Raw genomic sequence first — 60,948 nt, forward strand, 5'->3', positions numbered from 1 at the left:
TGCAGACACACACTTTGCTTTTCCACGAACAGTAAACAGTTGAAATCAGCTGTTTCAACATTTTGTGACTTTTACCATGAAGAGGTATCAGAAGAAGACCTCCTGCTAGAAATACCAAGGCTTAGAAGACTTTTACAAGCGGCCAATATTACAGCATCTAAAAGGTTAGCTGTAGACTTTTTAAAATTCATTGTGGAATGCGATTTTATGGAATCTCTCCCAAACTTGGTCGCCTTAAAATTGTTTATGACCATTTTTGCATCGGTTGCTTCATGTGAGAGAAGTTTTGGGAAGCTAAAATCAATCAAGAATTACTTGCGAGAAACAATGACGTCAACAAGGCTAAATAACCTCGGTTTATTAACTATCGAACGGAGCAATTAATGTTAGGAGAATGGAGCGGTCAATGTTAGGAATAACAATGCGAGACAAAATCAAAAACGAAGAAATTAGCAGAAGAACAAAGGTGACTAACGTCATCGAAAGGATAGCCAGGTTGAAGTGGAGATGGGCAGGACACATAGCTAGAACGACAGATGGGCGATGGACGAAGAGGTTACTGGAATGGAGGTCAAGAGAAGACAAGAGAAGCGTCGGTCGACCGCCTATAAGATGGACTGACGACTTAAGAAAGCTAAAAAAACTGGATCAGAGCGGCGCAGGATAGATGGAGATGGAAACGAGGGGAGGAGGCCTATGTTCAGCAGTGGACTTTTGAGGCTGGATGATGATGATTAACTATCGAACATGAAGCAACACAAAACATAAATATAGAAAATGTGATTTCAGAACTTTTCGCTAGTAAAGCTAAAAAAATATTTTAATTCATTCACATAGTGTAAAACAAAAAAGTAAATAAACTATTATATAGAACTGCCGGGAACTAGGTAGTGGTAGCTCGAGATAGGAGACATGCAGAAACTTAAAAGAGGCCTATGTTCAGCAGTGGACGATAGCGGTTAGACGACGACGATGATATACTATTTACTGCAGTTTCGTTAACTATAATTCTTAATTTTTTCATTATTCAAAACATACGGTTATCGGATTTTCGTTGATTTTAACAATCTTTATTTTTAGGATTTGGGGTGACACCATCGATTACCGCCCCGGGTGTCACCCACGCTAGCTACGCCACTGGTTGCATTGTTGAATATGTTCGCTATCAGTTTGGAGTACCGATAATCTATACGACTTTCCTCCAACGCTCTCATTATGTTGCTAATTTCTATCGTATCAAATGCTTTGCGAAAGTCTACGAAAGCGAAAGTAGATACATACTACTATTAAAATAATTGAAAAAACGTCAGAAAATAAGCTTGAGAATAAAGATACTTGGTGGTGGTCAAACAAAGTACAAGAAAAAATAAAAGAGAAGAGAAACTTATATAAACATTGGCATGAAAATAGATCGAACACAGAGCCCCAAAACTATGCTGCCGCCAAAAAGGAAGCGAAAGTAGTAGGAGCGTATATAAATCTATAAGATCATCTTGATACCAGGGAAGGCCAAATAAAGACATATAAAATAGCCAAACCTATAGCAAACAAAGCAAAGATTTTAATCAGATTAAATGTATCCGAGATGAATAAACAATTAAATACTAATTCACGAACAGGGTGTCAAGAGGTGGAAAAGTACCTACTTGGACAGTTTATTAAATGACGAATTTTAAGAAATCCTGTTGAGTTAACGGAGGCAGTAACATCTATGGCCACCAAAATAATAAACGAGGAAGTGGTTCAAGCACTTCAAAAAATAAAGGAAGAGCGGTTGGACCAAATAATATTCTTCGGGAAGTGTGGAGAGCATTAAGAGAGGCAGGAGCAACTTGGCTAACAGGTTTATTCAATAAAACAAGGGTTACCTATATACAACAATGTACAAACTCCAGGGCCAGAAAACTACTTAGTCACACCATGAAAATAGATAAATAGACGTACATGTGAAGAAACCGAAATATCCAATAATCAGTTTGTAACGAGTAGCTCTTTCAGGACGACAGACTCAATAAAACACAGGTTAAAAACAAAGTAAATATATTTTTTAGATATTTATACAGTTCAAAATATACAGTTATTTTAGATATAGTCTGTCCGCTATATCTTTTCACATGCGGTACGATTCATTTTCAATCAAATTAAGTCAAAACAGGAAGTGAAACGTACGCCGATGTGTGTAGTATATATTATACAGTATACAAAATGTATACAGTGTGAGGCAAATAAAGGGCCTATTAGAAATATCTCGAGAACTATAAAGGCAACAGAATCCTGAAAATTGGAATAAAGGGGTTTTAAAGGATGGTCTATTAAATGAAAATATTTTCATCTCTTTGGAACTTCCGGTTATACCGGAAGTTGCTTATAATTTCGTTTTTTTTTAATGGGACACCCTGTATATTTTTACATTTTTGGATTCTCTTCGATGTCTTATTTCTTAAAATATGAGGTTCTGTAATATTATACAGGGTATTTTAAAAGATAATTACGTTTTTTTATTAATTTCGTAGCAAAATTAACACCCTGTAGAATTGTAGTAGTTTGACATCTAAAACTCTACTTACGTTCAAATGATTTTTAATATACTCAACTATTGTTAAGAATCATTAGTATAGCTAAATTTTTAATTTTAGTATACAGGGTTGGTCGAAACTCGGAATGAGTATTTTCTGAGTTTTCTTAAATGGAACACCCTGTATTTTAGTATTGTAATGAAATGATATTTTATGGTACTTTTTTATTTCTTAATCATTCCCTATACCTAACTGCTTTAATTTGTGCTTAACTGTTAATCGCACCAACAATCTTAACTACGTACCTAGGTATTTTGATAGCTAAACCATTATTGGTAATTTTAAGGACCACTCTGGATTAATATGTATTTATTTCTGAAAAATTAATTGGGATTGAGTATTTTCACGGCCAACCTAATAAAATTTGACGTATTTTTTGTTGCAATTAATGTTTAGTTTGAATCACCAATAACTCACAAATTAAAGCAGTTAGATATAGGGAATGCTTAAGAAATAAAAAAGTACTATAAAATATCATTTCATTACAATACAAAAATACAGGGTGTTTCATTTAAGAAAACTCAGAAAATATTCATTCCGAGTTTCGACCAACCCTGTATACTAAAATTAAAAATTTAGCTATAGTAATGATTCTTAACAATAGTAAAGTATATTAGAAATCATTTGAACGTAAGTAGAGTTTTAGATGTCAAACTACTACAATTCTTCAGGGTGTGAATGTTGCTACGAAATTAATAAAAAAACGTAATTATCTTTTAAAATACCCTGTATAATATTACAAAACCTCATATTTTAAGAAAGAAGACATCGAAGAGAATCCAAAAATGTAGAAATATACAGGGTGTCCCATTTAAAAAAACAAAGTTATAAGCAACTTCCGGTATAACCGGAAGTTGTAAAGAGATGAAAATACTTTCATTTAATAGATCATCCTCCAAAACCCCTGTATTCCAATTTTCATGATTCTGTTGCCTTTAGTTCTCGAGATATTTCTAATAGGCCAGTTATCTGCCTCACCCTATATACACATCGACGTTCGTTTCAATTTATGTTTTCACTTAATTTGATTGAAAATGAATCGTACCGCATGGGAAAAGTTATAGCGGACGGACTATATTTATACATGTATACAGTTCAAAATAAATAAAATAAAATTCTACCTTCTGCAAAGGAAAAATAACACTATACTTATTACTATCATCAAAACATAATAGTAATATTAAAACGATATAATACACAACACAATATATACAATAACAATCTCGCTACATGGAATCAACCTATCCACACATTCAGACTCGGAGACATCGCATTTCAATTCAATGCAATAACATTGAACAGCGACACACAGTCACTCGTCCATCGTTACTACCGCTCACTGCGGTAACGGTTCCGGTGGAACGCCACGTCAATACTGCGGCGCCTACCTAGGCAGAGTACCACCTCAACCCGGTGCATCTCTGCCATTGAGCTATTCCTAATTCAATACGGTAAGAATAACTGATTTTATGATTCTCCACCTCGTCTTAAATACGCTCTCCGTGCCACTTCTCCTTCGGTTTCGTCTAGTGGGGTATGCACCAACACGGATACTCCTTCGATCATCTACGGTCGACCGGCCCCGATCGCCAGCTGTGGCATCATATCATTAAAAGTTTGGCTTTGGCACGGCAGATCAACAGCAGACTAAATTTTCATTATAAGGTAGTTGATGGAAAATACAGTTATAGCAAACAGGGAAACAAACACTCAAATGGTATTCACTGATCTTGAGAAACCATACGGTAGAGTTCCTCGAGAGATTATGTGGTGGGTACTCAATAAAAAAGGAGTCCCGGTGAATATGTAAAGATTGTGGAGGACATGACATTGTATGAGAAAGTAACAACTAGTATTAGGACAGGTGCAGGAGGGACTGATACATTTTATGTGAAAGTAAGATTGCACCAAGGCTCGGTGCTTAGTCTTTATTTATTCTCATTAGTTTTGGTTCATATAACAGCGAAACCACAGAGAAATATTCCCTGGTGCATAATGTATGCTGATTATGTAGGTAGTGTTAGTATAAAATAGTGAATTGTAACAAAACCTGGAACAGTGGAGACAATCTCTTGAGAAAAAAGTTTTAAAACTGAGGAGAATAAAAACAGAGTATTTGGAAGGTTCATTTAAAGATGGGGTTACTATTACAAATAAAATGATATCTTCGGATGGTGAAATAGTTGTCAAAAGTAATCGTTTTAATTACCTATGATTATGATCGGTATTACAGAGTAATGAGGAAATAGATGGAGATGTGAGCAGTAGAATTAGGGTTGGATGAATGAAGTGGAAAGAATGGATTGGTATTGTGTGGTGTGTTGCGTACAGAAAAATTTAAATAAAGCTGAAAGGAAAATTATATAAAACACTGAATGTTGGACACTCTGGACAGTTAAAAAGAAAGAAATACAACGAATGCATGTGGCGGAACTGAGAATGGTTAGATAGATGGAGTGACAAAAAAGGATATAATTAAAAATGAGTACCTAAATTAGGGGAGTCTAGGGTGGCACTAATTGATACCAAAATGAGAGAGCATAGGTTAAGATAGTTTGGTTATGTTCAACGTCGAGACGTTAACTACACAATAGAGACTTAGGCAGGACATATCGGTAGAGATTTATATTGATATGACCCAAGATAGAAATTTATGGCGAAAGGTAATTAGAGAAGCCGGTCCCGCATAAGGATAAAGGCAAAGAAAATGATGATGATCGAAAATTTACATAAACTGTACAATATTTTACTATATTTTTAAAGTCATCTGTATAATATTCCTTTTAACAGCAAAACATGTCTTAAACGGCGCTGACAATTTTGTGCTGTTCAATTTTTATCTTTATCAGTATTTTTTTGTTAGTTTAAGGTTTGATTTTTACGCGTTTTGTAATGCTTTAAATATACATCAGAATTGCAAATAATTAATCATTGTAATAGATTTTAGGAGTTTGGGTAAGACACTCTTTTTTTACAATAGTTTATCGAAACAACTGTTTTTCAAGCAGCCATTAGCAAGTTATGTTTAATCGAAAAAAATTAAAATTACTCCAATAATTTTAAATTACAGGCTGACCCTGATTTTATGCTCAGCAGTCTATTTTATGCGGATTTAACTATCAAACTAGGTTATATAAAAGTTTTCAAAATAAATTAAGGCCACCGGTACATAATTCGCAAATATTTTACGGCTATTCCTACTTTTTCTGTCTTTACATGTCAAATTACGTGTAGTAAAATTCACACTGGTATGGATATGTAAACATTACTAGAATGTCATTCTACTTGACAATGTCATCATTAACTTTAAAGAGATGGCTTTTTAATGTTCTTGGATAACTGTTATTGGTATAATTGCAAATTATTAATTCAGTTAATAAATGTGATTATTTCATTCATAGGAGATTCTGACCAATAGAAAGCTACAGAAATCTGAATTAAATCGATAATTTTTGATAATCTCCCGTCGTTAAGTATATTACGTCACATACCCTTCGTTGCTACGAAAAAATACATTCAGTGACATTAATGACAATTAATGTTTTAAAAATTATAAAAGTGATGACTTTCAATCGTCAAATATTTATAAAAACTGTGTGTTTAATGGTACTTACATAAATAAATTACAATAAAATTTTGGTTTTGAACAGTTTTATTCATGAAATAATCGCAACAAATTGCACTCGACCTCTGAAATTAATATAGAATTTTTGCTCTCGTGACACTTTGACATAATTTCATTAAAATTAAAACTGCCAAAGTGTCACTCGGGAAAAATTCAATAATTTCAGAGCTCTTGTGCAATTACTACTGATTATTTCATTCATAGGAGATTCTGACCAATAGAAAGCTACAGAAATCTGAATTAAATCGATAATTTTTGATAATCTCCCGTCGTTAAGTATATAACCTCAGATGCCCTTCGTTGCTACGAAAAAATACATTCAGTGACATTAATGACAATTAATGTTTTAAAAATGATAAAAGTGATGACTTTCAATCGTCAAATATTTATAAAAACTGTGTGTTTAATGGTACTTACATAAATAAATTACAATAAAATTTTGGTTTTGAACAGTTTTATTCATGAAATAATCGCAACAAATTGCACTCGACCTCTGAAATTAATATAGAATTTTTGCTCTCGTGACACTTTGACATAATTTCACTCGCCTTCGGCTCGTGAAATTAAAACTGTCAAAGTGTCACTCGGGAAAAATTCAATAATTTCAGAGCTCTTGTGCAATTACTACTGATAATTTTGTCACTATGTATTCAGTGATTGTAATAATTTATATGTACAACAAAAACTAATACTCAATCGAGAAAAGAGGAAAAGTGTTAAAGTGATTTTTTAATAACATGTATATATTGTTACTATGGAACGCTTATAATTTTGAACATCTTTAACAAAAAAATACTTGGATCACATAATATATCCTGATGTATTCTCTGCTTGGATCTTCCATAAATAATAAACAATAAATAACTTTTTATTAAGTTCACGTCTTAAATCAATTATTTATCAAATACACTTACAATATTATTTAATCAACAACTCAAAATATTCCCGATGCCATGTCAAATATTTAAAACTGTCACTGTCTTGTCATCATATTCTATTTGACTCAGTGCGTTGTATGACAAAGATAGCGAATGTTTGATTTGGAAAATATCACCACGGACATGGTGTCCATTTTTTTCGAATCCTGAAAAAACTAATAAATATTTTTAAAAAATTTAAACGCATATGGTGGCTCCTAACTTCTGAACCACCTTAGATAATTAAGGGTTGGTTACCCCCGACCATAAGGGTTGATGTAGTAAATAACTCTCACAGTTAATACATTTATTTATACGTTGGAGTATTTAACGGTAAGTAGCTGGTGGTATAATATTTGATTAATGCGATGTTACCCGCTGGAATCTCAACTACCAATTGAATTATCTTTTCTCCGTGAAAGTATAATTAAAAGTCGATTGTCGTGTTTATTGTTTTTATATAACCAAAAGTGAGAGTGATATCAAAACTTCTGAACCGCCTTAGATAATTAAGGGTTGGTTACCCCCCGACCATAAGGGTTGATGTAGTAAATAACTCCCACAGTTAATACATTTATTTATACGTTGGAGTATTTAACGGTAAGTAGCTGGTGGTATAATATTTGATTAATGCGATGTTACCCGCTGGAATCTCAACTACCAATTGAATTATCTTTTCTCCGTGAAAGTATAATTAAAAGTCGATTGTCGTGTTTATTGTTTTTATATAACCAAAAGTGAGAGTGATATCAAAACTGCTGAATGGACTAGATTATAAATAACATATACTAATTATTATTGCAACTTGACCTTTTATCAAAACCGCATGCATTGATGTGGTAATTTAGGTCAATCGTATTTATTAAAAACAAACATATTTGTTTTTACCACGGGCATTTAATTATTAAAGAATTTGTCTTAATAAGATGTTTACTGAGATGCAGTGTACCCCAATACACGCAGAATGAAAGACTAAATTATTATCGAGGGCCGTAAGTCCCTTAGAATAAATAAAAAGTTTCTTTTGAATGAGATATTTGAAATTAAAAATCACACTGCATTTTCTCCCCTGTAATTTATTAAAATAAACAATATAGAAGTTTTCAGGGACTTTAGGCCCCTTGGTAAATTTTTCAAAAATACTTATTAGTTTTCTCAGGATTCGAAAAAAATGAATCCCCATTTGAATAGCATTGCAGCCGAAAATACGCACCCATCTCCTTAACAATCTAGTCGTATTATCAGTTTGTCTAGTTTCAAAATTTAATTTGATGATATACTCTGGGCTAATTAGCAAAATACAAGGAAAAGTTATTTACCAGCAATTTTATTGTTGGAATCGAATCTTATGATTCTATGTATTAATAATATGGGTATGCAGTATGCAAAGTCCGAAGATAGTGTTCTACTTTTTTTATAAACAAAATGGCGTCAGAAAATCGTGTTTTTTTCAATTTTTGCTCTACAACTCCAAAGATTTTAACTTTACACCAAAAACACCCAAATAAAAATTCACCGTAATTAAATTCTGCATAGAGAAATGTTTTTCCCGATTTACTTCGACGAAAATTTTCCTCGGAAAATGCCGGTTTTTCCAACAAAATCTTTAATTTTCAACTAAAATTTTAGGTAAGTAGTTATTTATCAATAATTAAATAACTTGGTAATATAAAAGCTGTTTAATATAGATTATATTTCCAGAAGCCAATGGAAATTGAATGAACAATTTAGCAACAATTAATTTGTATAATAACCGTAATAATTACGATATATAAGAATACCTACGATTTTTGCATAAAAAGGCACTATAACTATCTAAGGTACTTTACAGAATTGAAATTGGACTATTTAAGCGGCCTCAGGAATATTTTGAAAATATAAACAAATAAAATATCTCGGGAAATATTAAATTAAATTAAATTATGAAAACGCTGTTGGAAAGAACGTTGCAGGACGCTTCTTCTAAAAGAAAAAACCTTTAATTGCGGTGAGTGGTTTTTGAGATACAACCGGTCAAAGTTGACCGGCTACGGCGAAGATATAAACAATAGGATGGTAATTTTTGTACAATCACCTTTTTATTTCAGTTCTCTTGCTCCACACAAATTTTCATATCTTTAAAAGACTCATAACCATAGGCGTGACCAGGAGGTTTGGGGGTTATAACCCCCCCCATTGTGATGTACTTTGAGCTCTATACAGGGTGAGTCATGAGTCACCTAATCAACTGATTTATTCAAACTAGAAAAAAAAATCAGGTCCGGCTTTAAAAAATTAGTTCGTTTGGGTCTTAGAAAAAATTTCACCCTGTATAAGCTTTTTGAAAACTCTAATATTAATTTTACAAATTAGACAAATAGACAATTAAAATGACATATTTATTTTTTCCCCACACGATTACTTAATTTTTTATAAAAAAATCAAATTTGACTATGAATTAAAAATTTGGTAAAGTGAACCATAGATTTAAAAAAATTAACTTTTAGTACAAAAATTAATTTTTTTAAACAAATATTTGATTTATGTTACCACCCAATCAACTGATTTATTCAAACTAGAAAAAAATCAGGTCCGGCTTTAAAAAATTAGTTCGTTTGGGTCTTAGAAAAAATTTCACCCTGTATACGCTTTTTGAAAACTCTAATATGAATTTTACAAATTAGACAAATAGGCAATTAAAATGGCATATTTATTTTTTCCCCACGCGATTACTTAACTTTTTATTAAAAAATCAAATTTATCAAAATCGCAATTTTACCATAAAAATAAAAAAAATTAAACGTTTTTCTTAAAATTAATAGTTTCACCATTTTTTTTTTCTATAACACGTCTAGATCTAAAACTCCCCATAACACTTCTCTTTAGACTCTATAGTTTAACATAGACGTGATCAAATAGATAAATTTTAAATTTTTTCACTTAATTTTTGCGATTTAACTTTGCAATTCACGAATCTGCACCTTTTATTTTTAAAAATTCATAACTTTTACGAGAAGAAGACTGAAAGTCTACAACAATTTTCATAGTCTTCACAATGGTAAGAGATATGTGCTGTAAAAATTTCAGAGAAAAAATTTTTAAATGGAACGTTGTAGCGAGTTAAACCGTGATTTCATCTTTTTTTTTCCTTTTTAGGTTAAAATTCCGATTTTGACAAATTTGATTTTTTAATAAAAAATTAAGTAATCGTGTGGGGAAAAAATAACTATGCCATTTTAATTGCCTATTTGTCTAATTTGTAAAATTCATATTAGAGTTTTCAAAAAGCGTATACAGGGTGAAATTTTTTCTAAGACCAAAACGAAATAATTTTTTAAATCCGGCCTGATTTTTTTCTAGTTTGAATAAATCAGTTGATTGGGCGGTAACATAAATTAAATATTTGTTCAAAAAAATTAATTTTTGTAATAAAAGTAAATTTTTTTAAATCTATGGTTCACTTTACCAAACTTTTAATTATTATTCATAGTCAAATTTGATTTTTTTATAAAAAATTAAGTAATTATGTGGAGAAAAAAATAAATATGCCATTTTAATTACCTATTTGTCTAATTTGTAAAATTCATATTAGAGTTTTCAAAAAGCATATACAGGGTGAATTTTTTCTAAGACCCAAACGAACTAATTTTTTAAAGCCGGACCTGATTTTTTTCTAGTTTGAATAAATCAGTTTATTGGGTGGTAATAGTGTAACGATTGACCAAAATAAGAGACACCTCGATCTGACCGTTCAAAAAGTATGACGAATATAAATTTCTGTCAAAATGCGAAACTCGCCCTGTATATTATTAAACGAGGGGAGCAGACACTTTTTAATGGTCATTTGTTATTCCCCATAGGAGCCTCTATACGAGGTAGGAGTGTGTACAGTTCCTCATGACTCACCCTCTATGCTCATTATGTGTTGCTGACAAATTAAGCCAGTTTGAATTTGTAACCCTCCCTCCCCATTAGGATCATCCTGGTTACGCCGTTGCTCATAACATATATTATAATAATAAAAACTATCGGTATTACGAGTGAAAAATACCAAAATTTCAATCAAAAATCAGGTTGGAGAAAATGGAATCTCAACTGGTTTTTAGAGCAATAAATAAATCGTCAGTTTGTAAGAAAATAATTCAACATCCAGTATCTCGGAAACGAAGCATTTGCGGACATGTGTTTATAAAGCAAACGGCCATTATTTTGTCATGCAGATTTACCCCTTAAAGTTTGCAGCACTTATTTAGAAACACCCTGTATTAATTAAGAACATGGCTAGTTGTTAAAGTACCTAACTTTTTTATTATCCAACATAAGCGAATGAATCAAAAAACAAAATGTTATTAAAACCTGAGGCTATAGTTCAGTTTTAATTTCACTATTTTATAAATGCTAGAATATTCCATAAAGTGTGGTGAACTTTGAGAATAAAACACAGTTTGATTGGTACACCCGGTATACAATGATAGTTTACCTGTCCAGCAAGAATATTATTACAGAAATTTTGTTCAAGAATAAGGCTATAACATATTAAAAAAATCACTTAAATCGGACAACAGGTTTAGGAAATTCAAGACATCAAATATTACCCATTTTTTTGGGGTGGCCGTTTTTTGTGCCGGTCAGTGTAGTTTCTTTAGATCATTGGGAACAAAAAAGGTATTTTGTAATTTTTCTCTGAAGTTGATAGTTTTCGAGTTATAAACAATTTAAAACTGAAAAAAAATGACGATGTTTAAGGCTCAAAAACGTAAGGAAAAATTATAATTTTTAAAATTACGAAGTTCGTAGTGCCTAAATTCAAGTTCAAACTTCAACTTCCCGTAAGAATTTTTGGCATATTTTATTTTTATTAAGTGCATTTAAGCACTTATGAGAGGACTGGCGTTCGAGCTACATTAACAACTAAAAAACAATGTTTTAAAATGAAATAAGCCCAAATTACTTAACGGGACCTGGCAGTGGCGGACGGTCAGGGTCGGCAGGGTCGGCAGTGCCAACCCACACATTTATAGATATAGATTTTTTTAATATTTGTATCTGTGAAATAAAAAAAATCTATCAGATAATACAGACTAAATATTATTCGTGGTTTTTAAAAGGATTTGATCAATCCGAGCGTTAAGTGATCCCTGCGCATAACAGACTTCTCAAAAAATGAATGATCCGAGCCATTCATCTGACTTTACGGCTAGCCGTCCCTAACTCATCCGTAGCTTGACAATTTACACGTAAAACTCAACGAAATAACAAGTCGATGAGCAAGCGAACATTACATTCTCTCCGTGGGCAATAGCAGATACGGCATGGCAGGTTAAGCGGCAGGTACGGCACATTTCGGTCTGCCGGTCGTTATTTCATTTGGAAGCATGCATCGGCAGAAATTGTCAAAAATAATCACGCCGTTTTACGTCGTTTAATTGATATTGTAATTTTTTTAAGTTGTCAGGAATTATCATTTAGTGGAGATGATGGATCGAAGCATTTGTTAGAAATCAAAGTAATTATAGAGAATTAATAAAATTGTTTTAGAAATACCTATTTACTTTCTGATTCGAAGTGTATTCGTAATACAGAATGAACTAATACATATAATCAAATAGTTACATTTTGAATAACGTTGTTGAATCTGAGATTTAGAAAACCATTTGCTTTTCACTGGAAGTAGATGAAACTTCTGATTATCATGTCATTCACAATTATCAATTATTGTTGTTCGATACGCGCTACGTGGTAATATTTATGAGAGGTTTTTAGGTTTTAGAGATGTGAGTAAAAGCAATAAGGCAAAATATATTTTTGGCGTTTTAAAGAACAGATTCAAATTTTTTGATATCAAAAATAAATTGGGAGGGCAAACTGGGGCAATCTTATGACGGCGTTGCTGTGATGAGTGGTGAATTGAATGGTCTCCAGGCAAAAGTTAAAAGTATTGCATCACAAGCTTTATTTATTCACTATTATGCGCATATAATGAATTTAGTTTTACATGATACGTGCAAAAAAATAAAAAATATTGTCTTTTCTTGCCAGTTTAGCTCACCTAAACGGATTACTGCTTTAGAACAAATTTGTTTCGAAAAAAAAAGCGAACAGTTTGTCAAACGCGATGAAATTTTAAATCTCGGTTAGTTTTATCTAAGCAGATTATCTCTGGTAGTTTTAGTATCTGTAGCAGATTTTCGTGAACAGCTTTTGGAAGTTTTTGATTTTATTATCGAAGGCGATGATTTTGAAAGTGGCGATACCTCGATCCGTGAAGCAATCGGTTTGAGAACTTTATTAAATAATAATTACTCTTTTAATATTCTTTTAAATATTTTTAAGACAGAGTTTGCCCAAGATATTCCTTGTTGTTCAAAATCAGTCAACTGACATTATTTATTCCAAAAATAGAATACGAAAGCTGGTGCAAAATCTCAGAGATTTTCGTAATGATAGTAGTTTCCAATATATACGCAGTAACGTTTTGGATTCGCTTGATATTTCCGAACCATCCCAAAAAAGACAACGACATGATACATATCTCGAAAAACGAGTAAGTATATCTTGAAATTTTGGATACCTACTATTATATGCAAATAGATACTCGTTTTTCGAATTTTGAAGATTTGCAAATTTTTGACCTCTTTGACGATTCAAAATTTAAAAGTTACCTTCGCCAAAGAATTTCCAAGATATTTATTATTACAAGTTAGGTATGTACTTAAAAATTATGCCGATCCAAATATTTTCAGAAAGTGGGATAAGTTACAAAATATGTATGTATAATTCTATGTAGTAAGTACTGCAATTCATTACAACAAACTGTTCATCAATTTTCTTATTACCACCAATTTCTGCCTCAAATAAACGAGATTTACCTTGTCTCAAAAGAATCAACACGTATTGTCGAAATACCATGAAACAAGAGAGAATGTCAAGTACATCAAATAAAAAAAAAGCAAAAAACAACAAAATCTCCTATGATGATTTAAGCCTTTTAGTTTGATGGTATACCTATATGAGGAGACAAAAAAACCTTGCCGACCCTGTCTCCAAGGCCACGAGCCGCCACTGGGACCTGATAAAATAAGGTTTACACTTGAATCTAGTAGGCATTTCGTAATTTCAAAAATAATATTTTTTACTCCTTTTTGAGCCTTGGAAATTGTCATTTTTCGATTTTTTTCAGTTTTAAATTTGGTAAACTTTTGGTGTTTAAACTCGGAAACGATTAACTTGAGAAAATTTATAAAAGACCTTTTTTGTTCCCAATGATCCAAAGAACTTAAAATATTGTCTGCCCGCGCCAAATAATGAGTTTTACAATCTGTTTAATTTTTTTTTTAAATAAATGTAGGAATAGACTCCGAAATTACGGCATTTAGGTATACCTAGGAAATATAACATGAAAAATAATCAGTTTTTCTTAAGAGGATGGGTACGTATTTTCGGCTGCAATGCTATTCAAATGGGGATTCATTTTTTTCGAATCCTGAAAAAACTAATAAGTATTTTTGAAAAATTTAAACGCAGAATGAAAGATTACGTTATTAGCGAGGGCCGAAAGTTCCTGAGAACTTCTATAATATTTATTTTAATAAGTTACAGGGGTGAAAAACTAGTGTGATTTTCAATATAAAATATCTCATTCAAAATAAACTTTTTATTTATTCTAAGAGACTTTCGGCCCTCGGTAATAATTTAGTCTTTCCATTCTGCGTTTAAACTTTTTAAAAATATTTATTGGTTTTTTCAGGATTCGAAAAAAATAACACAATGTATGTGGTAATATTTTCCAAATCTATCTTTGTCTTACAACGCACTCAGTCGAATATAATGTCAGTCAGACAGTGACAATCATGCAGTGACAATTTTAAATATTTGACATGGCATCGGGAATATTGTGTTGTTGATTAAATAATATTAATATACAGGGTGTTTCATTAATAAGTGTCCATATAGTAACTGGAGAAACCTTAGCACACAATACGAAGATTTAACCTAAAACACTTAATAAAATGTGGTTTCTTACTGAGTTACAGGGTGTTTTATCTAAAAATTTAAAAACTATTTTTGCTCAGCATTTTAATACTATTCGACCTATTCTTTTTATACTTGGCAAAAAGTGCGACTACTTTACACCCTACTAAATTATGGTACACAAACGTTTCTAGCTACTACCAGAGGCGTACGATAGGGGATAGTGAATGGTTGACCCTTCTCAAATTCTACGCCACTGGAGGAATTACTATTTTAGTGCCATTTTTAGATTCTCCAATACTTTACACGTAAATAATATATTCTTCATTGGTAACGATAAAGTCATTAGTTTTCGAGATATTTGAAGTTAAATATGAAACGGCACAGTTATTTTGATTATTTTATGATATGATTCATATGATTAAAATTTAAAAATTATTTGTACCCAGTAGTCCTGTCGCCAGGGGGGGGTACAACGGCCTCCTTGATTCAGATGGACTTACCCAAGTTTTTTATGTATTTTGACCCGTAAAACACGAATTTTTTGGGTAACAGTTGATGCGGATGTCGATAAGTTTGTTATAAACAAAGAACTTGAGGAATTACATAACAGCGATTTCTCGCAAAACAAAACATTTTTTTGTATTTTTTGGGTCATTCTAAGCAAAAAAATGTTCTTACAAGTTCTTTCGTAGGATGCATAGTTTTCGAGATAAACGCGGTTGAACTTTAAAAAAATCGAAAAATTGCAATTTTTGAACCCGAATATCTTTTTATTAAAAAAGAAAATAGCAACTCTGCTTACCGTATTTGAAAGTTCAAGCCAAATTATATCGGTTTTGATTACTTGCATTGCTAAAATTTATTTTTTTATTGTTAAATTAAGCAATAAACACATAGTGTTTCCCGTGGAAATACATGCGTTTTAACGCATGCTACGTAGAAATAGCCTCGCTTGCACTTGTACCTGCTCTACCTACTCGTTCGATTTTAAATGGGAGATCATTGAAAACATCACTCAAACACTATGTGTTTATAGCTTTGATTAACAGTAAAAAAATAAATTTTTAGCAATGCAAATAATCAAAACCGATATAATTTGACTTGAACTTTCAAATAAGATAAGCAGAATTGCTATTTTCTTTTTTAATCAAAAGTTATTCGGATTCAAAAATTGCAATTTTTCGATTTTTTTAAAGTTCAACCGCGTTTATCTCGAAAACTATGCATCGTACGAAAAAATTTGTAAGTACATTTTTTGCTTAGAATGACCCAAAAAATACAAAAAAATGTTTTGTTTTACGAGAAATCGTTGTTATGTAATTCCTCAAGTTCTTTGCTTATAACAATCTTATCGACATCCGGATCAACTGTTACGCAAAAAATTCGTGTTCTACGGGTCAAAAGACATAAAAAAAACTTGTATAAGTCCATCTGAATAAAGGAGGCCGTTGTACCCCCCCCCCTCCCTGGCGACAGGACTACAGTACTTTAAAACTATTTGGCGTATCCTTATCATACTTGGCAGAAAGTGTAGGTATTGTACACCCTACTAAATTAAGATAAATAAACGTTTCTAGCTACTACCAAAGGCGTACGACAGGGGATAGTGGCTGGTTGACCCTTCCCAAATTCTACGCCACTGACGAAATTGCTATTTTAGTGCAATTTTTTGATTTTCCAATACTTTTTATGTAAATAATATACTCTTCATTCGTAACGGTAAAATTATTAGTTTTCGAGATATTTGAAATTAAAAATGAAGCGACAAAATGCATTAATCAAAATAACCGTGTCGTTAAATTTTTAACTTCAAAGATCTCGAAAACTCATTACTTTATCGTTACGAATGAAGAGTATATTATTTTCATAGAAAGTATTGGAAAATCCAAAAATTGAACTAAAATAGCAATTCCGCCAGTGGCGTAGAATTTGGAAAGGATCAACCATTCACTTTCCCCCGTCGTACGCTTCTGGTAATAGCCAGAGAATTTGTTTAACATAATTTAGTAGTTTGTACAGTACCTATACTTGCTGCCAAGTATGAAAAGGATACGTCGAATAGTTTTAAAATGCTGAGCAAAAATAATTTTTAAATTTTTAGGTAACTCAGTAAGGAACCACATTTTATTAAGGTGTTTTAGGTTAAATCTTCGTATTTTGTGCTAAGGTTTCTCCAGTTACTATATGGACAATTATTAATGAAACACCCTGTATAGTGTATTTGATAAATAATTGATTTAAGACGTGAACTTAATAAAAAGTTATTTATTGTGTATTATTTGTGGAAGATCCAAGCAGAGAATACATCAGGTTAATATATTCTGTGATCCACATCCAAGTATTTTCTTGTTAAAGATGTTCAAAATTATTGTAAGCGTTCCATAGTAACAATACAGGGTGTCCCAGACTAATTTAGCCACGCTATATCTCTTAAACGAATAGAGATTTTCGAATGGGACAAAAAGTGGTCTATTCTACTTGTAATACACTTTAATATGGCGTAGAAAAAAATCATCCCCTAACTATTCATCCCTTAGTTACAACCCCTAAATTTAATTTTTTTAATAGCATCCTATATATTTTTTTATAGTTTTGGATGTGGTCTTCTATCGTCTATTCAACACATTTTTTGAAAATAAAATCGGTTCGTAAATAACCAAGAAAATATCAGTTTAGTTTTGTTAATTATGTGTCCCAGACTAATTTATCCAGGCTGTATTTCTTAAACGAATAGAGATTTTCGAATGGGACAAAAACTTATCTATTCCATTTGTAATACACTTTAATTGGCGTAGAAAAAAATTATCCTTAAATATTCATACCCCCTAACTTACCCCTAAGTTACAACCCCTAACTTTACTTTTTTTAATAGCACCCTGTAAGTTAGGGATGAATATTTAGGGGATGAATTTTTTCTACGCCATATGAAAATGTATAACAAATGGAATAGATCAGTTTTTGTCCCATTCGAAAATCTCTATTCGTTTAAGAAATATAGCCTGGATAAATTAGTTTGGGACACACAATTAACAAAAATAAACTGATAGTTTCTTGGTTATTTACGAACCGATTTTATTTTCAAAAAATGTGTTGAATAGATGATAAAAGACCACATCCAAAACTCTAAAAAAATACACAGGGTGCTATTAAAAAAATTAAAGTTAATGGTTGTAACTAAGGGATGAATATTTAGGGGATGATTTTTTTGTACGCCATATTAAAGTGTATTACAAGTAGAATATATCACTTTTTGTTCCATTCGAAAATCTCTATTCGTTTAAGAGAAATAGCGTGGCTAAATTAGTCTGGGACACCCTGTATATTATTAAGAAATCACTTAACACTTCCTCTTTTCTCTATTGAGTATTAGTTTTTTTTGTACGTATAAATTATTACAATCACTGAATACATAGTTAGTGAAAAAATTATCACATTTATTAACTGAATTAATAATTTGCAATTATACAAATATAACAGTTATCCAAGAACTTTCAAAAGCCATCTCTTTAAGTTAATGATATTATTGTCAAGTAGAATGACATTCTAATGTTTATATATCCATACTAGTGTGAATTTTACTACACGTAATTTGCCGTGTAAAGACAGAAAAAGTAGGGATAGCCGTAAAATATTTGCGAATTATGTACCGATGGCCTTAAGGACTTTAAAACGTAAAAAATATACAGGGTGTTCCATTTGAAAAGAGAAAGTTCATTAGATTTTCAGAAAAACGGAAGATTTGACAACAATCGGCCGCATTAGAAGACCCTTACCCACCAAAATCTATAAAAATCGTGCAAGCCATTTCCGAAATAATTCAGGCGTTCCATACATAAAACTCTATGTATATAACGGATTGAATACACCTATAGAAAAATGAGAGTTTTTATTTGCTAACATTTGAATATGGATATTAGTATAGTATAGTTGATCCAAAAGATGGCACAACCCAGACATCCAAAGTGAAAGTTATCCTTCAACACCAAATTGTTCTATATGGTCCACACAATGTCCAGAAAAAAGTCACACCATTTTGAGCGTCGGGTTTGGGGGGAGAGGGGGAAGAAATCGGTAAATTCGTAGTTTTTTAAGTTTATCGCCAATAATTCTTAAAATATGCGGTTTAGCATGAACAACCTTCTATACAAAATTGTTCTACATTAAATTTGAAATAAAAAAGGCTCTATGCACAATCTTTCTAAAATGAATGGTTCCAAAGTTACGGAGGTAGTATAGTATAACTGGTCCAAAAAAAGGCCTAACCGAAACGTCCAAAGTAAAAGTTTTCCTCCAACACAAAAATGTTCTATATGGTCCACATATTGTTCAGTAAAAAGTTACACCATTTTGAGCGTCCGGTTTGGGAGGGAGATGGGAGAGAAGTAGGTAAATTAGTAGGTTTTTTACGTTTTTCGTCAATATTTCTAAAACTATGCTTTAGCGTAAACAATGTTATATACAAAAATGTTCTACATGAAATTTAAAACAAAAAATGTTCTATACATAATTGTTATAAAATTAACGGTTCCAGGGTTACGGAGGGCGAAAGGTCGAGGTTTTCGATACTTTTTATATTTTTTGGGCAATATTCATGATATAACTATACCAAAAACCCAGACATCCAAAGTGAAAGTTATTATCCAACACCAAATTGTTCTATATGGTCCACATAATGTTCAGGAAAAAGTCACACCATTTTGAGCGTCGGGTTTGGGGGGGAGAAATCGGTAAATATAAAAAGTATCGAAAACCTCCACTTTTCACCCTCCGTAACTCTGGAACCATTGATTTTATAATAATTATGTATAGAACCTTTTTTGTTTTAAATTTTATGTAGAACATTTTTCTATAGAACATTCCTTACGCTAAAGCAAGGTTTTAGAAATACTGACGAAAAACTTAAAAAAACTACTAATTTACCGACTTCTCCCCCATCTCCCCCCCAAACCGGACGCTCAAAATGGTGTAACTTTTTACTGAACAATATGTGGACCATATAGAACAATTTGGTGTTGAAGGAAAACTTTTACTTTGGATGTCTGGGTTAGGCCTTTTTTTGGACCCGTTATACTATACTACCTCCGTAACTTTGGAACCGTTCATTTTAGAAGGGTTATGCATAGGGCCTTTTTTATTTCAAATTTAATGTAGAACAATTTTGTGTAGAAGGTTGTTCATGCTAAACCGTTTAGTTTTAGAAATATTGACGAAAAACGTAAAAAACTACGAATTTACAGATTTCTCCCCCCTCCCCCCCCCCCAAACCCGACGCTCAAAATGGTGCGACTTTTTTCTGAACATTATGTGGACCATATAGAACAATTTGGTGTTGGAGGATAACTTTCACTTTGGATGTCTGGGTTTGGGTCTAACTATACCATACTATATGACAAAATGAGTATTTATATGAATTAAAACAGATGTAAAACAGAACAACGCCAGTTAAATTCTTATCATTTATTTTTCGATTCATAGTTTTACTATATTATAAAAAATATCATCAATAAATATGACTTGCCATCTTTGGCTAAGTAATTCGACCAAAATACGTAGTTGTGTATAAAAATTTGAGTTTTATCAATAAAATAAATTTATATAATATATAGTAGGAATGTTAACACATTATATTATAAGGTTTTATCAACTTTGTTCATAATTAACGGTAATATAACATTATAAAACATTATCTGTCATAAAAATCGACGGTATCTCCACTCTTATAATCTCCTTTTTCCAAGACATCTAACATCCTATTAACAGTTTTATCTGTAGTTAAAACGGTCGAGTTCTTAACATCCTTAAAAGACTGACGAACTTCTTCCGATTGAGCGGTTTCAGCAATAGAATTAAACATATCTGTATCCACAGGGCCAGGACTATAATTAAGAACAATTATATTTGGTTCCTCCAGAGCTAATACTTTAAAGAATATTTCTCGTGCAGCTTTTCCTGATCCATACATACCTAAAAAATATTTTATATCAACTGAAATATACAATGCATGGAACTTAAATATCTTATCTTTATCATAATCTTTAATCATCTTTAAATAAAGTTAAATAAAACAGATTAAATTCCGGCGCAAATTGATCCTAAGCGAACACAACCTGGCACCGGCGAGGTGCGTAGAGAGTTCTGCGCATCCTAATATCAGTGAATACAGTGCCAGGTCTAGCATGCGAACGTTTGTCATCGGCGTACAGTTTTCTGGTGTCGTGGGACGCGTGACTAAATTCTCAGTTGCGGTTTTGTTTTCGAGATGGACGTAGAAAAGCTAATAGAACTCGTTCGGAATTACTATTATTATAAACAACACTGATTGTGATTGGATTGTCGTTGCAAAAACTGCTTACCTATTACATATATTTATATCTTGTCTACATATTTTATTTTTAAGCATGAACAAGACCGGTATGATGACACATTTTATTTGAGGGTTGTGCGATATTCACAGATATGCTTAACGGTTTTTAATGATAATGTTGTGTAGATTTAAGAAATTAATGATATTTACAAAATTTTTATACCTATAGAAAAGGGATTACGCCATCATTTGTGACATTGTATTTCTAGGCCTGGATCCCGCGTACCAACAAAAAGTTGATTAATAGCAAGCTGAAAATTTGTTAATAGCTTAACGGTGTCTCGTCAGACAAACTTTGATATACGGGAACACTGAAACAGAGGAAGTTTTAATTGTGGAACAGGTTAAAAATTTGGAACGTCAGATTACAAAAACGTTCCATATATTTTGTCGGACAGAACTTCCAATTGATTTGTTACCATTTCATTAAACTCTCATGGAAAAATTAGAATGGTGTTTATCACTAACTGGACATTTTAATGAGTGAAACAGGAAGAACATGTCAAATAACAGGAATCATGTTGGTTAGTAATAGCAGTCTGATTTTTGAATGAGAGTTTAATGATAGGGTAACAAATCGATTGGTTGGTCTGTCCGACAAAATACATGGGACGTTTTCGTAATGTCACGTTCCAAATTTTTAAACTGTTCCACTATTAAACCTTCCCCTGTTCCAGTGTTCCTGTACATCAAAGTTTGTCCGAATAGACACCGTTAAGCTACTAACAAATTTTCAGTTTGCCGGATCCAGGTCTATAAAGTATGTTTTGCTTTTAAAATAAAAGGTGTCCTTCATTTTGTGTAGGTTCATTTAATAAAAATAAAAGTTAAGTTTCTGTAATACTTAAGAGGCGGCATTTCGAAAGCTTGCATCATATTGAAAAGATGTACCGCACGGCTCTGTAGTTAGTGTGGCTTTTGCCAATAAATCAAAGTTATGCGTTTACAAGAGCATATTATTTGAAAAATAAGGAGTACCATAATGTGTCGTAATTATAATCTCCTTTATACAGATCAAAAAATTGTTTAGTATGTATTTCTAAATCCACACAATCATTGGAAAATGATTCATGGTAAACAATATCTATTAATGACACTGTTATCGACAAAGTCGATCAATTTTAAACTTGTCATCATATATTTATTAGACTTTTGTTTATCGTTAAAAGTTAAATGACAGTTGTGAATTGTATTTTTTGTGTTATTTAATATTTTAGCAAAAACATAATCAGCAAAAATCTTATTTAAAACATGCGAACCGTTTTTGCAATCACAATCAATGCAGTGTTTAACTTATGCTTGTTATTATAAAGGTATGTAGAAATAGAATACTCAGTGTAAGATATCTTTTTATGCACCCCGCTTATGATCAAATTCGATGTTTTCGAAAGTCAACTGCTACGACTACTAGGGACGTGTAAGATATTTTTAAAACGTTACTAGTTACATGTACGGAACTAGCGTTTTTTAGTTGCCTACTCAATTCAGTACAAGAATCAGATACATCAGTATTTTGTAATCAGTATTTGTACTCAGTATCACTGAGAACCGGTATCAATAGTAACCGTTACACGTTTGCACTTATTTTGCCCGTCTCTATTCGTTACAGCGACAGCCGACGGTCGGGTTAGCTTGTGTTTAATATGCGGCACGCTAGAAAAATAACTGCACAGGTCACCCGTCCCACCGGCGCAGGTTGTGACTCGCTTAGGTTCAATATGCGCCGGGACTAAAGCAGGCATAAGTTCTTGTAGGTTAAGTACATCCATGAAAGCACTGAGATCAAATATAATTTCACGAGAGGTTAAAGTCAAAGTGTATAAAACTGTGGTTAGCAGTTCCCCGCAAGGGTTACTTACTGGCGCCTGTGTACAAAAAAGGATTTTGGCGCACCTTAAGGCATTTTGGATCATGTTTTTTTAAATTTTTTTGAAGGTAAGGTAGGTGCTTGAAATAAAGCAAAAAACTGAACTTTAGAAGTCATGTTTATTTGTAGACTAAATTAGTCCATTTAGTCACGGTTTTTGCTCCGGATTTAAAAGAACCCCTTGGATTGACATGAAATTCGGCATATATCTAATATGTCAATAAAAAAAGTGATATTGTGCCAATGTGTGCTTTTGCCCCGGGATGTGAGCAGCAGCCCTTCTCGGGGGTGAAAAGATATACATCAAAAGTAATTCCGAAGTGGATAAACTGACTAATTCTAAGCAACTTTTCTTCTATAGAGTTTTTTCACCAAGTCAATATTTTTCGAGTTACTTTCGAGCGAATATATTAATTTTTCAACAAAATAACACGTTTTTAGGCGGCTGTTTACAAATAACTCAAAAAGTAAGTATTTTATCGAAAAATATTGCTAGCAATATATGTAGCTTATAAAAACGTGAAAAAAATGAAGTAAAATATGTAGGCCTGTAGCTAATGAAAAGCAGGTTCTTATTCGTCTAATTCCAAATCGAATATTTCAACGTGAAATAACCAAAAAATGAAGCACTTTTCGGGAAAAACTCCTCAAAACTTTTCTTCTCAAAAGTTTCTGGCATTGGTCAAGTCATAGCAAGTTGCGCTCAAAATATAATTGGTTCTTTTTTTTTGCTAAAGAAATTGTGAATGAAATTATTCGTTATCGCTTCACGAGCTACTTTACTTATGTATTGTTTATATGATCTGTAAGTTGCACCGGTTCAAAGTGCTTATTTTTGAAAAAAAAATTGGATTGACAGTAAAAAGTTCTGTTCCTTATTTTGAAAAAAAAATGTCTTTTTTCAAAATAACTAACATTATTAATGATGTCACCAAAATGGTGACATCATTAATAATGTTGAGTTATTCTGATCAAAATCAAAAAGAGTAAAAAAATATATGTTTTACTTTTCTGAATGTTTTGGATTTTTTTAGCACAGTTTCATAAGCACAATACATGATCGTGGTGGCCTCCGAATCGAATTAAATCTACAGCTGCCATTCCTTATTTTATTTTACTCACATTTTGAGTACTAAGGAAGCAGAATTCTCTTGGAATTTTATCTAGATAAGCGGATAGAAAATGAATGCAAATTGTAGATTCCTCCATGTCAGCTATTTATCGATATGTTTGCTTTTTAAATTTTAAAAAGCTCAGATTATCCATTGTCTTCTATAAATTCCTAAAAGATAATGTTTCCTTTTCTATTTTGTTTTATTTTAAAATTAATTTTTGTTTGAAAATTTTTTGGCATTTTTTTGATCCTGGGTTTTGGCGACCCTAAATGATGGCGCCCGTGTGCATTGCACACTTTGCAGATATGGTAGCGGGGGCCCTGGTGGTTAGACCAACAGTAACTTTTTTTAGTGAAACTTTGGCTTTAACAAAATAGTAGAAAAAAACTGGATATATGGAAGCTTAAAATGTGAGAAGTATTTATGATGGAACGAAAATGTAGACAGATAAAAATGATTGAAGGGGAAAAAGGAATAGTGATGAATGATATGGCATATTAGACCTGGATCCCGCGCACCAAAAAAAGTTGATTAATAGCAAGCTGAAAATTTGTTAATAGCTTAACGGTGTCTAGTCGGACAAACTTTGATGTACGGAAACACTGGAAGAGAGAAAGTTTTAACTATGGAACAGGTTAAAAATTTGGAACCTCAGACTACGAAAACGTCCCATGTATTTTGTCGGACAGAACTTCCAATTGATTTGTTACCCTCTCATTAAACTCTCACACAAAAATCAGACTGGTATTTATCACCAACTTTACATTTTAATAAGGCCGACAGGTAGAACTTGTCAAATGACAGGAATTATGTTGGTGATAAATAGCAGACTGATTTTTGCATGAGAGTTTAATGAAAGGATAATAAATCAATTGGAAGTTCTGTCCAACAAAATACATGGGACGTTTTCGAAGTCTGATGTTCCAAATTTTTAACCTGTTCCACAATTAAAACTTCCCTTGTTCCAGTGTTCCCATAGTCCGACTAGACACTATAACAAATTTTATCATATCCTATTAACAAATTTTCAGCTTGCTATTAACCAACTTTTTTTTGGTACGCGGGATCCAGGCCTATATCATATGAATCAGCTTTGAAGATGCACATATGATAAGATGAACAAAAAGTCTGAAACAAGATATTGTTAAGTAATAAAAGAGGAAGACCAAGAAGAATTAGATGGAAAGGCCAAGTAGAATAGGATAAAACTATTTTAGGCCAGCAAATGAAGCATTTTGGCTCGCAATTTTTTCGTCCAGCATGTATTTACTTGAAATTTTCACAGAAGGTAGGGAATAGTCCAAGGATCATTTTCTATATCATGGCGCTGAACGATAAAGCCTTGGAGGTCGTTGCCACCCCATCTCGGGGGTGGGAATTTTTTATTACATTTTAACCATGTAAATCGATGTAAAAAGTAATTCTAAGAAAAAAAAGTTTCATACATTTTCTTCATAAAACTAATATTTTTCGAGTTATTCGCGGTTGAAAGTAAGTTTTTCGACGAAAAACTGCACCTTTTTTGAGAATAACTCGAAAAATATGCATTTAATCAAAAAAACTGTAGATATCAAAATTGTATCTATTATTAGGTATTTTTGTGCAAATAAATGTTTTTGTAATTCTTTAATTCTACTTTTTTTTCTGTATATATCTATTAAATTATCTATTTATAAAAATTGCAATGTTATTAAGGGTGGTTTTTAAGGGTTGAAATATTATGATATTATATCCTTTAGCATAAAACAATCATTATTTAACCAATCAAAACCAAATTTTACCCACATTAGAGTTTACAATGTTTTTATATAATTTTTGACAATAAGGGGTAGTTTACACCCCTAAAAATAATCAACGCCCTTGAGCATGATATAGAATATGAAGTACAGGGTGAGATGATCCTAATCCCAAATTTTTATGTAAATCGATGCAAGCCGAAATTATTTTTTTAGGATAAGTCAATTTTTTATATATAGCTCCAACAAGGGTGGTTGTAAGGGTTGAAGTATTATGATATTATATCTTAAAACATAAAGAAATCATTATGTAACTAATAAGAACCAAATGTCGACAATATTAAAGTTTAAAATGTTATTTTATATTTTTTTACAATTAGGGGTAGTTTTCACCCTTAAAAAACCAAAAGCGTACAACGGCTCAATATAGAAAATGAATTAGAGGGTGAAATGAGCCTAATCATAATTTTTGTACAAATCGATGCTGGACGAAAAAATTGTTAGGTTTTGCCATTTTTTCAGTTTTATTTCCTCGACTATTTAGGTAAATATTTGGCAGAAAAATTGTGTCAGAAATAAGAAAAGATAAAGAGAAATTGTAAAAGATTACTTATATCATACCATAATTGTTGCATATACAGTTGAGTCCACGGTTCTTTACACGTGCGTCATTAATACCTGGCGAGATAAAATACATACTTTGTATCTAGCATCATTGTCTTCCACGCATGAAACTAAAGACAAACCAGCTATCGCCTGTTATTAAGTGAAGACATATGTTATTTTTATGAACGCTCTAGCTAGACTCAGTACATCAAAAAGAGATAGGTCCAAAAAAGACGCGTGGGGACGTTTTCAGATTTTAAGTAAAATTTGTAACGTTTCTAGTTTGTTTACTTGTCACTGTCAGTTTGTTGGATTCCTTGCTGTTCTTTGTCCTGTTTTGCATTTAGAAGTTATTTATATTACACAAACAGTTGTTTTCACAACTAATTTTATATTGGAGTTTGAAATTATATGGTAAGTGTATTTTATTTTGCCATTAACTTACACACAAAGTTAACCTCATTCACAGTTATGGAATGGTTTTGTTTAAGTTTCCGCAACAGTGAAATAAATAACAAAAAGAAAATATTTGATTGTCAAATATTTATATTATAACAAATATTTAATATCCCTAATGACATTAAAATAATTTATTAAAAGCTAAGTACTTCAAATGTAGCTGTAACTCTGCACCAACATTTTAAAGCAAAACTAACATTTTATATTATATTTATTTGATAACGTTAAATTTTATAATATAATCCGTGATCGGAACAGTAGCCACTTTCTGTCACTTGCCGTTGCGTGAAATAGATTTCCGACTTATTTCGTATGCTTTAACTTTAAATTATGAAGCACAGGACAGGTAAAGAATCATGGACTAAACTGTATGGTTTTTCTCAGAGGCTTTTTTCAGTGTGACGCAAGTGACAGAAAAAAGGCACCTCCGTGATACATACACATGTATAACAGTTATTCCAGTTGTTGATAGATGGCGCTATAATCGAAAAAAAAGATTTAGGTTTACCGATTTACTGATTTCTTGGGATATTATGTCTTTAACTTAAATGTTGGCTTTCTGATTTCATTATGGATTTAAAACTATTAGAGATCTTTATAATTTATTATTCTTACTTTCAAGAATTTAACTCATTCACAATGATGTTTGATGACCATATAATTTTGCTTGTACTATAATTGTTGATACAGACCCTCACTTCTTATCAAAAAAAATTGTAAAATTGATAGCAATACGTGTTTTAGAATGTTTTTTATAAGGGACAAAAAATCGACATTTTTATGTTTTGTTTATTCTTAATTTTAGTCACTTTATACCATTCTTGCTTAATAGGTGAGTTAAAGATATTGTCTTTTTATATTGTCTAATAGAGCCGTAGGCCTCCTTCAAGCTGGTATGCGACAAACTCAAATTGCTGACCAGCTGGGTGTCTCCCAAAGCGTCGTAAGTCGTTTGTGGCGTCGCTTTAGAGACACTGGGAGCCCAGCCGAGCGACATCCAGGACGTGGTCGCTCTACAACCGTCGCTCAAGACCGATATTTAATTTTAAATGCCAGAAGGCAGCCAACAATCACAGCACCCGAGCTGGTTAATGAATTACAGCTTGCACATAATGTAACAATTAGCCGCAGTACTGTGAGGAGTCGTCTCCATGAAGCCAATTTTCGTATTCAGCGACCACTGAGATGTCCACCTCGCTAGAGGCAATCGCGCTGCAAGATTAACCTGGTATCAAGAGTTTCAGAATTGGACTGACAATGACTGGGCTACAGTTTTGTTTAGTGACGTGTCTAGATATGGATTTCATCCAGATTCTCGTCGGACAAGAGTTTGGAGACGACCCGGAAATGGAGAACGATTACGACATCTTCAAGAAGTGTATGCATACAGAGGTGGTACATTAATGGTATGGGGCGGAATCATGATTGACAGAAGAACTGATCTCATTTTCCCACGTGGCTTTCTCAGAAGTCAGCAATATTTGGACACTATTCTTGAACATGAAAATTTTTACTTTATGCATGATAACGCTCAACCACATGTTGCGCATATTGTAACAAACTGGTTGGATAACGAGGGTATTGATGTATTGCCGTGGCCAGCACAATCACCGGACTTGAATCCCATTGAGCATGTATGGGACAGGCTCCAACGAAGCATTACTCCACATATGGGCAATATGTACAATGAGTTTCAATTAAAAGAGCTTCTGAGAGAACAATGGACACAACTACCTCAAGCAGACATTAACAATGTGATTCGGAGCATGAACAGTAGATGTAGAGACGTGGTGGCCATACTTTATTTTAAGTTTATATTTTGTATTTTTGACATTTTATGGTGGTATGTGAAACATGGGTGATTTGCAATATATTTTTTTTGTTCCAATTTTCTGTTTTTTTTTACATTTTATGGTTTTTGACATATTAAACAACAATTTAAACTACAAATTTTGTATTACTTTTTTTAAGTTGATTACAGATAAAAAATACGTCTATTTATAAAAATATCCCTAGATTTTTGCGTTGTGTGTAGTAATACATTTTTCTTGTATTTTATGCTTTAAATCCACATTTTTTCTCAACTTTTATCGCCCACTATTTGACAATTTGTGGCATCTCTTATATTATTTTGACTTAGTTTATTTTATCACATTAAATACTGAAAAAGCTGTTCATGTGATTATATTTTAACTAAATATTTAATGATTTATAAAGGTATTATTTTGGCCTGTAAAGAGGTCTGATGATGGTAAATAAATATATTGTAAACCCTGAAATCCTATTTTACTACAAATAAAAAATTATTTTAGATTGTGCATAGTTGTCTCTACATTTGTCAATATTTATTTAGGAGTTTGCCTTAAGCCCAATTAACATGTTAACTTACAGTATCTCTCTAATTATTACCACGAACTTCTTACATTATCTTCTTTTCTCTTCATAAAATAATGTATTTGATAGTGATTGTAACTAATTTTATGTGTGATGCATTGGCTTTGTCCTTTTTGGATAAAATTTTATTTGAAGTCACCAACAATAAATTAATGATATCAATAGTAGAGATAAGAAAAACATCCACATATTTTTCTTGTATATACACTCACCGGCACAAAATTCCGCCACCCAAAATTTTAGATTAAGTTTGACAATCTATAACTTTAAATTTGTATTTATTATTTGTACTCCGATTTTCAAGATTCTTGCATTAGTTTGTAGGTACATGTATTGATGTCGTTTATTATTCCGGTAACAAAATTTTTTTGCCTTGATGGCATTATATGGGGGTGAATGGAATCATTGTTTTTTCTCCTAACTTTAAAAAATTCTGTGGAAAAATTGGATTGCTGATTTTATTTCATACTCCTTTTGTGTTTTCCTGGAGGTATCACTAAGGTTTTGTTTTTTGAATTACCCGAATATCTCTTTTCTTGTAAAAGCTATAAATAAAAACACTGCTTTGAAGGTTTATTTAATTAAAAATATCAAACGCACTAAAATTAACAAAACAAAACAAAATTAACAACAAAACAAAACAATTTAATGGCGGGTATGTGCACCTCTTGCAGCAACGACTGGTCGCAATCTGTTTAGCGTCAAATAAAGATGTGTTATCCTTGTCTGGGGAATAGCTCGATCTTCCTCTACCAGGGCCATAACTGTACCAAATTTTCTGGAGGCCTAGGATGACAGTGAATAGCTTTTTTTAATTCATCTCATACATAAATGCTCAATAGGATTGAGATCTGGGCTGCATGCGGGCCATTCTAATCTTATCAATCCAACCTCTATTTTATGAGTCAATCAGTGTTTTTATTTACAAAAACATTGTATTTATTTTATGAGTCAATCAGTGTTTTTATTTACAGCTCTTACAAGAAAAGAGATATTCGGATAATTCAAAAAACAAAATTTTAGTGATACCTCCGGGATAATATGACAGGACTATGAAACAAAATCAGCTATTCCATTTTTCCACAGAATTTTTTAAAGTTAGGAGAAAATACAACGCTTCCATTCACCCCTGTATAATGCAATGCAAGCAAAATTTTTTGTTATCGGAATAATACCAAACGATATCAATACATGTACCTACAAACTGGTGCAAGAATCTTGAAAATTGGAGCACAAATAATAAAGTTATAAATTGTCAAAAATTTTGGGTGGCAGAATTTTGTGCCGGTGAGTGTAGCTATTCCATTGTACCTTTGCACATGCATGAAATTATTCATGAATTAAATTTTTTACTAGGTATCTTTCTATCTCACAGAAACTAGTATCGAAAAATTAAGCAACTTGTTCATAGAAACCACAATAAGTTAAACAAGGATAAACAATACGGCTTGTCTCTGATACCTTGTTTACTATGAATTTTGAGGCTTATTTGCTTTTATTGTTTATTTGGTTTTTATATTAACTTTTAATCTTTGTATATGCAATTGTAATTTTTATTTTCAAACATAATTTAGAACTATTAAATTAACTGTTGCTCTCTTAATTTGATTACTTCCGGTAAGTATTTATTTTTTGGCCTAATGAGCCTAATGATCCTAGTGGATTGCAGAAAATCATACATTCGGAAAACTTCAATCGCTGCAGTGAAAAGACAACGTGAGGAGGAACAGGCTAGTACTTCAAAAGTAAGTCCATCTCATACTAGAACACGAGTAAGTGAATCACATTTTTGTTTTAAAAAATACTGTTTATTTTGTGGCAATGAAGCCAATGAAGAAACTGAGAAAAAGAAAGCACAGCATCTTCGAAAAAAAATTTGTTACGAGGAGTAAAATTTTCTAACCTACAAATGATCCTTAAACTACGTAAGTGTGGCTATATTTCTGTCGAACGAAAACTTATTTGTTTATTTACGAGATTACTGTTTAACTTTATCCCTCTTATACCCTGTTTTTAAACTAGGAGGAGTAAACTCAAAAGACAAATTCACACCCAATAATGTCAATAGACAAAATCACCAGATTCATCTTCTTTTTTGGTTGATCATGTCTGTCTTTGACTGTAATCCATAAAAATATTATATTATACTAATACTTCATTAAAGAGTTCTAAAAACAACCGTTTTTTATATAAATGAACACTAAAAATATAAAATTTAAAGGAATATCACAGAAAACACAAAAAATCTCTGATATACTTAACACATTCACGGACACGCTTCACATCTATACACGTCTTCTTATGGAGTATTTGACTTCATATGCAGTTGTGACCGTGAATGTGTTAAATTAACCTATGAATTTTAAATGCTTTTTTTTGGTTTTATGGCATAGACTTGGGTGTCAATTAGCCAGTCACAACTTTTATCTTTTCTATTCATACTTCTTGTCCTTAGAGTTCCATAGCAAACTCTTCCACAGCTCTCTACTCAGTTCAAAAGCTGCAGCTGGCCGCCATAGACTATCCAAGTTGCTCACCACATTTTTCCATTATACATCTTCTTCTTCTTCTCTTTTCATATGTACAGTTACGATCACTGAATAGTTTACACCTTAATTTTTATATTGTAATACTCTATAATTGCAGTGTCGTACGGATTTGATAAATGTCAAAGTCAAAAAATTTCAAGAAGTCAATGCTTGTCAAAAATTTCGTTAGTGTTGAAAAATAAAATATGGAGGCTCCAAAGAACTTTAAGAAACGATAGAAAACCCATTCCCCCACTACATGGAGAAAACGGGATCGTCTACACAGAAGAAGATAAAGGCGAGGTGATGAGAAGGACACTTGAAAGAGAGTGCACACTGAATTATCACCAAGACGAAGATATAGACTTTATCGAAGAAGTCGAAGAAACAGAACTAGAAACGCCCGAAGAACAAGAAGAAATAATAAATCCCACATCACCAAGAGAAATAAGTGAACTGATTCGAAAAAGTTCACCAAAGAAAGCACCTGGTCCAGACGAAATCACTAACAAAGCTCTGAAGTATCTTCCCTCGAAAGCAGTTGTGTATTTGACAAATATAACAAACGCAATACTAAGATACAGGCTCTTCCCAAATCGATGGAAGGAAGCCCATGTAATTATGATACCCAAGCCAGGAAAGAACCACATATTTCCGCAAAATTACAGGCCGATTAGCTTACTTCCAGCAGTCAGTAAGATAGTGGAGCGAGTCATCCAAACCAGGCTCCAATCAGAGACAGACAGGCTAGGCATAATCCCAGAAGCACAATTTGGATTCAGAGCTCAACATTCCAGCGAACATCAAATATTAAGACTTACCGAATATATAGTAGATGGATTCAATGACCAACAATATACGGGAGCAGCCTTTCTGGATGTAAGCAAAGCCTTTGATAGAGTGTGGCATGAAGGACTGACATACAAAATGAGAGATTATGGATACAGCAGGGCCATGACGAAACTCATCTCCTCGTACCTAAGCGACCGGAAGTTTAGGGTCCGGATAGGACCAGTTCTGTCAGAACACGGAATGCCGGAAGCTGGAGTACCACAGGGGGCAGTTTTATCACCCCTTCTGTATAGCATATATACAGCAGATGTTCCAAGAACACCCGGGACATTGATCAGCCTTTATGCAGACGACACTGCAATTGCTGCAAAACACATGAACCTAGATATAGCTGTAAGAAATCTACAGACGGCATTGGATACAATAGAAGAATGGAGTATCCAATGGAAAATAGCAATAAATCCAGATAAGACCCAAGCGGTTATCTTCAAAAAGAGAAGAGATAACCCAGAACAACAGCTAACATTGCAAGACAGACCCATCGAATGGCAAAACAAAGCTAAATATTTAGGAGTCACAATGGACCAAGGTCTAACATTCACATCACATGTCAACGCAACAGTCCAGAAAACAGCAGCGGCCAGAGCAGCAATAAGAGGACTCACAGGAAGAAGAAGCAAATTAGCTATGAAAACAAAATTAAGACTTATAAATAGCATTATACTGCCAATAATTACATACGCATCTCTTGCATGGGGTCACACGAGTCAAAGTAACAAAAAGAAGATACAAGCGGCACACAACAACTGCCTCAGAGAAGCTGCAAACGTGCCCAGATATGTCGCCGAACAGTTCTTATTTAGAGACCTAAAACAAATAAGAGTACTGGATATTATGGAGGAAAAAGCCAGAACAAAATTTGCTGAGCTAGAAGACCACCCAAACCGGATCCTGCAAGAGATATTAAGGTATGATGTGTACTATAGATGGAAACACAGGAGACCCAAACAGCAAATATTAGTTAATATATAATAAAGGCTAGATAATCGTAGCTCTATCAAAAGAAAACAACTTGCTCACCTTTGGCATCTCATTATATTTATTATTGTTGATTTTTATACGTTTCAGACATCCCTCAAAAAAAATATACAAAAACTTCAAAACGGCTTCAGCCACTAAACAAATCAATAAAATATTAACAATAGGCGAAAGCCACAAAAAAATATTAGTAACAAAACCCAAAAAACGGGCATGAGGGGCCCACATCCTCGAGCGCCGAGTCACCGAACTGGACATAGCCCAGAGCGGGGACTCGGCGCCCGAGCAAGCAAAACAGATCGAAGATAAGTCACTAGAGATAGCGGGAATAGAGCGCCTCACGCTGGCCTGCATTGATCGGGGTAGGATTTCATATGGGAGTCCGTGTACCCAAGACTCCCATATGATAAGCACTTTGCTGATTGAGAGCCCCTATAGCGCATCAGAGTGCTATCGGGGGTAAGTGGATGGTCTGGAGCATTGAAGCGGGGTGGAGTGATTCCTGCTTACGGGAGTTAATCCTCCTCGCCCCAATGAATTGTATCACCCGAATGTCATTCTCTAGGGGTGAGCAAGTCTCTCAGGCTGGGTTAAATCACTATGCTTGCTTGCTTGAAAAATAAAATAAAATAATACGATATCAAACTCCTCCAAAATGGTTAGAATGCATTTGAGTGATATGCAAAAAGCAAGAGCAATTGCCAAACTCGAGGAATGTTGTTCACTAAGGAAAGTTGCTGCAGATTTGTATGTGAGTCATATGTGCATATGGAAAATCAAAGAAAGATGGGATCATTATCACTCTATAGCAAGGTTGGGCGGTTCAGGAGGACAGCAGATCTTCACAGATCAACAGGATGAGTTGTTAGTAGATTATTTGAGAGAATCTCCTTTTGCCAGAGCTCAAAAAGCTAAAGAAGAGACAGCGTTTCTAGGCAGTATTTGCAATGCGCGTAGAAGAATTACACAAATTATTGTTTATTATTTAACATTGTTTATCATAATTTAATATAAAATAGATTTAAAATAAAATGGACATTTTAAAACCATACTTCCCTATTTTCTTTACTTATTAAGACCATAATCCATTTTATTCAAAAAAACTTCTTTCTATACTATCTCATTTTGTTAAATTTTGTAAGACATGTTTATATTATTTTGACTTTTTAATTTTAATCAACCTATTGTAGATACACCACTGTTAACGTCACTTTGATATAAAAGGTGGGTTTAAACAAGGTAAAAATTTAAAAAATTGCCTCCTAGATACGTAAGCCTGTAAACTAATCAATGATCGTAACTGTACATAGATATCAAATTATCAGGATTAATAAGTTTAGAGGTTAATTTTAGTTTCACAGATAAATTTCATTTAACATCAATAGATAGGATATATTGAAAGGTGAAAAAACATTACATTTTACTAAATCTTCAATTAAATTATAGGTGTATGGAATGTATTTTGTGCACTCAAAGAAAGTGTGACTCAAATCCAACGATGTAAAAAGGATTATCTTAAGGGGGGTTACAACTACTGGATGGTCTCTGAGGGCATGGAATAGTAGTTAGGCGTATAGAGCTCAAAGTACATCCCAATGGGGGGGGGGGGGGGGGAGGTTATAAACCCCTGACATTCAGTACAAAGATTTGAATCAAAAACTTTAATTCTTGCTAGATGTAGAGGGAAACATGCATTATTTATTACATTTTAAATGCTAATAGCGTCAAAATTTCATAACTTAATGGAGTAAACTCGACTGCGGTTGGACCAATGAACAAGCATTGCGGCACTAGTTTAAAAACGAGGTATAGTACACTGGAATTTGACATTTTAATAAGTATGTATTGAATATTTAGTTTACAGGCCTCTCACTAGAATCAAATTTATAAAAGTAAAATTAGTTTAAGTATTAGTCACGAACATTAAATTTACAAAAACTAAATTAAATATCACAAAGCAATTTAAATAGAGATATTAAAACCTGTTTTCAGCTCCTGTATCAAGGTTACTTGATCAATAATTAAAGATACATATATTAATTAAAATAAAACTTACTTAGATTCTTGAATGGGACACGCCCAACAAGAGAGGTAATATTGATGACGACTAATTGTGGTGCGACTGGTCTAAGATGTTTAACGAAGACATTGTTTAATAAAACTGTTGAAAACAAATTCAGATCATAATACTCTCTCCAAACAGCCAATTCTGATAAATCCGTTGTCTGTTTAACAGTTCCAACATGCCCAGCATTGTGAAAAACTATTCCAGTTTTGATATCTTTGGTATCTGTGTTGCTTAATACCTAAAAGCATAAATCATATAATTTACAGATTTTTATTAGAAAATTAAATATTACCTTCTTGAAAAGATCATTGTATTGGTTAATATCTGGTTTAGACAAATCTAATGTAACTGTTTCCACATGAATTGATTTATCTATTTCTCCAATTTGAGCTTTAGTTTCATCCAGGCCATTTTGGGAACGAGCTATTAAAACTATTATAGAACTCTGTTCCAATTTTCTGGATACTTCAATAGCGATTGTTCTACCTATCCCTTTGGAGGCTCCTGTGATGAAGACTATAGATTTTTTAGAAAAATCTATGATAGTATTAGAAGTCATGACTAAAACAAATGCGTAATAGAAAGCTACTAAAACTAGTTCTTAAACTATCTACATATTATTTAAAAACCTTATTTATGTTACCTTTTAATCAGTAATTAAATAGCAATATGTTAATTTTCATCAGTAAAAAACCAAATATCATTTAACAGTGACAGTTTTGGCATTTGTGACCTTGACTAAAAAAAACCCTTCAACTCTCTTCGTTTTTATAAGAACATCTCTTATATGGGTGTTTCAGCCAAGTTTATAAAGGCTTCTCAAAAAAATATGTTTTTTAAAATAATTAAATAATGTAAGAACTTCTGTCTCCATTATTGATCCTAATTATGTAAAACTAGGACTTTTCGTCAGAAAGTACCAACTTATTTGTATGGTTTGTTTTTAAACGAGGAGTAAACTAAAAAGACAGATTCACACCCAAGAAAGTCGCTAGAAAAATCACCAAATACATCTTCTTTCTTGGTTGTTCATATCGGCCTTTGACGGTAATCCATAAATATTATATTATACTACTACGTCGCTAAGGACTTCTAAAAACAAATGTTTTTATATAAAAGTAGACTAAAAATCTAAAAATAAAAGGAATAACTCGGGAAATACAAAAAATCGCCGATATAACTTAATGGACCGTGATAGTGTGACGTCAAAAAGGTTTTCAAACAAAGATTGATTTGTGATTGACACGTGATTTGTGTAATCACTTGTAATTTTATTTTGTTTTAAAAATCATCTGCGTTTGATTAATTGGAATAATGGCAAAAAATAGTTAATTAAAATTAATGAAATTTTGAACTGTGCAGTGACAATCGGGTAGGTACAGCTGGTTCCTAAAAAAACTGATACGACTCTTAATAAGATTTGATCATTTTGAGCAGTGTATGATTGGTCTGACATTATATTATATTTATTATGACAGACAAATAATAAAATAAACAAACAAACAGCCATTTTTTGAGGTTGAAGTTATCTGACAAATTTTAAGATTTGGCAGTGACAGTGACAGTATGTAAATAATAATAATAAATTAAATATAATTAAACTCATATTCATTATATCACACCCACACCTCATCAAAAGCTTTTTACAAGAATATAGTCACCGATTTTGATATGGATTAGAGTCAGACTACATCAAGATCGCCTATAAATCGTGCTGATAATTGCCTTGCAGCGAGACCAAAAACAAAAAGAAGAAGAAGAAGAAGAAAGTACACTGCTCAATTTTCTACAAAATACGCTTTAAGAGTCGTATCAGTTTTTTTTGGAACCAGCTGTACTTAACACATTACCATTTTGTAAAAATTAGGTAAATACCGTACAAGCAATATATTCCATTTCTTCTTTTTCTTCGTCTAGCCATTCACGTCCACATCTGAACATAAGCCTCTTCAAGTCTTCCTTTCCATTGTTTTTTGTTGTACGCTACTTGTAGCCAATTTTTCCCGGCAGTTCGTTTCAGATCATCTGTCCATCTCATAGAAGGTCTGCCTCTGGGTCTTTTGTGTTCGTATGGTCTCCAGGTTAGAATTGTTCTGTGCCATTTGTTAAGATCGCTCCTAGCTACATGTCCAGCGTATTCCCATTTCAATTTTAGTGATTTTTGAACCACATCGGTGACTTTGGTTTTCTGTCTTATCCATGTGTTTGTTTTCCTGTCCTTAAGTGATATGCCAAGCATTGCTCTTTCCATCGCGTGTTGAGTGACTCTGAGTATGTTCATATTCTTTTTTGTGATTGTCCATGTTTGTGCCCCATATGTTAATATCGGAATAATGCATGCATCAAAAACTTTAAATCTAAGATGTAGTTAAATTTGCTAATTTCTGAGTATATAGTTCAGTTGGCGAATGCTGCCCATGCTAACTTTCTTCTTCTTTTTATTTCATACGTTTGAATTTCCCTATTTAGTATTATTTTTTGTCCTAAGTTATATTCTTCAACTTTTTCTATAACTTTCTATAAAAGATCCTAAAAACTTCTTGTTCATACTACATAAATGTATGAGCACTCACTTCCAGAAACAAAAACTTCATCTCCCCTCAATCCTAACCATCATGCTAAGCCCGGACGGTCCGAATATATGGGACATATCATGAGGGGCGAGCTTTATAACTTGTTGCAATTAATATTACAAATAAGAATAAAAGGTAGAAGAAGTCGTGGAAGAAGACGCATCTCCTGGTTAAACAATTTGAGAGCTTGGTTTAACTGCACCCCGCACCTCTGCTCATATCTTTAGAGCAGCGGTATCGAAAGTGCGAATTGCCATGATGGTTGCCAACCTTCTTAGAGAAGATAGTACAGAAAAAAGAAGAAGAATCTTATTGCATAATAATACCTATTCGCCCTCGCATTTGCTGAACAGTCAGCTTATCTCTCCTCCAATCAAAAAACATATCTAGCGGTCATCTACTAACTACTTCACTCTCAACACCCCAGAATGGACTAACGGGCCTCCCTTTGTACGTACGTAATAAAAATACACAAGCCCTGAAGAAGAGGGTTACAAAATCCTAAACAAGAACAAATAGCTCTAAATATAGCTCTAGAATTGATAGCAAAAGATATTGAAGTAGCAGAAAAAGATGAAATAGGAACGGAAACTTTTGCCTGTAAAATACATTGGTTTGACGATGAATGCAAGAATGTAACAAGAGAAAAAAATAAGCTCACTGAAAATTTCTTGAAAATTTCTATAATGTTTATTTTAATAAGTTACAAGGGTGAAAAACTAAGAGAAAATGTAGTGTGATTTTTAATTTCAAATCATCATTCTCTTTGCCTTATCCCTATGCGGGGTCGGCTTCCCTAATTGCATTTCTCCACACAATTCTGTTTTGGGTCATATCAATGTTAATCCCCTTTACCAACATGTCCTGCCTTATCGCCTCCCCCCAGGTCTTCTTTGGTCTTCCTCTCCTACTCCTTCCAGGAATCTGCACTTCAGCTATTCTTCGTATTGGGTGATTAACGTCTCGACGTTGAACATGACCGAACCATCTTAACCTATGCTCTCTCATTTTGGCATCAATTGGTGCCACACCTAGAGTTCCCCTAATATACTCATTTCTAATTTTATCCTTCTTTGTCACTCCACTCATCCATCTAAGCATTCTCATTTCCGCCACATGCATTCGTTGTTCCTCTTTCTTTTTCACTGCCCAACATTCAGTTCCGTACATCATAGCCGGTCTTATGGCTGTTTTATAGAATTTTCCCTTCAGCTTCATTGGAATTTTTCTGTCACACAACACACCACTCGCTTCTTTCCACTTCATCCATCCAGCCCTAATTCTACTGCATGCATCTCCATCTATTTCTCCATTACTCTGTAATACCGATCCTAGGTACTTAAAACTATTGCTTTTCACAATCATTTCACCATCCAAAGATACCATTTTATTTGTAGTAGCTCCATCTTTAAATGAACATTCCAAATACTCTGTTTTTGTCCTACTAAGTTTTAAACCTTTTTCCTCCAGAGCTTGTCTCCACTGTTCCAGTTTTTGTTCTAAGTCTCTTTCACTATTTCCTACTAACACGACATCATCAGCATACATTAAGCACCATGGAATGTTACCCTGTAGTTTCGCTGTTATCTGGTCCAAAACTAATGAGAATAAATACGGACTAAGCACAGAGCCTTGGTGCAATCCTACTTTCACATGAAATTTATCAGTCTCTCCCACACCTGTCCTAACACTAGTCGTTACTCCCTCATACATATCCCTCACAATCTTTACATATTCACCAGGGACTCCTTTCTTATTGAGTGCCCACCACAGAATCTCTCGAGGAACTCTATCATATGCTTTCTCAAGATCAATGAATACCATATGAGCGTTTGTTTCTTTACTCCTGTATTTTTCCATCAACTGCCTTATAATGAAAATTGCATCTGTTGTTGATCTACCCTGCATAAAGCCAAATTGATTCTCGGATATTTCGGTCTCTTCACGTATCCGTCTGTCAATTACTCTTTCCCATATTTTCATGGTGTGGCTAAGCAGTTTTATAGCCCTGTAGTTTGTACATTGTTGTATATCTCCCTTGTTTTTGTAAACAGGTACCAGTATACTGCTTCTCCATTCGTCTGGCATTTGTCCGACTTCCATAATTCTATTAAATAGACCTGCTAGCCACCTTGTTCCTGTCTCTCCCAATGCTCTCCATACTTCCCCAGGAATATCATCTGGTCCTACCGCTTTTCCTTTCTTTATTTTTTGAAGCGCTTGAGCCACTTCCTCGTTGGTTATTTTGGTGACCATTGCTGCTACTGTCTCCGTTGCCTCTACAGGCTGTCTGTCAAATTCTTCATTTAATAAGCTGTCAAAGTACTTTCTCCATCTCTTTTTGACTTCCCTTTCGTGAACTAGTATTTTATTATTTTCATCTCGGATACATCTAATCTGATTAAAATCTTTTGCTTTCCTTGCTCTCTGTTTGGCTATTTTATATATCTTCGTTTCGCCTTCCCTGGTATCAAGTTGATCATATAGGTGTGAATACGCTTCTGCTTTGGCTTTTGCTACTGCTACTTTCGCTTCCTTTTTCGCCACCATATAGTTTTGAAGATCTGTGTCGGATCTGGTTTCTTGCCACTTTTTATATAATTTTCTCTTCTCTTTTATTTTTCCTTGTACTTCGTTTGACCACCACCAAGTCTCTTTATCCTCAAACTTTTTTCCTGACGTTTTCCCAAGTATTTCCATAGCAGTCTCTCTAATACTACTGGCCATTTTTCTCCAAATTGTATTAGGGCTTCCTTTCATGTTCCAACATATTTTTTCTACTATTCTTCTCCTGAATAGACCTTCTTTCTCATCTTTCAGCAACCACCATTTGATTTTTTGTGGTCCTCTCCGATATTTTTGTTTAGTTTCGCTTTTTACTTCGATGTCCAGAACAAGCAGCTTATGTTGTTGGCTTACTGTCTCACTCACTATTACCTTGCAGTCCTTGCATTCACGTATGTCTTCTTTCCTTATCATGAAGTAGTCTATTTGGGATTGATGTTGTCCACTTTTGTAGGTAATAAGTTGAGTTTCTCTCTTTTTAAAGAATGTGTTAACAATCGCCATATCCAATGCTGTTGCTAATTCAAGCATGTCATCTCCAGCTTCATTTCTAGTTCCAAAGCCTAATCCCCCATGTATTGTTTCATATCCTGTCTTGGTTTGGCCCACATGTGCATTGAAATCACCTCCTATTATAACTTTCTCCTCTGCTGGAATACCACTCAGTACGTCTCCTAATTGATCATAGAAAGCTCTTCTTTCATTCTCACCCAGACCTGTTTGGGGAGCATACACACAAACAACATTCAATACCTCTTTATCAATTACAAATTTCACTGACATCATTCTATCACTCGTTCTTACAACTTCTACTACGTTACCTTTCATTTCACTATCAGCAATTATACCAACTCCATTTCTAGTGTTACTACTCCCTACATACCACAATTTGTATCCTTCACCTAGTTCTTTCGCCCTTTGTCCTTTCCACCTAGTTTCTTGAATACAAGCAATTTGAACTCTTCTTCGTTTGAGCGCATCCACTAACTCCAGACTCTTACCTGTAAGACTACCAAGATTCCAAGACCCTATCCTGATTTTTCTAACCTGCAATGGTGTTCCCCCTGAGATAGTCCTCACCCGGAGATCCGAACGGAGGCTCATTTTACTTCCGGAACATTTTACCTCAGGAGATGCCATCATTTCAGTATAAATTTTTACTGCGTTTGGAGAAGGTCTTTTCATTATTATGGCCTGAAAAGATTTTTGGATATTTGATGCCTGAATGCCTTTTCTATCAGCACCATACCCTGCCCTGCACGTTTAGCCAATACACCACCAATGCAACCAAAGTGCAGTATTACCCCACACCCGCCTGCATTTTTCTGTATAGGCCAGGATCCCTACTGTAAGGACTGCCCTATAAGCCAATGTATTGTTGCCCGTATCCCGCCGCTAGGAGGCACGTACTTTGGTTATTTCGGGATACTGATTTTTAATTTCAAATATCTCATTTAAAAGAAACTTTTTATTTATTCTAAGGGACTTTCGACCCTCGATAATAATTTAGTCTTTCATTCTGCGTTTAAATTTTTTAAAAATATTTAGTAGTATTTTCAGGATTAGAAAAAAATGGACACCACGTCCGTGGTGATATTTTCCAAATCGAACATTCGCTATTTTTGTCATACAACGCACTGAATCGAATAGCATATGGTGACAAGACAGTGACAATTTTAAATATTTGACATGGCATCGGGAATATTTTGAGTTGTTGATTAAATAATATTGATAGTGTATTTGATAAATAATTGATTTAAGACGTGAACTTCATAAAAAGTTATTTATTGTTTATTATTTATGGAAGATCCATGTAGAGATGAATAATACACCAGGATATATTCTGTGATCCAAGTATTTTGTTGTTAAATATGTTCAAAATTGTAAGCGTTCCATAGTAACAATATATTATTAAAAAATCACTTTATCACTTTTCTTCTTTTCTCGATTGAGTATTAGTTTTTGTTGTACAGTATATAAATTATTACAATCACTGAATACATAGTTAGTGAAAAAATTATCATATTAATTAACTGAATTAATGGGGTGTAGCGATGGATCGCCTCCACGTGGTGCACCCTGGGTAACGCCAAATAATCCATCCTCCCAATCCTAAGGTGTAACACCATCGTGCCGACGGGATGCATGGTACATAGAGTAAAGTGTATCTGAAGCGATGCCCTAGAGAGATGGCGAACTCTAGGGGAATATAGCCTTGGTGCGGTAAGGGCGCACTGCCGTACTCGACATCTACTCGTGGGAACAATCGTGGAACCAAAGAGAAACATTAAACAAGCGGAGAGGGACTCAGAAATGGGCGACCTCTCCGAAGAAACAAGAATGGAAGCTGCGGGAGCAGCAGACCATATAGAATACATGGACAAGGGAGCTGTGGAAACAGCAGACCATGCCGAGGAGAGAGGTATGGAAGCTGACCAGCTAGAGACAAGCCTCGAGAAACTAAGTCTCGTGACAAAAAATCTATCTGGGGCTCAAAAACGAAGGCTTAAGAAAGCCGAAAAAATAGCTGTTGGGACGTGGGGTAAAGAAAACCCACATAAGACCAAAGGCCAAAGGGGGAAAAGTGACCAGACCACGGGAGCGAAAAGGACCCGGCCTGACAGCTCGACCCCAACAAAAAACCCCGAGGCCAAAAGACTTAAGGGAATTACGAAACAAGCAGCTAACAACGCGACCAGGAGCGGTAATACGCAGACTGGCACAGTTGCTAGCGCTGAAGAGATAAGGGGCGGTAAAACGCAAACTGGCACTTACGGCGAAGTGACAGATAAACTGAGGATGGCGGTGATAGAGAGACATCATCCTGAGGTAAAACTGAACCGGGAACAAGCAGACCTGGTTCAATCAAAACTGGAAGAGGCAGTGGATAAGGCACCCGGTGGGAGTCAGAATCCACTGCAGTTCCTAAGAACTACATTCAGCGCGGGGATTCTGTGGATCCACTGCGCGAATGAGCCTACCAAATCTTGGCTGGAGGGGACGGTACGAGAGCTTCGGGATCTCTGGGAGTCGGCGGATTTGAAGTTGATCGAATCCAAGGACTTGAGAAGACTGATTGTTCTTGTGCACGTGCCTGAGACCGGCATAAGCGAAAAACTGTTCATGAGTCGCTTGGGCAAGCAGAATGCAGGGCTCAATACGACAGACTGGACACTGAAAAGCCAGAAGGTCGAGGGGCAAGGAGAAATCCTTGCGTACTCGATCGACAAGGTTTCCCTTAGGGCTTTGAAGCAACCCAACTCAAGGCCTTTTATAGGATGGGAAGGGTAGCATTCAAGATCGTGCGGGAGACAGATGGAGATGGCAAAGGTGAGAGTGATCCAAGCCAACCTTCAACACAGTAAGGAAGCTTCGGCAGAAATTGCTGTGACGGTGGAAAGGTTTGATGTTGCTCTCATTCAAGAACCCTGGGTAAACCAGGGTAAAATAAAAGGTCTCTCAGGGATAAGTGGAGAACTGATTTACAGTAGATCCGCTGAAGTACCAAGAACCTGCATAATAGCTAAAAGCAACATTAAAGTACTGCGGTTAACTAATTTCTGTTCCAGGGATCTAACAGCAGTAAAACTAAAAGTTACAGAGGGAGGTAGAATGAAGGAGATAATACTCGGATCAGCCTACCTGCCCTATGATGATCCTAACCCACCACCACCAAGGGAATTGGAGGAGCTGATGAGAGACTGCAGAGGCAAAGGATCACAGATAATCATCGGTTGTGACTCCAACTCGCATCACACCAGCTGGTAGAGCACCGGAAACAACGAAAGAGGTGAGCACTTACTAAAATTTATTATGGAATATAATTTAGACATACTTAATGTAGGCAACAAACCTAACTTTGTGACTACAAATAGAAAGGAGGTTATCGATATAACGATGGCGACTGCATTTGCAAGCAGCATCGTTAGGAACTGGCATGTGTCTGATGAGGTGCGTTTCTCAGACCACAGGCACATATACTTTGAAAAAACGGGCTATGAGCACGAAACAGAGATTTATCGAAACCCCAGGAAAACTGATTGGGAAGCGTATCAAGAAGACCTGACATATAGTTTTCGTGGGGCTATAAAGAGGATAAGGAACACAATAGAGCTAGATATGGCTACTGAACAATTTCAGAGAAGCATATAAAGATAACTGTCCCGTAACAGCGAGGAGCTCCAACAGGAAAGTGCCCTGGTGGAACAATGAACTTGCTAAAAGAAGGAGAGATGCGAGAAAAGAATTCAATTCTGCAAAGAGATCAGGCGAGTGGAGCGAATATCGCAAAGCTCTGACTGAATATAACAAGGCTCTAAGGAAAGCCAAAAGAGAATCATGGAGGAACACTGCGAGAAGATAGAACAGACTGCAGAAGTGGCTAGACTCCAAAAGGTTCTCTCGAAAGAACCTAAGAGCAATATCGCCACCAGTGCCGGATTAATCATTAGGCAAAGTAGGCAGTTGCTTAGGGGCCTCGGCCCCAAAGGAGGCCTCGCGGGGCCAAAACGAAAAAATGTTGAAATATTCAAATATTGCACAATACCATAAAAGTTATGGCGGTACATTAAAATGCGTAATTTTGTTCACATAGAAAGTATATGCTGTGGGAATACATCGCTAATTTTTTTTTAACATCCCATTTATTTACAATCTGTAATAATGATTACAATAAGTAAATTGTTTAACAATTAAAAGAGACTTGCAGGAGACTGTCCAGTGACAATAACCTATGAAATCATAATTTTAGTACTTAACAAAATTATTTGTGACTAATAAATAAAACCCTATAAATAAAACTCTAATAAATAAAATATTTTTGAAAATTTAAAATTTAAAATATTGTTCGTAGATCGCTTGGAGTGTGGCGCTTTAGTCTTCTGTTTACTTGGGGTCTCATTAGGTTCTTCGCTAGCCTGTTGGGGTGGTTTTGTAGTCGGATGTCGTATTTTTGGGCGTAACTGGCAATTTCTTCTTTGACAGTCTTCATTTGGAGATCACGATTGATGTGTTCATTGGGCATGTACCACGGTGCATTTGTGATAATGCGCAAGGTTTTCGATTGGAATCTCTCCAGGATGTCGATATTGGATCTCGACGCAGATCCCCACAGTTGGATACCATAGCTCCATATTGGCTTAATCACTGCCTTGTATACTAAAATTTTATTGTACAAACTCAGTTGTGACCTTTTTCCTATCAGCCAGTACATTTTATTGAGTTTCAGACCCAACTGTTTTCTTTTCGTGAATATGTGTTTCTTCCACGTTAATCTGCGGTCAAAGTACCTACGTATTTTACATCATCCTTTTGTTGTAGTACTTGATTATTTAATGAGACGGTTGGGCACGTATCTTTTCGATTAGTGAACGTTATATGTACTGACTTGCTTTCGTTTACTTTAATTCGCCATGTTTGTAACCAGATATTTATTCTGTCGAGATTTGTCTGGAGCAGTTGCGAGGCGATGTACGGGTTTGAGTGAGCAGCAATGATTGCTGAGTCATCTGCATATGTGGCTGTGATGATATTTTGGCTTGTAGGAAGATCTGCTGTGTAGAGTAGGTAGAGAACTGGTCCAAGGACACTACCCTGAGGTACTCCAGCTTTGATTGGATATAAGTTAGTGCACTGATCTTTAACTTTTACAAGGAAATGGCGGTCGGAGAGATAGGACTTGAGGATTAGAAAGAAGTTGAGAGGAAGGACTTTTCTTATTTTGTATAGCAGGCCAGTGTGCCAGACTTTATCAAAAGCCTGCGAGACATCCAAAAAGGCTGCAGAGCAGTATTGCTTCTCTTCTAAGGCTTTGTTTATGGAATTGCAGACTCGATGAATTTGCTCGGTGGTAGCATGTTGTTGTCTAAATCCAAACTGGTGGTTGGGTATTAGCTGCTTTTCCACGAGTATTGGCTATAATCTGTCTAGTAAGAGCTTTTCAAAAACCTTTGACATCACTGAAAGTAGACTGATAGGTCTATAGGACTTAACTTCTTCTACAGGCTTGCCTGGTTTGGGTATTAAGATGATTTGTGCCACTTTCCACAAAAGGGGATAGTAACCAGTTCTTAACATTGCGTTAAAAATCTGTGTCAAATATTGCACTCCTTTCTTGGGAAGTTCTTGTAAAATTCTTGCAGTGATTAAGTCGAACCCTGGGGACTTTTTCGGATTCATATCTGTTTGGATTTTGTTGAAAACTTGTTTGGCTGTGAATTTCTCCAACGGTGCTTCTAGTTGGTATGGATATTCTAAATACAATTGAATATTATCTTCTGCATCAGAGTTGTTGTTTTGGGCATGTGGTTAGAACACTTCCTTCAGGTATTTGGCAAAGACTTTGGCTTTTTCGTTGTTACTTTTAGCCCATCGTCCGTTACTGGCCCGGATAGGCGGATTAGAGAGTTGTGGTCTGTTAATCTTTCGTGTTGCCTTTCATAGCGAGTATTCGGAGGTTTCCGTGGCAGATAGATTTTGTAGATATCGTTTTATGTCGTTGTTTTTATTGTTGTTTAACAAAGTTTTTAGTCGCGCTGTAGCTTGGTTTAATCTATTTTTATCCTGGGGTGCGCGGGTTCTTTGCCATACTTTTCTTAGTCTTCTTTTTTCTGCGATTTTTTCTTTTATTTCGTTGGGTAAATCTTTGTGTATGATTGTTCTTGGTTGTGTAGGCGTTGACTGCCAGCCTGCTTCCTGAATTATCTTACTTAATTGATTTACTGCTTCGTCAATTTCGCCATCCGATTTTAGTGGGATGTTTAGATCCAATCTCTCATCAAGGATAGCCCGGAATTTAATCCAATTGGTATATTTACTACTTAGATATGGTGGACGTTCTGTTTCGAGGATATTCGTGGATATCATGACCAAGACAGGAGAGTGGTCGGATGAAAGATCGAAACAAGATTGTGCTGTCTGGGATTCAAGTGGTATTCCTTTCTTCACACAGCAATCAACCAAATCTGGAATTTTGTTTGTGTCTGTGGGCCAATATGTGGGTTCGCCAGTAGATATGTATTTAAGGTTGTTGGTTTCCATTGCCATGTATAATTGCCTACCTTTCGGGGTTATTAGCCTGGATCCCCAGTGAGTGTGTTTTGCGTTATAATCGCCGCCTGCTATAAACCTGTTTCCAAGTGTGTTGAAGACTTCTTGGTATTGATTTTTGGTTATAGTATGTCGTGGTGGACTATATACTGCAGTTACTGTTAAGGGACCGTTCCAGTCTTCTATGCTAATACTTGTTGCTTGTATATAGTCTCTTTTAAACTTATTTAACTCGTGGTGTTTTATCGATGACTTAATTATGATTGCAGTTCCTCCATATGCAGTGCCATCTGGATGTTTGGTGTTATAATTGCATAGTTGGGAATTCTCAGATAGCTTCTATTTGTAAAGTGTGTTTCAGATATTAACATTATGTCGATTTTGTGTATTAGTATAAAAGCTTTAACCTCTTGAGCATGATTTGTTAGCCCGTTGGCATTCCAAATAGCTATTTTTAAGAATTTGATCATTTTGTTAATTTAGTGACGACGGTGGTGAGAAGATTTAACAGTGTACCCATTTGTTCCATCAGGACTTTTAACATATTCTTTAGTTCAGTCATGTCATTTGAGGCGGGAGTATTGGTAGTAGTTAATTCTGTTTGATTTGTATTACTATTCGTAATTTGTTGTGAGTTATTAACGATTTGGGCGTAGGTAACTCCTGCTTGGACATGTTGTGCATGATTAATTGGCATGCTAGGCCTGGGTCTAATCGTTGGGAATTTTTTCGTTTGTAGCTCCTTGTATACCCTGCAACCTTTGTAGTTTGCTGGGTGGTTTCCCTCGCAGAGTACACACTTGACGTTGGCACTTCTTTCTTTATTAGTGCATTGCTCTGTTGCATGATCCCCAGTGCACTTTACACATCGTGGTCTAAGGTGGCAGTATGACTTGGTATGTCCATATCGTTGACATCGAGAGCATTGTGGTATCTCTCTTTTTTGGTACGGTGGTTCAATTTTAATTTTAATCTTATGGTTTAATAGGAACTCGATGTCATATATATTTCTATTATTATCACAAGGTTCCAGGTCGACGAAAAATAGTGATAGCTGATCTTTAGTTTTAGGGTGTTTGATGTTCCAAATGTTTCTAACAGTGTGGCCTTTCTCTTCTATTTCCTTTTTTATAAGATTTTTGTCCATCGAGTAATGCATGTTCTTAAGAACAACCCTGAAACTGCGCTCGTTTTTTATTTGATAAGTATGAAACTCTGTCTTTTTTTCCGATAGGGCTTTTGTTATTGTACCATAGTAGTCAGCAGATTTTGGCTGAAGTTTAACTTGATCGGAGCTAAGAACTTTTAATTCGTAATTATTTTCAGCAATTTTGTTTAGTAATTCGATAAGTGGGGGTATGTGTTTAACCCCCTTAATAAATATTGGAGGCGGTTTGGTTATTTTCTCTTTTTCACTTGTTCTTTCATTGTCATTTATTTCATCATCTTTTGACTCGCTATTTAGTGCCTCGAATCTGTTAGAACTGGTAGTCGGCGAGTTCAGCCAGTAATCGTTTATTTTTGTTTGCTTTACAATTCTTTTGTCTGGACTAGTTCGATGCCTTTTTTGGAGTTTTCGGCTGTTTTCCATTCGGTTTGATTTAATGGGGTGGAAGGTGGGTTAGTATATTGGAGTTGCTGTAAGGGTTGAGAGTAAGATGTGTTTAATGGTTGAGAAATTTGCATATTACCTTGTAATTGTTGATCAGTGCACATTTGGTATTTTGGAGCGTACGTCACTGGCTGGTGTTTAGAACCCATTGCGTCACATTGCATCGGTTCGTTAGATTGCAGAATATTCTGATTTATCGCCGTCGAAGCGGAATCTATTTTGGTTTTTTGGGTCCCATTAACAATCGTTTAATTTGTTTCACCACAAAAACTGGATTTTTATTTTTGTATTTATATTTAACTACAGATAAGCAGACTGGTAATATCGACTATCTCGACAATGACACACATCGCTAATGAATGCCCTTTGGTAGAAGGACCAGTAATACAAATGGAATTTCGAAAGTGAGCAAAAAACACAAGAAAAATCAGGAGAAAGAAAAGATCCTTAATCAAAATTCAAAACAGAAGCAAAACTTATTTAAACTCAGTTTCACACGTAAATCCATAGCTAGTGAAGCTGCAACCAATGAAAATGCACGTGATGGAATAGAAATAACTGAAGGAAACATAGCTTCCCTAACTGAAGAAGATGAAAAAACATGTAACGAGAGTTCTATTCCAGTTCAAGAAGTTAAAGAACCAGAAACCGAAACTAAGTTAAAAATTGAAGTTAAAGATAAATTGTGTCCTAAATTCGGAAAACAGCATAGGATTACGGAATACAGTAACTAAAGAAGTAAGGACATTTTGGACTGGGAAAGGTCTTCAGAATGTAAAAACCTTGATGGAAGTGTTTCAGCGTCAAAAAGAAATTTTGAAGGCATTACAAGATTTTTATACAATCTATGGTTTTTCGAAAACAAATCAGTGGAACAAAAATTTAAAGAGATTGGCTAACGTATTTTCCCTCAAATGGAATATCGTATTTTTGGCTTGCTTAGTCTGTGTACAACATTTTTTCATCCTCTACCCACCGTTGGGAAGTTATGATCAAATGCTTAAATGAAACTCGGAGGAAAAGTACTTTCTCTCCCTAGGGAGGAAAAGTACGACTTTGCTCCCTAAAATCAGGTCAGGAAAAGTATACTTTCGATAGAGGTAGGTGGTAAAACAATTTATTCCTGCTTCACAGTCATTTTGGGTTATTTCGCAACGGACGAACGGACATTTTCAAAAATAAAAATTATTAAAAACGGAGAAACCTAGGTTTCTTAAGGGGCCTCATAGCTTGGATTGCCTAGGGCCTCAGGATTCTTAATGTGGCACTGATCGCCACGCTCCAGATGGAGTCAGGCGATTACACACAAACCAGTGAAGAGACGCTGAGGGAACTCTTCAATGTTCACTTCCCTGGGTCAGTAACCAGAATGATGACACCAGAAGTTCTACAGCAAGAAGGAGCAGTTACCATGAAATATGGAAATAGGGGAAGCTGGAGAGCTGTAAAAGAGATGGTGACACCAGACAAAATAAAATGGGCAGTAAGTTCATTTAAACCATATAAATCACCGGGAACGGACGGGATTTATCCTGTACTTTTGCAAAAAGGTACAGAAGCAATGTACAAGCAAATATGTACAATACTTTGTGCAAGTATTGCGTTGGGGTATGTACCAGTTGCTTGGAGGTCGACAAGGGTAGCATTCATACCTAAGCCTCTGGTAAGGGTGGACGTATGACTGCAAAGTCCCTTAGACCAATAAGTCTGATGTCCTTTGTACTAAAGACATTGGAAAAACTGGTAGATAGACATATTAGGGATGGAATATTGGTTGAAAGACCAATAGAACAAGACCAATATGCATATAGGCCAGGTGTATCAACACAAACAGCACTGCACCATCTAGTACGAAGGGTGGAGTATCTTCTGGAAAACAAAGAGGTGATGTTGGGAGCCTTTCTCGACATAGAGGGAGCCTTCAACAACACCTCATTCGATGCTATCACAAAGGGCATCCGGCTGAAAGGAGTGCATGAAATAAGCTTCTGGTGGATAGAATGCATGCTTAAAAGCCACGTGGTATATTCGACACTGATGGGCGAGACCATGTCAGCACGGGTTGCCAGAGGATGCCCACGGGGAGGTGTATTATCTTCGTTAGTGTGGAATCTGGTTAGGGATGGACTGATTGGAACGCTCAACAGGAAAAAATATAATGTCCTGGGCTATGTAGATGATTTTGTCATTCTGGCACAGGCACAGAATATATAACCACATATAGTTATTTATTCTGTGGCACAGGGTAAGTTCAATACAACTGTCAGGGATAATATGCAACAAGCCCTGAACGTAGTATCAAAATGGACAAGTGAGTTAGGATTGTCCGTAAGCCCTCACAAATCCAAAATAGTAGCCTTCATCAGAAGGACAAAATTAGAGGGAATAGTGTAGCACTTAGAAATAAGGGGGAAGATAAAAGCTTGGAAAATTTAGATACTGCTTAAATACAAAAGGGTCGAGAAAACTAGGGGATATTTCTAAAAACTACTTTGCTACGGCGGCTCGTGTTTTGGTTGGAGAGCTAAGGTTGTGAGTTCGTTAAGAAGAAGTTAGGGATTAGGGAATATTTACTACTATCAAAAATTTAAACAAGGGTACTTACAGATATCCTGGGGTGTTAAATATAAATCCTGGCTATATTTTGTTAGGGCGCCTTACCAGGAGTTTTACTTTCTATGATCATCCAACATCTTAAAATTTGACTCTAAAAAGCTTTTAAAGTTTGTGGTTAAAATTTTGCCAATAGGTTAGCGGTAAATAAACAGGACAAAATACACAGTTATGGCATTTATTGAAAAATTATTCCTTGAGATAACAAAACTTTCAGATTACATAAAAAATTACCTGTAAAAAAATACATCTACTTTTCTGAACATAGGTTATGGTGCACCAAAAGATAAACAATAATATTATTGCATTGAGGATTTGATATCTGACTTAATTATGACTTGTATAACTGACTGACTGACCTAATTATGACATATATTATAGCATTTGCATTAAAACAAAAATTTATATTCATTCAGGGAACAATGTTTACATTAAAGAATTACTGACTACTCGTAGTACTTAATTATTGAAAATAACAACAACTATGTCACCTGTCAAATATCATTCCGTAAATCTTTTATTTTTAACTATTTCAAAAGGTTTCAAAAAGGATTTTAACATTAACTTACAATTATGTCTTTACAATAATATTTTAATGATGGAAGCAAAATTATTCTTTGTTCTGTTCAACAATTTACTTTTTCATTTTTGTATTTTAAGTTCCAAAAAGATTTATTTTTTTATGTTGAAAGAAATTAACGTTATTAGTTTGAGAATTTTATAATTATTAAAAGTCACTATACCTTAAAATTCAAAACTTCACCATTGTGAAACTTGACATGACACTTGACAGCACGTACGTAGTTCATACGTCACTCGAAGGGGAAAATGTCAATGGAAAATTACTGATTGCACCATATACCATTATACCATGAAAATACCATAAAACAAAAGAAATTTGCTTATTTACCTCGGGAAATAGGTTTTCTAATCCAGGAGACGGGAGGCTTGGGTTTAATTCATCACTACGATATTAGTACTATGCCGGCTTTCATAAATACATACGCAGTATTTTTACAAAGCGTATATTACACTTTTACCATCAAAAAAGGAACTGCTACACCATCAAACTGATGGTACACCTACTTAACAACAACACAGAAGAACTTTGATAGATCCCATTTACTTGGAAATTCTTTTTGCGTCGCAAAAAAAGCCGGTTACTGACTATCGATGTTTACTGATTCACTACCATTGTAAGAATGCCTGCTTTCTTCTCCGTCTCCTGCCAAAATTCCTTGATCCTGTCACTACGCAATTTCCGGCTTCCGTTCTTCAGAGCCAATTACGAGCTTCGATCTTTGTACCAAATTCAAACAAACCAATCAAATTGATTTTCAACATTTCTTCTAGAAAGTTCATCTACGCATTAGAACTGTACTTTTGTCAAAACTTCTTACAAATTCTGTTTTTGCGTCTCAAATAAACAGGAATCTTGTAACACATTGAAATGTGCGCAATACTTTGTAGATGTATACAGGTGCGGTTTTAGAAAATTCCTTGCAATCTGAATTTAAGTAAAAAACTGAATAAAAAAAATTGGACTTCTTAGAGAGGGATTGTAAAATCTATACAAATCTAAAGATCATATTTTCACTGGTTTTTTAAACGCTACACAGCCTCCTCCGAAAAGAGAAAGCTCGGATAGCTATCCAGTTTTCGATAAACCAAACAAAAATCAACCATGACTCCTTGAGTGAGGCTAAACAATCACATCAAAATTTTTTTAGATGATGGCTAGTGGGGATTAAATTAAACAAACAAACGTTAGGGATTGGGCTAGCGTACCATCGATCGCCAGACTCTTTAAAGTCGAGTAGACTGAAATGTGTAATGACTCTAAAATGAACTGTAGGTGACAAGAGTTTCTGTGCCTTGGGGAAGAAGCTAACATTGTGCCCTGTGTGGACCTCGCTGACATCCACAACAGTAACACAAGTGAAATATCAGGGCAGGCACAGCCTTGTCACCTCGTTGCCTAACCGCGAGCGGTTTTCGAGAACTAAAAAAATCATTTGAGCTCTAGGCTCAGCAGATAGGCATCTGCCTAAACTCCACTAAACGCCTAGCGAGTTTCAGGGAATTTTGTTGGCAACGGTTCAGCAAAAATGAGGATTTAGAATCTCCATTCTAAATACCTCAATGAGACAACGTAATCTTAACATTTGTCTCAAGTCGAGATCGGTAACTTTATGTTAAACGTCTCACAGGGAATATACTCACTTCAACAACTAGACTAAAATAAAAGAAGACTAACAAAGGGGGATACAACAACAACAAGGGCCAAATCACAACAAATTCATACAAGGGGGTATACGACAACAACAGGGACCAAAAGACGACATACCAAAATCAAAGAGAATATCAACTTCTTATCAAGACTAAGGGAACTGAAGAACAATACAGGGGGAACAGGGAATAGGGGATCAGGACTAAGGGGATGACATATTATCTTCATCACATACAAAAGGTTTTAAGTCTTTAATATGCCATTTACCAAGATCAGAACCATTTAAATCAGATAGACGATACACCACTGGTGACAACTTTTCACGGACTGTAGCTTCAATGTACCTCGGTGCTAGTTTAGACATAAACTTGTTAGCAGCATTAGACAGGACTTTATTCATTTTCCATACTCTATCTCCTACTTGGAATTGGACTTCTCTTCTTCGTAAGTTGTAACTTCTAGCGTTACGTTCATATCCTTTTCGAAGATTAGCCCTGACCTTTTCGAAGACTTGACTTAATCCTTTTACTTCTGAAGCATACATATCACGGTTACCAGGAATAATTTCTAGATCTTGCTTCCGTTGATCGTTTTGATCAACACCATAGTAGTTTCCACTCAGGGGAACATGACGGCCATAATTAAGGAAAGCTGGGGTGTATCCAGTTACTTCGTGCTTTGCGGTATTAATAGCTTGTCTGATCTTTGCTAAATTCTTGTCCCAGTCTACGTGGTCTTTTATATACATACGGATTGCTGTTCCAATGGTTTTATTATTTCTCTCCACAAAATTACATTGTGGTGCATACACGGGGCTAAACCATACTTTCTGAACATTATACCTACTACAGAGATTAATTAGAAGAGGGTTGTTCAGATTTGAGGCATTATCACAAATCACATACTGGGGAACACCAAACATCAGGAAGACATTATCTTCCAAAAATTCAGTAATACTCTTAGCCGTAGCCTTCCTCAAAGGATGGACTAAGGTATATTTACTAAACCAATCAGCAACCACTAATAACCATGTATAACCTTTTTTAGAACGAACAAAGGGACCTATCAGATCAATGGCAACTATTTGCCAGGGGAATTGGGCTTCTCTCTGCTTACCCATTTTACCTAAAGGAGCATGATTTGGTGTTTTCTGAGCACCACAAACTTTACATGATCTGACAAACTTAAGCACATCACAACGCATTTTGGGCCAATAGTACCTTTCTTGAATACGGGACAAAGTTTTATAGAATCCAAAGTGAGCACACGTAGGTGGCTCATGACAAGATTGCATTACTTCTAATCTTTGGGGTTTGGGAACTAAAATTTTCCATTCAATATCATTAGTCTTGAAAGAATTGGGGGATGGGGCATACTTGTAAATGAAATCATTTTCCACTTTCCATTGTGGAAAATCACCAGGGGAACGGAGTATCTTTGATCTTAAATCATCGAACCAAGGGTCTATTCTGTCAAGATCTATTTCTAGATAATCAACTTTTTGGGCATCTTTGGGTGTATCATTGGTATGAGCTCGAGATAAAGCATCAGGGACTAAATGGGATGTTCCTTTTCTATGAATCAAATCGAAGGTATGTTGTCTTAGGCGCATAGCCCACCTGGCTAATTTGCCTGTAGGATTGGACAGTTTATTCAACCAGAGAAGTGAATGGTGGTCAGTAATGACCGAAAACTTAACTCCTTCAATATAACCTCGAAATTTCTCGATAGCGAAGATCACTGCGAGACATTCTCGCTCTGTAACTGAATAATTTCTTTCAGCTCGGGAAAGGGACCTACTTGCATAAGCTATAACTTTTTCTTCACCATCAATAGTTTGAGTCAAGACACCACCAAGACCAGTGTCAGATGCATCACATTGCACAACAAAGGGAAGTTCGAAATTGGGTTGGGCTAAGATAGGGGCAGAAATTAGGAGTTCTTTAATTTTCAAAAAAGCTTTTTCAGCTTCACTAGTCCAAACTACTGGTTGTTTTTTCTTTCTATGACCTTTAAGGAGGTCATTAATAGGGGAGGCTAAACTGGAAAAATCTCTAATGAAACGACGATACCAGGAACACATACCTATAAATCTTTTAATTTCAGTAGAATTAGATGGCCTGGGATAATTAACCATAGCTAAGATTTTTTCAGGATCTGCTTTAAGGGAATTGTTACCAACTACATAACCAAGATACTTCAATTCAGATTTAAAAAAATCACACTTATCGATGTTAATGGTCAAGTTTGCTTCTTTCAGTTTATCTCTTATAATTTTCAACAATCGGATATGTTCTTCAAAAGATGGGGTACACACTATGATGTCATCTAAATAACAGAATATATAGGGTTCAAATTCAGGGCCAAAGATAGCATCAACTAATCTTTGTTGAATCTGTGCACTATTACACAAACCAAAGGGAACAGAAGTGAATTGAAAGGAACCTCTACCAGAAACATTAAAGGCTGTCTTTTTCCTAGAGTCAGGATGCAGCGGGATTTGCCAAAAGGCTTTTCTTAAATCAATGGAGCTAATGCATTTAGCTCCTCTAAGCAACGAAAGAATTCTGTCTATTTGGGGTAAAGGATAAGTATCATGAACAGTGACTTCATTCAATGAACGACCATCAAAACAAAACCTATATTCACCTGACTTTTTCTTTACTAATAATACAGGACTTGACCATGGGGATTGGGCTGGTTCGATTACTCCTAATCGTAACATATCGTCTAACTCTTCATGTAGTATTTTATTCATGTATGGGGATAAAGGATATTGTCTTTTCTTAAATGGTTTTGCATCACCAGTGTCAATAACCATTTCAATTTTATTGGTTCTTCCAATGTACTTGGAACTAGAAATTTCCTCAAAAGAAGCGACTGTGGAATCTACTAAATTTTTTTCAGTGGGGGAAAATGAGTCTACAGAATACAAAGTTTCTGTTTTCTCTTCCTTTTGGGAAGAATGCCATGTTCTATCTCTAAAATTCAAGAACACTGAAAATTTATGCATAAAGTTACTTCCCAAAATAAAACTATGGGGAACGGAGGGTACGACAAGAAATTTCACTACTTGGGAAACACCATCAGCCTCAATTGGAAGATCAATAGTACCAACAACTGATTTTTGAGAACCATCTGCTAAGCAGACGTGTTTACAGGGGGTAGAATTATATTTAATTCCTTGGAAATCCAAAAATTTAACTCCAGCGGCACATACTACGGATGTGGTGCAACCACTGTCTAAGAGGGCGACAAAGTTTTTAGAAAAGATAGAAATACTAACATGAGGACGACTGTCACAACCTTTCTTTTCAAAAAGAGGGTTAAGTATGTTTTGGGGGAATTTGTCGGGCTTAACTCTATATGGAGTGCAACTGCCGACTGGCTGCACACTACCTAGTTTTTTTTTGACACATACAGGAGGACGTTCTCACTCCTTTATTACCACAACGAGAACAAGACATTTCTCTGTTTGTACAATTGCGAGAAATGTGGTTGGGCTTACCACAAGTAAAACAAAAAATAATTTTTCTAGGGTTGTCATGTGTTTGGTAGGGTTGTGGAGGGGGTTGCATTGAATGAGGTTGATAAGAAGAAGACTGATTTCCATACGGTCGATAGGGAGGGGATTGCATCAACGGAGGTGGATAAGAAGACTGATTTCTGTGGGGTGGATAAGAAGAAGAAGACTGATGTCTTTCTGGTGGATAAGAAGAAGAAGACTGATGTCTTTCATCAGTATCTACTGGAGGATTGGGTCTCTCATTTCTCTGCGTAGACTTGGATTTCTTAAAGGGACGATCTTGCTTTTCTCGTTTGTCTCCTTTGGGGTTATCAGGCTTGTCTTGTTTATCAAGTACCTGAAGCTTCTCTTGGGGTTTTTCTGAATCCTCTAATGAAATACCAGCAAGACCTTTTGTAGTTTGAAGCAGGGGCAAAACATTTTGCTCCAAACGTTTAACAGTTATGACTAACATTTCGACAGTGGGAAAATCTTGAAGGGCTACGAGTGGAATATAATCCACCAAAATATTTTTTCTTAAAATCTTTACTCGTTGGGCTTCAGACGGGTACTCTTCTAAACGTTTAAAGAGATTCTCCATGATTGCGGAATAAATAGTGATTGACTCAGACTTTTTTTGTTTTCGACCTTTAATTTCATCAAGGAGATTATCATTATAATCTGGGGGTAGGAAAGCAGTTTTGAGAAGGGTTACCAACTCATTCCAACTGTTAACTGTATTTCCAACACTCCTATACCAAATAGCAGCGTTTCCGTCGAATAACTCAAAAGCTGATCTAAACAGGACATCATCAGAAATATTTCTAGACCTAGCAGAATCTCTTACTTTTTCTAAAAATGTGGGAAGGGCTTTACTCTCACCATTAAATTTGATATTTAAATCAGAAACTCTAACAGGAGTTGAAATTTGTATAATAGGGGCTGAAACTGAACTAATAGGGGCAACGGGGACTGAAGTTGTACCACTAGTCGATGGGACGGACACATTGTCAGATGTCTCTTCCTTTTCTAAGACATCTCCAGTCAACATCAATAAATCCATCTTATAGTTGTCAATAACTTCTTTTATAGCTTCTTCTACATTATCAGGGAAATTTTCCAATCTGAAATCCAGATGACTGGACCTTGTTTTGAAACGAGCAAAGTCAGCCTTTGATGACTGTGCACTCATTGCCCGCACAATACTTTGCAAATCTGCTAATATTGACTGGATTGTAGGCAACTCTTGATCAGGATCGACTACATTTTTAGTCAAATCAATGGAAGATGAGATGGTCTCTTTACTTAACTGACCTCTCAACAACTTACGTTTTTCTTCAACAGTCTTATTTTGGACATTAAAACCTCTTATGAAAAGTTCATAAGATAACTCATCGGTTTTCAGATCATTAACTTGGGTAGACTTCATTTTTAAAACTGGGGTGAAAACAACACACAGGGGAAAGACCAATGGGAATAGTAGAAAGTATGACTTTCGGACAAAAAACCGTTTCTATTTATCAAACGAACACAAACCTCACTTGCACTCTCACGCAGCCAGATCCTAACCTCACTGACTTTGTTGCAACTTCTGCTCTTGGTCTGCAATCACTCAATAAACAAAAGAGGGGTCAATAAACTATTCGTCAAAAAATTCACACTCCACCACTGACACGGACTAACAGGGAATAACACAAGGGTACACAAAACAAACAGGAAACAACAGACTCAAATATTTTCAGACAAAACAGGGATAGACAAACACAAACAATATTGAAACTTGCTTCTCGAATGAGCTTACACGGGATAACACCAACAACGGTTCTTGTTCCGATAACTATTGGGAGTGTTCCTAGACAACTAAGCACACTTCCTTTATCACGAGTATTACACTTGTGATCTATTCTGGTACAAGAAGGGAAAGACAAATAGTAATTGGACTGACTAACTACTTTACTTCACGGATACACTCAAACTACTTCACAGGCAGACTCCAACTAACCTTTGGTATCTTTATGACACTGACAAAGCTAGATTAGTTGAGAAAAAAAATAATGGGACAACTAGACAACATTGGGAGTAAAAGCTCAAACGGAAACTACTCAGACTATACACATATACTCAAATGACGAACAAAAAAAATCACAAAAACAAGTTATTCTGTAAAAAATTGTTAATCAATTATGAATAAATGCACAAATACAACTAAAATGTTATACTTTATCAATAGTTTCAATATTGGAATGTTCAACGTTACTTATATAGACTACTTGTCTATACAATCAATACTTTTTTTAAAAAAAATTTAAATATTGCTTTCACCATGGGTACTGTATTAACATCTACTATAAGTACATACATAAAAACAATGTTAATACACTACAATGAGTACATATTTACACATCCTATTGAAAATTTTATACCACTTCGTAACGTTAAAAAAATGTAGGGGCTCTTGGGCTAAACTATGTTGCGATACTGGTTGTGATAGTAGAATCGGTCTCGAATCTGGGGCAAGGAGAGGAAATTAAGTTGAAAAACAGTTGGGACTAACTAAAAAAATGTAAACTGCTTGGGAACAACTTAACGATATGACTGGGGGGTGAAAAGAGACTGGCCTCACGTCTGAGGGTGCTATTTTGTAGCGCACAACTGGACACTGAAAGAGGCTGAAAAATGAATCGGCCCCACGTTGGGCGCCATTTTGTAGTACTTAGAAATAAGGGGGAAGATAAAAGCTTGGAAAATTTAGATACTGCTTAAAT

At 34.8% G+C, this 60,948-nt stretch overlaps 1 protein-coding gene across 1 annotated transcript; it reads right to left on the reverse strand.

The window, feature by feature from the left end:
- Window positions 1-20,513: 20,513 nt before the first annotated feature.
- LOC114327507 (sepiapterin reductase) lies at window positions 20,514-36,802 on the reverse strand. Its single transcript, XM_028276147.1, has 4 exons — window positions 36,682-36,802; window positions 36,331-36,599; window positions 36,027-36,276; window positions 20,514-21,035 (listed from the first exon to the last, which is right to left on the reverse strand). Exons 2-4 carry the CDS (start codon window positions 36,595-36,597, stop codon window positions 20,755-20,757), a joined length of 798 nt encoding a protein of 265 aa, XP_028131948.1. The 5' UTR covers window positions 36,598-36,599; window positions 36,682-36,802; the 3' UTR covers window positions 20,514-20,754.
- Window positions 36,803-60,948: the final 24,146 nt, after the last annotated feature.

This window comes from Diabrotica virgifera, chromosome 7, assembly GCF_917563875.1.
Source record: "Diabrotica virgifera virgifera chromosome 7, PGI_DIABVI_V3a".
NCBI lineage: Eukaryota > Metazoa > Arthropoda > Insecta > Coleoptera > Chrysomelidae > Diabrotica > Diabrotica virgifera.

Excerpts from the sequence above, each read along its gene's own strand:
- LOC114327507 (XM_028276147.1), bottom strand. The coding sequence starts at position 36,597 with ATGACTTCTAATACTATCATAGATTTTTCTAAAAAATCTATAGTCTTC. Across the intron at positions 36,277-36,330 it reads ACAATGATCTTTTCAAGAAG|GTATTAAGCAACACAGATAC; the intron begins GTAATATTTAAT and ends TTATGCTTTTAG. Across the intron at positions 21,036-36,026 it reads TGTCCCATTCAAGAATCTAA|GTATGTATGGATCAGGAAAA; the intron begins GTAAGTTTTATT and ends AATATTTTTTAG.